Source organism: Aegilops tauschii, chromosome 3, assembly GCF_002575655.3.
Source record: "Aegilops tauschii subsp. strangulata cultivar AL8/78 chromosome 3, Aet v6.0, whole genome shotgun sequence".
Lineage (NCBI taxonomy): Eukaryota > Viridiplantae > Streptophyta > Magnoliopsida > Poales > Poaceae > Aegilops > Aegilops tauschii.
Genome location: NC_053037.3, coordinates 601933331 through 602005419, shown reverse-complemented (window position 1 = coordinate 602005419; position 72089 = coordinate 601933331). Strand labels below are relative to the sequence as shown.

The 72089-nt window shown below is 48.5% G+C and overlaps 2 protein-coding genes across 2 annotated transcripts; both read left to right on the top strand.

Annotated features, from left to right (window-relative positions):
• The first annotated feature begins 47269 nt into the window (after nt 1–47269).
• LOC109756788 (wall-associated receptor kinase 1-like) lies at nt 47270–60164 on the top strand. Its single transcript, XM_073495737.1, has 7 exons — nt 47270–47362; nt 51429–52231; nt 52483–52510; nt 57495–57693; nt 57775–57960; nt 58210–59253; nt 59644–60164. The coding sequence occupies exons 1-7, from the start codon at nt 47270–47272 to the stop codon at nt 60162–60164; spliced, it is 2874 nt and encodes a 957-aa protein (XP_073351838.1).
• Nucleotides 60165–69949: 9785 nt separating this feature from the next.
• LOC141020793 (serine/threonine-protein phosphatase 7 long form homolog) lies at nt 69950–71058 on the top strand. The gene is made up of 3 exons (XM_073495736.1): nt 69950–70318; nt 70405–70671; nt 71047–71058. The coding sequence occupies exons 1-3, from the start codon at nt 69950–69952 to the stop codon at nt 71056–71058; spliced, it is 648 nt and encodes a 215-aa protein (XP_073351837.1).
• The last annotated feature ends 1031 nt before the right edge of the window (nt 71059–72089 follow it).

Sequence of the window (72089 nt, the reverse complement as noted above, 5' to 3'; positions counted from 1 at the left end):
AGAACAAGTATGAAACTAGAAGTACTTTGTAGGTGTTTTTGGATAGGTTTGCAAGATAATAAAGAGTGCGTAAATAAAAAGTAGGGGCTGTTTAGATAAAGACACAACTAAATTAGTTTTAGTGGAGAGCTTTTTGTCATGAGAAAGTTATTTGTCCCTAGGCAATCGATAACTAGACCGGTAATCACTATGGCAATTTTATTTGAGGGAGAGGCATAAGTTAACATACTTTCTCTACTTGGGTAATATGCACTTATGATTGGAACTCTAGCAAGCATCCGCAACTACTAAAGATCATTAAGGTAAAACCCAACCATAGCATTAAAGTATCAAGTCCTCTTTATTCCCATACGCAAACAACCTACTTACTCGGGTATATGCTTCTGTCACTCACGCCACCCACCATAAGCAAATCATGAACATATTGCAAACCCTACAGCGGGAATCCCTCACGCTTGCGCGACACGAAGAGCACCGTAGGACAGCACCAATAATAAAACATGCAACTCAAACCAATCACGATCATCAATTAACCCATAGGACAAAACGGATCTACTCAAACATCATAGGATAGCCATACATCATTGGGAAATAATATATAGCGTTGAGCACCATGTTTAAGTAGAGATTACAGCGGGTAAAAGAGGGGTCGCACCGCTGCATAGAGGGGGGAAGAGTTGGTGATGATGGTGGTGAAGTTGTTGGTGAAGATTGCGGTGATGATGATGGCCCCCGGTGGCACTCCGGCGCCACCGGAAGCGAGGGGGAGAGAGCCCCCCTCCTTCTTCTTCTTCCTTGACCTCCTCCCTAGATGGGAGAAGGGTTTCCCCTCTGGTCCTTGGTCTCCATGGCATGGGAGGGGCGAGAGCCCCTCCGAGATTGGATCTGTCTCTCTGTCTCTCTCTATTTCTGCGTTCTCAGATTCTGCCTTTCCATCGTTTCTTATATATCCGGAGATCCGTAACTCCGATTGTATTGAAACCTTCGCCCAGATATTTTTCCAAAAATTAGCTTTCTTACGGCCAAAGAAGAGCAGCAACTGCCATATGAGGGGCCCACGAGGGTGGTGGCCGCGCCCACTTAAAGTGGTGGCGTGGGCCACCCTCGTGGCCACCTCGGGCACCGTCTCGCGTTGATTCTTCCTCCCAAAAATTACAAATATTCCAAAATAATTCTCCGTCCGTTTTTATCCCGTTTGGACTCCGTTTCATATTGGGTTTCTGCGAAACATAAAACATGCAACAAACAGGAACTGGCACTGGGCACTGGATCAATATGTTAGTCCCAAAAATAAAATAAAAAGTTGCCAAAAGTATATGAAAGTTGTATAATATTGGCATGGAACAATAAAAAATTATCGATATGACGGAGACGTATCGGCATCCCCAAGCTTAATTCCTGCTCGTCCTCGAGTAGGTAAATGATAAAAAAGATAATTTTTGACGTGGAATGCTACCTAGCATAATCTTGATCATGTAATCTAATCATGGCATGAATATTAAGACACGAGTGATTCAAAGCAATAGTCTATCATTTGACATTAAGACAATAATACTTCAAGCATACTAATAAAGCAATCATGTCTTTTCAAAATAACATGGCCAAAGAAAGTTATCCCTACAAAATCATATAGTCTAGCTATGCTCCATCTTCACCACACAAAATATTCAAATCATGCACAACCCCGATGACAAGCCGAGCAATTGGTTCATACTTTTTAACGCGCTTCAGCCTTTTCAACCCTCACGCAATACATGAGCATGAGCCATGGACATAGCACTATAGGTGGAATAGAATATGATGGTGGAGGTTGTGTGGAAAAGACAAAAAAGGAGAAAGTCTCACATCGATGCGGCTAATCAACGGGCTATGGAGATGCCCATCAATTGATGTCAATGTGAGGAGTAGGGATTGCCATGCAACGGATGCACTTGAGCTATAAGTATATGAAAGCTCAAACTGAAACTAAGTGGGTGTGCATCCAACTTGCTTGCTCATGAATATACAAGCCAAGTTCTATAATGAAAATTCCCACTAGTATATGAAAGTGATAACTCAAGAGACTCTCTATATGAAGAACATGGTGCTACTTTGAAGCACAAGTGTGGTAAAAGGATAATAACATTGCCCCCTTTTTTTTTTCTTTTTTTTGGCCGGCTTCTTTGGGCCCCTTTTTTTATTTAGGCTTCTTTGGCCTCTCTTTTTTTGGGGCAATGCTCTAATAATGATGATCATCACACTTTTATTTACTTACAACTCAATATTACAACTCGATACTAGAACAAAGATATGACTCTATATGAATGCCTCTGGTGGTGTACCGGGATGTGCAATGATCTAGCGTAGCAATGACATAAAAAAACGGACAAGCCATGAAAACATCATGCTAGATATCTTACGATCATGCAAAGCAATATGACAATAAATGCTCAAGTCATGTATATGATGATGATGGAAGTTGCATGGCAATATATCTCGGAATGGCTATGGAAATGCCATGATAGGTAGGTATGGTGGCTGTTTTGAGGAAGATATAAGGAGGTTTATGTGTGATAGAGCGTATCGTATCACGGGGTTTGGATGCACCGGTGAAGTTTGCACCAAATCTCAAGGTGAGAAAGGGCAATGCACGGTACCGAAGAGGCTAACAATGATGGAAGGGTGAGAGTGCGTATAATCCATGGACTCAACATTAGTCATAAAGAACTCACATACTTATTGCAAAAGTTTATTAGCCGTCGAAGCAAAGTACTATTACGCATGCCCCTAGGGGGATAGATTGGTAGGAAAAGACCATCGCTCGTCCCCGACCGCCACTCATAAGGAAGACAATCAATAAATACCTCATGCTCCAACTTCGTTACATAACGGTTCACCATACGTGCATGCTACGGGAATCACAAACTTCAATACAAGTATTTCTACAATCCACAACTACCCACTAGCATGACTCTAATATCACCATCTTTATATCACAAAACTATTGCAAGGAATCAAACATATCATATTCAATGATCTACAAGTTTTATGTAGGATTTTATGACTAACCATGTGAATGACCAATTCCTGTCATCTCTCTAAATAGATATAAGTGAAACAAGAGAGTTTAATTCTTTCTACAAAATATATGCCCACGCTCTAACAAGTATAAGTGAAGCAAATGAGCATTCTACAAATGGCGGTTTTCTATGTGAAGAGAAACAGGCAATCCAAACTTCAAATGATATAAGTGAAGCACAAGAAGCATTCTATAAAGCCATACTCAAAAGATATAAGTGAAGTGCAATGAGGATTCTATAAATCAACCAAGGACCATCTCATACCAGCATGGTGCATAAAAGAAAAGCGAAAACTAAATGCAAAAGACGCTCCAAGATTTGCACATATCGCATGAATGAAAGGAATCCGAAAACATACCGATACTTGTTGAAGAAAGAGGGGATGCCTTCCTGGGCATCCCCAAGCTTAGACGCTTGAGTCTCATTGAATATTTACTTGGGGTGCCTTGGGACCAAGATTGAGCTCTTGCCTCTCCTCCTTTTCCTCATATCGAGACCTTCTCGATCATCGAACACTTCATCCACACAAAACTTCAACAGAAAACTCGGTAAGGTCCGTTAGTATAATAATGTAAATCACTACTCTAAGTACTGTTGCAAACCAATTCATATTTTGTTTTTGCATTGTAGGTACTGTAATATAACTTTTCCATGGCTTAATACACTGATATAAATTGATAGTTTCATCAAAACAAGCAAACTATGCATCAAAAACAGAATCTGTCTAAAACAGAACAGTCTGTAATAATCTGAACATTCACCATACCTATGTTACTCAAAAAATTCTGCCAAAATTAGGAAAACTAAAAATTTTGTATAGAAATACAGTGCAAAAAGTTTCAGAACAATTTTACGTTCCAGTAAAAAATGTAAAATCGCGCACTACAGCCAAAGTTTCTGTCCTGCACCGGACAAACCAACAAGCATTGTAAACACCCTAAAGGAAAACCTCGGCACATTATTTTTATAATACAATGGAATTGTACAAGGGTATAATTATTTTTGTTGAAAAGTTTCTGTAATTAAGATTCACAAAGTTTCCGTGAGCATGAACAAAGTTCAAGGAGCTCCCCCACTTCAACAATGCTTGTCTCTTTCACTTTCACTTTCCTTTTTGAAAAGGTTTGGGTTCCCCTCTTTATTTTTTGTTTTTAAACTATATAAAAGCACTCAACAGAAATAAATGACTCTCTAAAACTTCTGGGTTGTCTCCCTGGCAGCGCTTTCTTTAAAGCCATTAAGCTAGGCATATAGTGCTCAAGTAATTGATCCACCCGGATCCCAAGGTATATCAAAGCCAATTTTAATTAACCATGATTTGTGATTTAGTAGTGAGAACAAAGTAACATATATCATGTAATGACGAAGTCTAACTCTCTTCCTATGCATCGGCATGTCATAAAAGAACAATTCATGCACACAAAGTAAAGGCCAATGCATAGTATAAGGAGTTTCTTGCAATTTTATCGTGTTGGAAACATAGAGAGGTGGAGATATAGTCCCTCTCTCATAATAATTGCAAGTAGGAGCAGCAAGCACATGCATATTATATCTATTAAAATCATCATTTGTAGTAGTAAAACGCAACCCATCAATATAATCCTTAATAAGGGCAAACTTCTCCGATATAGTGTAGTTTGGAGAATTCAAAAAGATAATAGGACTATCATGCGTGGGTGCAATAGCAACAATTTCATGTTTAACATAAGGAACTATAGCAAGTTCATCTCCATAAGCATAATTAAAATTGGCATCTTGGCCACAAGCATAGCAAGCATCATCAAAAAGGGATATTTCAAAAGAATCAACGGGATCATGACAGTCATTATAGCAATCATCCTTCGGTAAGCACGAAGGGAAATTAAACAATGTATGAGTTGAAGAGTTACTCTCATTAGAAGGTGGGCACGGGTAGCTAATCCGCTCTTCCTCCTTTTGTTCTTCGCTCTCCTCATCATCTTTTTCATCCAATGAGCTCACTGTTTCATCAATTTCTTCTTCCATAGACTCCTGCAAAATATTAGTCTCTTCTTGGACAACGGAGGAGTCCTCAATATATGGTTTAACATAGGAATTAGAAGCATAATTATCATAGCAATATTTAAGTATGGCAAAATTTTCAGATTTCTAAAGAGTAGCATCATACTTTTCAATCAAACAAGCAATTTCATAAGCACCCTTAAAAGCAACAAATTCTTCAATTTTTTGAACATCATAGTAATTATAAACACCCTTAGCATACGAAGATACGATTCCATTATCACTAAACTCACATTGGTAGGGAAGGTGTTTCTTAGGGTCTTCAGAACAACAAGTAAAATCATATATTTCACATAAATTCCAAGCATAGCATTGCAAACGATGAATTTGATCCAGTAAAAGTTTCCCTTTTTCAGATATGCGGTGTCGCACATAACAAGCATGCTCATCTAAAGATTTGCCCTCAACTAAGCTAGTTGGGGATTCAGCCCGAGCACAAAGGGATCGAAGATGATCCAAGTAAAAAGCTTCAGTAGTGTGATAGATTTTGAGTGGTTCTTCAACCATTGGTGTAGTAGGTACAACTAATTTTTTTGGTATTTTGCATTTCCTACCCATAACTAAAGATAGAAAACAACTTAGAACAGCAAATAAAAATTACTTAGTGATAAAGCAAACAAGCACACACGAGAATATTCACCCCACGCTATGACTCCCCGGCAACGGCGCCAGAAAAAAGGTCTTGATAACCCACAAGTATAGGGATCCATTGTAGCCTCTTTCGATAAGTAAGAGTTTCAAACCCAACGAGGAGCTAAAGGTAGAACAAATATTCCCTTCAGTTCTATCGACCACCGATACAACTCTACGCACGCTTGACGTTCGCTTTACCTAGAACAAGTATAAAACTAGAAATACTTTGTAGGTGTTTTTGGATAGGTCTGGAAGAATATAAAGAGAGCGTAAATAAAAAGTAGGGGCTGTTTAGATAAAGACACAACTAAATTAGTTTTAGTAAAGAGCTTTTTGTCACGAGAAAGTTATTTGTCCCTAGGAAATCGATAACTAGACCGGTAATCACTATTGCAATTTTATTTGAGGGAGAGGCATAAGCTAACATATTTTCTCTTCTTGGATCATATGCACTTATGATTGGAACTCTAGCAAGCATCCGCAACTACTAAAGATCATTAATGTAAAACCCAACCATAGCATTAAAGTATCAAGTCCTCTTTACTCCCATACGCGAACAACCTACTTACTCGGGTATGTGCTTCTGTCACTAGGGCTGGACGAACGAGCTACTCGACTCGTTAAGCTCGTGATCGTTAAGCTCACGATCGTTAAGCTTGTGATCGTTAAGCTCGTTAACTTTAACGAGCTCAAACTCTTGATCGGCTCGGTTCGTTAAATACTCGTTAAGCTCGTCAGCGCTCACGAGCGCTCGTTACAGTTGTAAACATTACAGAAGCATTCCATCATATATTCAATATTTAAACATGTAGCAAAGTAGTAATGCATCACCCTTTGCCACATTTACTCTTTCCAAATAGCAGCACATAATGCAGCAACCAACAGCAACACAGAGTGACACAATCATAAGTTAGACCACCATTATAGTTCATACTTCATACACAATCGCTAGGTGAACAACAACAATAAGTAGGGCCATTGACAAAGATAAGTCCAGGACTTCAAAAGAGAAAGCCAAACATGGCTTAGGCGCTCAGCATTGGATCAAGTTCGATTAGCAGACTAGCAGTACATATTATATTAACTACTTCGCCACTTCAGCACGACAGTTCAAACATAAGGTCTTACATAAATAACAATGACCGAAATAAAATGATAGCTGCTAGATGAGGAAATGCAAAGTAGCTCCTGCTCCTCACATAAGTTGCTCATCAGTTCATCAATTCATCTTCCTACATAGACATAGAGAAATTCACTAGTTATGATGCAAGCAAATATAAAATAGTACAATGCTACAGCAATAGAATCACACTTAATAAAAATATGGGAAGCCTACTAGTTGCTTTCCGTCGTATCTTCAGGAAATGGAATGAACTCGACATCGTCATCATTGCCATCTTCCTACAAAGGTAAGTGCAAATATGCAATTTCAGTTAACATTTAGCAAGAATTTAAGGTTACAAGCACTACTACAAAAACAGCTATAGCCAATATGGACACTAATGGCGCACTGTACATGTGGTGCGCCATTACTAAATACTAATGGCGCACCATGTGTTGGTGTGCTATTACTGTGCAAATACTAATGGCGCACCACATCCACGGTGCGCCATTAGTAAAAAAAATTAATTTTTTCAAAACTACTAATGGCGCACCGTGGGATGGTGCGCCATTAGTAGTTCAACTAGTAATGGCGCACCACTCCCACGGTGCGCCATTAGTAATTATGTTTCAAGAAAAATTCAAATTTTTTTTATTTTTGTTTTTGAAACTACGAATGGAGCACCGTGGGAGTGGTGCGCCATTACTAGTTGAACTAGTAATGGCGCACCATCCCACGGTGCGCCATTAGTAACTTGGTCACCACTTCCACCGAATGCACCCCCCCCCCTTGGACCGCCTTTTCAGTTTAAAAAAAAATAAAAAATGATGGAAATGTCAAAAAAATAAAAGAAAATAAGTTTCCCATGTGATATGTGGTCTAGTTGTTGTGAAAATTTACAAACATGAATTTCGACTTTATTTGCAAAATCTCTCGAGAATTTGTAAAATGGGCATAACTTTTGCATACGAACTCGGATGAAAAAGTTTTTCATATGAAAAATCATCTACTCGAAAAGTTACATCCGAATTTAACCGGGGGAACCCCGTTAAACATTTTCAAAATCCTCAAAAACCTAACCGAAAAAAGATACGGGGCTTTTAAGATCTGGAGAGGCAAAAAAAATCAAAAAAATTCAAACTTACTAATGGCGCACCTGCCCATGGTGCGCCATTACTATCTTCCCGCCTTCAAAATTTAAAATAAGTCAAAAAAATTAAAAAAAAAGTTACTAATGGCGCACCTGCCCGTGGTGCGCCATTAGTATCTTCCCGCCTTCAAAATTCAAAATAAATAAAAAAATAAAAAAGTTAGTAATGGCGCACCTGCCCGTGGTGCGCCATTAGTATCTTCCCGCCTTCAAAATTCAAAATAAATATAAAAAAAAGTTAGTAATGGCGCACCTGCTCACGGTGCGCCATTACTATGCCGTATATATGGCTGGGCATGGTCCTCTCCTCCTTACCTCTTCATTCTTCTCCTCGACTCCACCTCTCCTCCACTCCATCTTCCCTTCTCTCCTCCACCATACTACCCTCCTCCTCTCCGGCGACCTCCTCCTCCTCCTCTCCGGCGACCTCCTCCTCCCTCCTCTCCTCCCCTCCCGTCCCCTCACGGTTTCTCCTCAATCCTCTCCGGTGAGCTCCTCCTCCCTCCTCTCCGGTGAGCTCCTCCTCCCTCCTCTCCTCCCATCCCCTCATGGTTTCTCCTTCCTCCTCTCTGATGCTCCGGTGAACTCCTCTCCGGCGACCTCCACCTCCTGTCCGGCGATGTAGGTGAGCGCCTCTCCGGTGACCTCCTCCTCCTCCTCTCCGGCGAACTCCTCTCCGGCAAAAGAACACGGCACAAGAACGTACAAGATCCAAAAACAGGAACAAAATTTGAAATAATATCGTGCAAAAAAAGAGCAAAAAAATCGCAATCCAGATCCAAATTCAAAATTCAAAAATAGCAATGGCGCACGGTGGGGGTTAGACGGTGCGCCACTACTATTTTCCAGCCTTCAAAATTCAAAAATACTAATGGTGCACCGTGGCCTATACTAATGGCGCACCAGTGGCCTATACTAATGGCGCACCGTGGCCTATACTAATGGCGCACCAGTGGCCTATACTAATGGCGCACCGTGGCCTATACTAATGGCGCACCAGTGGTGCGCCATTAGTATACCTACTGGTGCGCCATTAGTATACCAGATACTAATGGCGCACCACTGGTGCGCCATTAGTAAAAAATACTAGTGGCGTGGTACTAGTGGCGCACCAGTAGTGCGCCATTAGTAGGCAAAACTGGTGCGCCACTAGTAGGCCTTTTCCTAATAGTGAAGAAGATAATACACAGTAGAGAACAAGTAATATTACCACTATAATTGTAGGCTTAAGTTGGTTTTCTTTTGATCCTTTGATGTAGCTAGAAGCACACACAAGTGCCTCAACCATGTTTGGGCTGAGAGAGCTACAATAGTCATCAAGAATGCTGCCGCTCGTAGAGAATGTTGACTCCGATGAGACACTAGTTACTGGTATAGTCAAGAACTTCTTTGCCATCTTTGCCATGATAGGATATCTATGAGCATTCAACCTCCACCAATCAACTACGCTGAACTTTGGATCCAGAATTGGATGGGTTTTGTCTTCAAGGTAACTGGTCAATTCAGATTTAGATGGCTCTGAATTTGTCTCCTCTAGGAAGGACTAAAACCCACTTGACAATGAGGACATAGATGTACTTGTTTGCCTACTGGATATTGAACTCTGTTCATTATTGTTGCCAGCCTCATTCTTGTGATTTTCCATCTCATAAGTAGCATAGAGATCAAAGAATTCAGATTAGATTTCCTCGGCCTCACTACTGCCCTTCTCTTTACCATACATTTTCTTAAAACAGTAATCAACAAGTTTCATCTTAAACCTAGGATCAAGAATGGTGGCAATGACCATGACATTGTTCTTTTCCTTTTTTTGTTTTTTCCACTGTTTTCATTTCCCTCACCTTCACTATTGCTATCCCAATATTTATCAAACTTATCAAGCATTGCTTCTCCCATCTTTTTCAAGTTTGCATTTGAACCCATGGCATGCTCTACGAGAGCAATCTTAGCAATCATGATATATGGAGGCAGTAGGATAGGTATATCCTGATAATACAGTTGTTACCTCAGCAAATGATTTCAAGATGGGTTGAATCTTCTCATATAATGCCCACTCTTCATCTTCAGGCTGCCATTTGTAGGTAGCATCTACCTCTGCATACTCCTTGAAAGCAGCTCTATACACAGTGCAAGCCTGTACCATTCTGCATGTAGAATTCCATCTAGTAGCAACATCCAGGCATAAACCTCTCCCAATTTCCATATTCAGAGACTTGCAAACCATCAATAATTTGTACATGCGTGTTGGGGATTTTTTCAAATACTTGACAGTATCCCTAAGCTTATTGATCAAAGTTTGCAATAGAGCAATGCCATCATTGTCGGAGTAAATGGCCACGGGTAGCCTAACCGACTCCCCCTGGCTCTTCGAAAAATTACCAGGCCATTCAAGCCTTCAAGCATACAAAGCATAGGGCCGCCTTCCCCCGGCCGGCTATCCCCAGGGCCGACTCCTAGAAGGCGACCCAGTCTCAGAAACCTCCCCCAAGAAAGATACGAGATAGCCGGTCCCAAGAGGACCGACTCCCAGAAGCCGGCCAAGACTGCACCCACAAAGACTGTACCCACATAACGGTGATAGGATGGGGCGTGGCCGCAGTACAGCCCACTACCCCCGAATCCCGGAACAGGTATGGCTACAGGGCGTCGTACGGGCCAGCCATCCCCCGTCCGGCGCGGCACTGTAGCCATGTTGGCCTCGATGTCACCCATGACAGGTGCCAGTACGGCCCGTGGGCGGCGGGCCCCTTTGCCAGAGAGACATCTGAAGACAGCCCGGCCTCCTCTAGTCGGCCAGGGATGTGGCCGGCTCCCAATAGCCGGCTACCTCCCTCCCTCGAAGCATGCGCCCCATTAAGGAGACAAGACGAGGTAAGGCTATAGTGAGAGCTCGCAAGGCGGCGACACTATAGCCACGCTTACCTCGACAAAGCCCTCGTCATCAGAGACGAGGCAACAGTAACCAGCCGCCGACAAAGCCCCCAAGCGGTGGGGCCGGCGTGCCGGCCAAGAAGCCGGCAGCCGGCGGGACCCACCAGTCGGCGGGCCCCAATGACCGGCGGAGAAGCCGGGGAGCATAGACAAGGACGGCTGGAACCCGCGCCCAGCCGGATTACCATTGTACCCCTGGGGGGTAGACCTATATAAACCCCCCGGGACACCCATGCAAAGGGTTGATCTCATAGAGTCTCACACACTACATAGAGAGAAGAGGAGAGCTAGCCTTGCCCTTCTTCCTCTAGCCAGACAGCTCAAGGAGCACTTGTAGCTACTTGTATTGATCTAGTGATCATGCGGAGACCCTGCAGAGCAGGACTAGGGGTGTTATCTCCACGGAGAGCCCCGAACCTGGGTAAGATTCGCCGGCGTGCATGTCTTCGCCTCATCCCGTTTCCAGGCACCGGCGACGTCTTACTGGCTCCCACAATAATAAGCCACCCGTTGGCATATGTCGCACCTACCACCCGACATTTGGCGCCCACCATGGGCCAGGTGCACCGTCGTCCGGAGACCTGTTCTGGACGGGAACCCTTTTCCTCCCCCGCGAGCGCAGCCAGCCCGGTGCGCCCGATGGCGCTTGCCCCGACGCGCTGCAAGGCGTTGACGACGCCTGCGCGGTGAGCTGCCTCGCCGATCTTCTTGGCGAGACTCGCATCTCCGACGAGCCCGCGTCCGATGCGGGCACGGACTACCCCGAGAGTCGCCTCGTCAGCCTCCTCGACCAACTTCACGTCTCCAGCGAGCTTGCTGTAGACTTGGAGTCGGTCGGCTCCACCGACCCGATGCTTGTCGACTCCGACACGACATCGCTCGACGCCTACCCATCCGACGTGGTAATCTTCAACGACCCTCTCCCTTGAGCCGACAGCAGCAGCAGCGCTTTCACCGAGGTGTTGGTCATCAGCCACGTCGCCGACTCGGGCGAGAACGCCCGCGACGCCCAGCAAGCGGCGATGCGTGACTTGTCCGTCCCCATCCCGGCCAACGCCGACGCCGAGACCCTGGAGGCACGCCGCCTTGCCCTCATCACGGAGGGTCAGAAGATAGCTTCCATGAGACGCCTCACCGAGGCTCACCAGCGCGAAGTCGACCGCGCCGCATTCGGTACGCCGCCTCATGGCGGGCCGAGCCGAGTCGGCCTCGTCATGAAGCGCGGCGCGGCCATCGCCAGCATGCTGGGAGCAGACCGCCCCGTCTACGCCACACCGCTCGAGAATCTGGGAGCCGCTCAGGCGGCCGCTGAAGAGCTAAATGGGCCAGGGGCTGATGAGCTCCCCTACATGACAAGGCGCATCCAGCAGCTGATCGACGCGGCCGCAGAACGGCATGAAGCCGGCGCCCGCACTGAGAGTCCTCCCCCACGCCGGGAGCACGCCGCGACATCCCGATCGCCGACTGCGAGCGGCGCCCGTGCAAGAAAAGACAAGGAGTCGGCTGCTAGCGGCAGCCGGACTCGGATCACCATCGAGCGTGACGCGGAAGGCCGCCCTCGAGCAGTGGAACGCCAAGGCAATCCGCCTCCTCCCCCGCCTCGAGGAGAGAGATATCCCACCCCGCCGCCTGTTACGCATCTGACTCTTGGTGGCCGACTAGGCCATCGCGAAGGAGTCAGCGAGAACGACGCCCGCCACCGGATCGAGCGCCTAGCTCAATCCCTGGCGCTAGAAGAAGACGATGTCGGCCCGCCATGCTTTGGCCCCCGCATCCGCGATGAGCCCTTCCCCAAAGGGTTTTCGCTCCCCAGAGACACGCCCAAGTACAACGGCTCTGTGAAGCCGGAAGATTGGCTCATCAACTACTCCACCGCTGTCATCATAGTGAATGGCAATAGGCGCGTAGCCGTGAAGTACGTCCCTCTCATGCTGCAAGGCACAGCACGCACCTGGCTCAACAGCCTCAAGCCCTACAGCGTCAACAGCTGGCTGGACTTCACGTAAGTCTTCGTCCGCAACTTCACCAGCACGTACAAGCGGCCTCCCAAGCCCCGCCAGCTCTCTCTATGCGTCCAAGGGCCCAACGAGTCGACCCGCGACTACCTCACGCGGTGGGCCGAGCTCCGCAACTCCTGCGAGGGGGTGCACGAGGTTCAAGCCATCGAATACTTCACCGCCGGGTGCCGAGAGGGCACCCTCCTCAAGCATCGACTCCTCTGCGACGAGCCGGCTACCCTCGACGAGCTGCTGATCATTGCGGACAAGTACGCCACGGCCGACTCCTCGATGAAGACCGAGCTCCGAGTGGACGCCTCTGGGAAGGTGCTCGCTCCGGCTCCCAAGACGCCGGCTGGCGACTCCAATCGGCGCCCCTACCAGAACGACCACAAGCGCAAGGCCCCTATGCCACCTTCCACCAGTCGGCGGGTGGCCACAGTCGAAGATGAGCAGCCCAACGGCCCGCTCCCAAGAAGAAGGGCGGCAGGCCGGCTTGGCAGCCGGCCTTCTCCTACGAGTAGACTCTCGATGCCCCCTGCAAGTTCCACAGCGGCGCGAAGCCGTCCAACCATACGACTCGAAAGTGCCACTGGCTCACACGGATCTCCAAGGGCGAGGGGCTTGTGCCGCCTCCGCCTCCCGGCCCGCCGCCTCCAGCCCCCTAGCAGCCGGCTACTCGACCAGCAGTCGAAGCCATTCAAGATGAGTTCCCTGATGAGCACGCCGCCTACGTCGTCTTCACGAGCCAGGTTAAAGACAAGCACAGCCGGTGCCAACAGCACCAAGAGGTCAACGCAGTCGCCTCCAGCAACCCCGAGTTCATGCATTGGTCCGAAAAGCCTATCAACTGGAGCCGGGCCGATCACACAGAGGTGATGCCGTCCCCGGGCTCCTACGCATTGGTGTTGGATGTCACCCTCGCAACAGAGAGGCGAGCTGCCCGATTCTCCAGCGATCTGATTGATGGCGGAAGCAGTATCAACATACTGTACCGCGATACCATGGATAAGTTGAACCTCAAGGCGAAGCAGCTCATGCCAAGCCGGACCGTTTTCCATGGTATCGTACCCGGTCTGTCCTGTTCCCCAATCGGCAAGATCAAGACGGATGTCCTCTTCGGAGACAAGGATCACTTTCGCCGAGAAGCAATCTGGTTCGAGGTAGTGGATCTGGAAAGCCCTTACCACGCTTTGCTTGGCCGACCTGCTCTGGCCAAGTTCATGGCTATGCCCCACTATGCCAACCTGAAAATGAAGATGCCGAGCTCGAAGGGGATCATCACTGTAGCCGGCGACTACAAGAAGTCCATCGAGTGCGCTGCAGCCAGCAGCCGGCTGGTCGAGTCCCTCATAGTGGCAGAAGAGAAGAAGATGCTGGAGCGAGTTGTGGCCATGGCCGGCAAGCAGCCGGCCTTATCCCCCAACTCCAAGGATTATGATGCGCAGGGCTCCTTCCAGCCGGCCAAGGAGACGAAGAAGATACCTCTGGACCCGGAGAACCCGGAGAGGCTTGCAGTCATTGGTGCAAACCTAGACAGTAAATAGGAAGGCGAGGTCATCGACTTCCTCCGTGAGAATCGAGACATCTTTGCATGGTCCCCAAAGGACATGCCGGGTGTTCCGAAGGATTTTGCCAAGCACAAGTTACACGTCCGAGCCGACGCGAAGCCGGTCAAGCAGCCTCTCCGCCGACTGTCAGAAGAGAAGAGAAGAATCGTAGGAGAAGAGATAGCCCAGCTCCTCGCCGCCGGCTTTATTATGGAAGTGTTTTTTCCAGAGTGGCTCGCCAACCCAGTCTTGGTGTTGAAGAAGAATAACAAATGGCGTATGTGCATAGACTACACTAGCCTCAACAAGGCCTGCCCCAAAGATCCGTTTGCTCTGCCACGGATTGATCAAGTAATAGACTCCACAGCGGATGCGAGCTGTTGAGTTTTTTGGATGCCTACTCAGGATACCACCAGATTAAGTTGGACCCAGCAGACCGCCTGAAGACCGCCTTCATCACACCATTTGGAGCTTTCTGTTACCTGACTATGACATTCGGCCTGAGGAATGCCGGTGCCACTTTTCAGCGTTGCATGCAGAAATGCCTCCTCAAGCAACTCGGCAGAAATGCCCACGTCTACGTAGACGATATTGTGGTGAAGACAGAAAAGCGCGGCACCCTGCTGGAAGATCTCAAAGAAACATTTGCCAACTTGCGCCGATTCCAGATCAAGCTCAACCCCAAGAAATGCGTGTTCGGAGTGCCAGCCGGCCAGCTTCTAGGCTTTCTGATCTCCGAACACGGCATTGAGTGCAACCCTGTGAAGATCAAGGCCATTGAGAGAATGGAGATTCCCACCAAGTTGCGGGACGTTCAGAAGTTCACCGGGTGCCTGGCCTCCCTATACCGCTTTATCAGCCGGCTAGGAGAGAAGGCTCTCCCCCTGTACCGACTCATGAAGAAATCCACTCATTTCGAGTGGAATGACCAAGCAGACCAAGCCTTCCATGAGTTGAAGAAGATGCTGACCACTCCACCTGTCCTGGCGGCGCCGACTGAGAAGGAACCCATGCTCCTCTACATTGCCGCAACTAGCCAAGTGGTCAGTACAGTCGTCGTGGTCCAGCGCCCAGAAGAAGGTCGAGCCCAGCTAGTCCAGAGGCCGGTATATTATCTAAGCGAAGTACTATCCAGCTCAAAGCAAAACTACCCACACTACCAGAAGATGTGCTATGGAGTATACTTCGCCGCCAAGAAACTGAAGCCTACTTTCAAGAGCATCCCATCACGGTCGTGTGCACCGCCCCGCTTGCCGAGATCATAGGCAGCCGCGATGCATCCGGCCGGGTGGCTAAATGGGCCATTGCGCTGGCGCCTTACACAATCTTCTACCAGCCCCGCACCGCCATCAACTCCCAAGCATTGGCCGACTTCCTCGTCGACTGGGCCGAGACCCAGTACCTACCGCCGGCTCCCGACTCTACTCATTGGCGGATGCACTTTGACGGGTCCAAAATGCGCACCGGCTTGGGAGCCGGCATCGTCCTCACCTCTCCCAAAGGCGACAAGCTCAGATACACGCTGCAAATCCACTTTGCCGCCTCCAACAACGTGGCCGAGTACGAGGCGCTCATACACGGGCTTCGGCTAGCCAAAGAGCTCGGCATACGCCGGATCCTGTGTTATGGCGACTCAGACTTGGTGATCCAGCAGTCATCTGGCGACTGGGACACCAAGGATGCAAACATGGCGAGCTATCGATTCCTCGTCCAGCAGATCAGTGGGTACTTCGAAGGGTGCGAGTTCCTTCACATGCCACGGGCCGACAACGACCAAGCAGATGCCCTGGCACGGATCGGCTCCACCCGACAGGCTATACCAACCGGTGTCTCTCTCCAGCGCCTCCTCAAACCGTCCATCAAGCCGTCTCCAGAGTCGGACTCTATCTTCGTACCACCTGCCCCCGATGCAGCCGGATCCGACTGGAGGAACCCAGGCGGCTCGGGGACTTCGACAAGTGACCCGGGGACTGCCGTAGTCGCACCCGGCTTGGGGACTTCAGAACCCGGCCCGGGGATTGCAGCGACACAAGAAGCGGCGGCCGACTCCAACTCCCCACCACCCAACCCGCCAACCCGAGTCACGGTGGCCGTACTGACAGTAGAAGAAGTCACAGCTCCATCATGGGCCCAGCCCATCCTCAACTTCCTAGTCAACAGAGAACTGCCGACTGATGAGACCTCGGCAAGACTAGTGCAACGCTGAGCCGGAGCATATGCAATAATAAACAGAGAACTTGTCAAGCGCAGCGTCACTGGAGTCTTCCAGCGCTGCGTTAAGCCAGAGAAAGGTGTGGCAATCCTCAAGGATATCCACCTAGGCGAATGCGGCCACCACGCAGCCTCGAGATCACTTGTGGCCAAAGCTTTCCGCCATGGTTTCTTTTGGCCGGCTGCTTTGGAAGATGCCAAAGAGATAGTCAAAAGCTGCAAAGGATGCCAAGTCTTCAGTTCCAAGCAACACCTGCCAGCTTCCACGCTCAAGACCATCCCCCTCACCTGGCCCTTTGCCATCTGGGGACTGGACATGGTGGGCCCATTCAAGACAGCCCGCGGCGGCTTGACACATCTGCTTGTCGCCGTGGACAAATTTACCAAGTGGATCGAAGCGAAGCCGATCAAGAAGCTGAACGGGCCGACTGCCGTGACATTCATTGCCGACATCACTACTCGGTACGGCGTGCCGCACAGCATCATCACTGACAACGGCACAAACTTTGCCAAAGGAGCACTGGCACGTTTCTGCGCGACGCAGGGCATCCGACTGGACTTAGCGTCCGTTGCCCACCCGCAGTCAAACGGCCAGGTCGAGCGAGCAAATGGACTCATCCTCTCCGGCATCAAGCCCCGACTGGTCGTACCACTGGAGCGATCGGCCGGCTGCTGGCTCGATGAGCTGCCGGCTGTCCTCTGGAGTCTGCGTACTACCCCAAACAAGTCAACCGGCTTCACTACGTTCTTCCTTGTATATGGTGCCGAGGCTGTCATCCCAACTGACATTGAGTTCGACTCGCCTCGAGTCACCATGTACACGGAGGCGGAGGCCATGGAAGCGCGAGAAGACGGCGTCGACCTGCTGGAAGAAGGCCGGCTGTTAGCACTCAGCCGGTCCGCCATCTACCAGCAGGGTTTGCGCCGTTACCACAACCGAAAGGTCAAGCCAAGATCTTTCCAAGAGGGCGACCTTGTGCTTCGGCTGATCCAGCGAACAGCCGGCCAGCACAAGCTCTCGGCCCCTTGGGAAGGCCCTTTCGTCATCAGCAAGGCACTAGGCAACGACTCCTACTACCTGATCGACGCAAAAAACAAAGAGCACGCAAAGAGGGATGATTCCGGCAAGGTGTCAGAACGACCATGGAACGCCAACCTCTTGAGAAGATTTTACATTTGAAAGCAGTATGTATCATGCTACCCTTTTTTGTATTAAGTACGAGACAAACAGGCCCCCCGAGGCGCACTCGGGGACGGCCCTCTTTTATCTATGAATGACGAGTGTCATATTCGTGAATGTATTATTACATTTGATTTTATGTCTGGCACCGAGTTCGACTAGTCGGCCCGGGGACTGCCTTAAGTTATATTAAAAGTTCTACCTGAAGTCAGACGAGTAGTGTGCCGGCACCCGAGCCCTCTCTTGTTGAAAGTCCCAGCTCAAAGAACCGACTGTCCGACTGGCAAGAGCCAAAGGCAGGAAAGGATGCCCACACGTAAAACGGCTAAGGACTAACGAACTTATATAACGCAAAGACGGCCTCCAACCACGCCTGCCGGCTGTCAAAACAGACGGCTGGCCGACCTCCCAATCACTTCGCTATAATCCAACAAAGCTAGAGTACTTGCCCTCCCAAGCACTTCTCCAACCACAGATTGCAGAGCAGCTGTCCGGCTGGGAAGGCGGCAACCAAGGGAGGGCGGCAAAGGAAACAGCAGAAGGATGAAAAGCAAAAAACAAGGGAAAGCCAAACGCATGCATAATTATATTTACACATAAGGCCCCAAACAGGCCGGCAGTCAATATAGTTTGAATACACCCCCAGTGGGTGGAATTGTGCAAACTTAACAAAACACTGTTTTGAGAATGATAAAGCAGAAAGTAGAGGCAGCAGACTAGACTAAGGGCGCAGCAGGGGAGCCGGGCTGGTCGAACGAGACAGCGCCGCCGGCTGGAGGAGTGGCCGGCTGGCGGGTCTCGGCTTGATCATCACCGGCTGCAGACGGCGCACCCACGCGTGCCTTGTTGCTGGAGGCACGGTCAAGCTGAGGCTGACTGGCCGCTCCACCATCTGGTGCGGCGTCTTCAGCCTCCTCCTCCTCCTCGCCGTCTGCCGGGTTCAGCCCGAACCACTCCTCCGGCTGGGCAACGACGTTGTCGTCCACCTCAGGAGCGAAGGCACTGGTGTCGGTGTAGTCGGCAATCGCTGAAGCCCGCTGGATGATAGCCGGCCGCGCCGGCTCCAGCTCTGTGTCGGCCTCCTGCCGCCAGGTGGCCAGCTGGTCCAGACTCAGCTCGGTATACCAGGCCTTGGCGAACTCCAGCTCCCGCCTGGCGCCGGACCGAGCCGCAGAAGCCTTCCAGGCCTCGAAGCGGCCGACCGCCACCTCCAGCCAGTCGGCAGTCCGACTGGGGGTGCGGGGAATCACCTCACCAGGCCAGAGAGCGGCCAACACCTGCGCCCCAACGCGTTGAAGCCGGCGGAGCATGCGATGAGCCGGCTGGAGGCGGGCCTGAATCGCCAAGAGCTGCTCCTCCAGCGACCGGCGAGCGTTTGGCGCGATCTCGCCGCCAGCCTGCCTTCGTGCCTCGTGGTCCGCCTCGACGACCTGGTTGGCGGCGGTAGAGTAGCCAGGGAAGTACTCTACGCAAAGAAGAAAGAGAAAGAAGAGAAAAACATCACGTCAGAAAGTGAGCTAAACAGCAAGCGGCAAGCAAGGACGAATAGGAAGGCGGCCTACCGTCAACCAAGTCTTCGATCTGGCCATAGCCGTTGATCAGCGTCTGCTTCGCTTCGGCCCAGCTGGCCGCCTCTGTCTCATACTCGGCTTGGAGGGCGGCCTCGCTGTCCTGCACCGCCTTCAGGGCCGCGCTGTGGCTCTTCTCCTGGTCGGCCAACCTTTTGGCCAGGCGGTCACGCTCCTGTGCCAAGGTAGCAAACTCGGCCTCCTTAGCGCGGAGGGCGGCCAAAGCCCCGCCCAGCTGTTCCCTCAGACTGGCGTTAGCCGCTGCAGGGATGGCAGAAAAGAAAGAAGCAATAAGGGAGAAGTCGTCAAGGAAGATCCGACCCGACTACTCAGCAGTCGGCCCGAATCTCGGGGACTACACCCAGTGGGTGCGCTGACGCGCCCCACGTGAGATAAAAGACGAAGCACTTACCCCGGCTCTCAGATAGGTCAGCAGTCTTCTAGGTCAGCTCCCGAGCCTGGGAGTTGAAGGCAGCCGCGCGGAGGTTGTGGTAGTCCTGCAAGTCAGGCAGAGGAGCGAATGAGAACAAGAATAGCAAAACAAGGACCGCTAAGAAGTTCCAAGCCGCCTGCTCAGCAGCCGACTCGGAACTCGGGGACTATACCCAGTGGGTGCGCTGACGCGCCCCCACGGAAGAAACCAAGATCAAAAAAGGCAAAAATAAGAAGACTAACCCGAATGGCCGCCCGCGTCGCAAGGAACTCGTCATTATATTTCCTCAGCGCCGCAGCCTGGGCCTGAAGCCGGTTTCGGACGTCCTGCGCTGCCACGTTCCCACATCCGTCCCTCCACCCGGCGTCCACCCCGAGCTGGCGCTGGCCGCCTCCATGTCCTGGGCCGATGAGCTGGAGCCCGCGGCCTTCTGCGGCTCCGACGCGGCCTTCCCCGTGCGCTGGCGCAAGGGCGACTGGACCACCAGATCCGTCCTTGCGGCTGGCTCGCCCCCGGCCAATTGCGCAGGCGGCAAGTTTAGCCGGCCGCCTTGGGTCGCCCCAGTCGGCGGGGGCGGTGCCGCCTCCCTCTCCAGGACGACGACGTCGTCCTCCCTCTCCAATCCCGGCTGATCGCCGCTGGCGGGGCCTCTGGGGCCTCAGGCGCCCCGACGCGCAGAGGGGTGACGAGCAAGGCCCCCTCCGCCATCGCCGCGGCCCTAGCCTCCGCTTGGGCCTTGGCCGCTGCGTCGGTGCACGCCTTCGCCGCCTCCTCCTCCTGTGCCGCCTTGGCGGCAGCCGCCCTCAACTCCTCCGCCTCCTGCTCCTCCCGCGCCTCCCGCGCATTTCGCTCTGTTGCCGCCTGAAGCTCGGCGCAAGGGTCCACGCGACGGGTGCTCCCGGATCCTCCCGGCGATCCAGCAACGGGGGCGGCAGCAACCCACTCGAGCGACAACGTAGCCCTGATTTTTTGAGAAAGGACAAGGATTCGGAAACTACCAAAGAAAAGAAGAAAGAATGCACAAAGGAGTATACACTTATGCCGACACCGTCTGCGGCTGCTTCACCACCTTGCGGAAGCGGGCCGCCTTCGCGGCCGCCTCATCCCGCCTGGTCGCCGCCGCCCCGCCCTTGGGCTTCTTCGGCCGACTGCCGAACAAGCCCGCCGCGGCACGATGCTTCTGCCCGCCGTCCCGAGCAAGCGGCGCGGCGGAGGAACCCGCGCCGTGGCCAGATGCCGGCTGGTGGCGTGGGACGACTTCCGCCTCGTCGTCATCCGGCCAGTCGTCGAAGCTGGCTCCAAGACCGGAGCCGCCGGCTTCGCCGCCACCCGTCTCGGTGTTGTCCTCCATGCCCGCCGCCCCCAAGTCGTAGTCCTCCAGGTCATGTTCTGCCCGGTCGGGGAGGAATCGGCGCTCCGTCTCCGACCCGGCTGCAGGTCGAAGGAGAGAGCTCTGCCAAGGCACCCCGACTGGTCAGAGACGGCCAGAAGGAATTCGGCAGCAAAACTAAGGAAAGAAAAGGAAAGAGAAAACATACCGTGGGCGGAGGATGCGCACGGGAATATGGCTCTTTGCCAAACCGCCACTCTGCGGAGAGCTTGCAGTTCGCAAGGTAATTCACCATGTGGGCCACGTCGTCATGCGGCATGTCCTTGGTGCACATCCGGCTCGGATCGAGCTGGCCGCTCATCTGACAGATCAGCTGAGGACGGCTCTGAAGTGGAAGCACCCGGCGCACGACAAAGGCGGCCAGCAAGTCGGGCCCAGTCAGGCCCTCCGACTGGATCATCACCCGCAGTCGGGCGACGGCCGCGGCTCCAGCCGGCGTCAGCGACGCGGCCCGATAGGACCAGTGGGGCCGCCTCCCACCCGGCGGGCCGGCTATGTAAGCCGGCAAGTTGACGTAGTCGCCTTGCGGGGCGACGTTCTTCACGTAGAAATAGGACTTCTGCCAGCGCTTCACCGACTGGATTAACGTGATGACGGGGAAGGGGTTGTCGGCCGCCGGCCTCCGCATCGCGATGAAGGCGCCGCTCTGGGCCGGCACGCCCTGCATGCGGGTGCCCAGCTTAGATTGGAAGAACTCCCCCCAGAGCTCGAGGGTGGGGAGAACGCAAAGGAAGCCTTCGCACAAGGTGACGAAGGCGGACAGCAGCACCACCGTGTTTGGAGTGAGGTGGTGCGGCTAGAGTTGATAGAAGTCGAGGAAGGAGCGATAGAAAGTGCTCGCCGGCAAGCCGATTCCGCGCAGGAAATGTGAGCGGAAGACTACCCGCTCGCCTTCCTCCGGCTCCGGCGTGACCTCCCTCGCAGGCGCGAGACGGACCCGCACCTGGTCCGCGCCGGGCAACCGCCGCGTCTTGCGGAGGAACTCGATGTGGTCCATGTGGACGTTGGAGCCGTCCCAGTCCCCGCCGTACTGCATGGTGGCGAGAAGCTAGCGAGGAAGAGTGCGGCGGCGGAGAAAGCACGGCCCCGCGGCGGCAGAGCTGCGGGGCGGAGTGAAGAATGGTGGGACGGCGCTGCGGCGAGGCACTGCTGCAAGGGAAGGCAGGAGGAAGAAGATGGCGGAGAGGAGAGGAGCGTGCGAGCGTCTTACGCTTCCCCCTCCTCCCCCTACTTATAGCCTCGTGCGGCGAAGCCGAGGAGGCGAGGCGTGGGGAGGAACGTGGGATTAACTGCGCCCACTCCCCCACGTCCCGCGATTATTGCACCCTAACGGCGTGCGGAAACCGCCGCCGAAAGACGTGCGGACGGCTTTGGGCCGCAAAGAATCCGCGCCTGGGCCTAGGCGTAGGAGTGGTGGGCCCTTGGCGTGCGGCTACGTCTTGTCGCGCGCGTGGGTTGGCAGGCTCTCTTCAGCCAGGGGACGCCACGTGGTTCGCAGGCGGCGAGCGGCCGGCCCGCAGCCCGGCGCGCGCGCCAACAGTCTCCCGCCTTCCGACTTTAAAAATTTCGCCAAGACGGCACGCCCAACCGAAGCCGGCTCCTAGCTGCTGGCTTGTCAAGATAAGAAGCTGACCGAGCTTCTCGACCTCCACTCAGCCTCAAAGCCCAACCAGCTTCGGGGACTACTGTCGGAGTAAATGGCCACGGGTAGCCTAACCGACTCCCCCTGGCTCTTCGAAAAATTAGCAGGCCATTCAAGCCTTCAAGCATACAAAGCATAGGGCCACCTTCCCCCGGCCGGCTATCCCCAGGGCCAACTCCTAGAAGGCGACCCAGTCTCAGAAACCTCCCCCAAGAAAGATACGAGATAGCCGACTCCAAGGAGCCGGTCCCAAGGGGACCGGCTCCCAGAAGCCGGCCAAGACTGCACCCACAAAGACTGTACCCACATAACGGTGATAGGATGGGGCGTGGCCGCTGTACAGCCCACTACCCCCGAATCCCGAAATAGGTATGGCCACAGGGCGCCGTACGGGCCAGCCATCCCCCGTCCGGGGCGGCACTGTAGCCATGTTGGCCTCGATGTCACCCAGGACAGGTGCCAGTACGGCCCGTGGGCGGCGGGCCCCTTTGCCAGAGAGACATCTGAAGACGGCCCGGCCTCCTCTAGTCGGCCAGGGATGTGGCCGGCTCCCAATAGCCGGCTACCTTCCTCCCTCGAAGCATGCGCCCCACTAAGGAGACAAGACGAGGTAAGGCTACAGTGAGAGCTCGCAAGGCGGCGACACTGTAGCCACGCTTACCTCGACAAAGCCCTCGTCATCAGAGGCGAGGCAACAGTAACCAGCCGCCGACAAAGCCCCCAAGCGGTGGGGCCGGCGTGCCGGCCAAGAAGCCGGCAGCCGGCGGGACCCACCAGTCGGCAGGCCCCAATGATCGGCGGAGAAGCCGGCGAGCATAGACACTGATGGCTGGGACCCGCGTCCAGCCGGATTACCATTGTACCCCTGGGGGGTAGGCCTATATGAACCCCCGGGACACCCATGCAAAGGGTTGATCTCATAGAGTCTCACACACCACATAGAGAGAAGAGGAGAGCTAGCCTTGCCCTTCTTCTTCCTCTAGCCAGACAGCTCAAGGAGCACTTGTAGCTACTTGCATTGATCTAGTGATCATGCGGAGACCCCGCAGAGCAGGACTAGGGGTGTTATCTCCACGGTGAGCCCTGAACCTGGGTAAGATTCGCCGGCGTGCATGTCTTCGCCTCATCCCGTTTCCAGGCACCGGCAACGTCTTACTAGCTCTCACAATGATAAGCCCCTCGTTGGCATATGTCGCACCTACCACCCGACAATCATTCACTATCAAATTGACAATGTGCGCACAGCAGCGAACATGGAAGTACTTAGGAATAAATTTAGCCGATTTCCTAGCAATGATCTTGTCCATCAATCTCTTGGCAGCATTATCATTTGAGGAAGCATTATCCATAGTGATTGCCATGATCTTATTTTCTATTTTCCATTCTTGGCAACACTCAAAAACTGCTTGAGCTATGACACTACACGAGTGAGGTGGATCTAGCTCTATGAAGTTTAAAACACGACATTGCATGACCCAATCATCATCTATGTAGTGAGCGACCACAGCTAGGTATGAGAGAGTTTGGTTTGAAGTCCATAGATCACATGTCAAACTAATGCTTTCAACAGACTTAAGTTGCTTTTTAAGGATTTCTTTCTCGGAAAGATACACCTTCATGCATTCAGCTCTAATCTTCTTCCAACCAATGAACTTGTAGGACGCATTCATATACCTCGTGAGGATATTGAACCAAGCATGCTCTACCATCCTAGAGGGATAATCATGCACAATTATCATCTTTGCTATGATCTTAACGACTTCCGCATGATTGTATTCATGGTTTACTATGAGAGATGCACCTGGCTTTTCAGGATCAAAGTTGATTGTACCTTGCTGTAGTTGCCTTCCCTTCTTGTTTAGATAGACTGAACAAACATCTTTATGCCTATTGAGACTAGTAGTTGATACCCCAGGAGTATAAGCAAACAATTTAGCACAATGCAAACAGTTTGCCTTCGTAACAACCGCCCCTGGCATCCTCTTACTTACAGCCTTGACCTCCTTGAAATGCTGCCAACATTCTGCATGTTTAAGTCTCGTTTTCTTCACCTTCACCTTAGTAGTATCCACTGCTGCCTTTTTCCTCCTTTCTTTGCTCTCTCTTTGCCATTGACCTCAACTTCTGTGTCATTTCGATTGTCTCCTGATCAAAGAGAGGGCTCTGACATATCATCATCCATATCATATGCCTCTGCCTCGTCAACCTCCTCATACCCTTCATTAACCTCTACCCATTCATCTTCATCGCCATCATCTTCCTGTGGAAAATGAAATAGAATGATTCATATTTTACAAGCCAAACATTTACAAAATACTATTAATGCGAATTGATTGATTGATTGATTAGGAATACAAATAATGAACCGAAACACATACAAAATAATTAGTAAGTACCACTACATAATTAATTGCAATGTGCAAAATTGTATCAATACTTCCAACGGTTTTATACAAAATTAGAAGTTGCATTAAGTAGTACTAAGTGATACTGTGATTTAGAACATGTACAAAATTTAGGGAAGGAAATTATAATCCACAAGATATCCACAAACATTCAGCTAGGTACTTGAACATGACTAATCTGGTGCGTGTGTCAGTGTGTGTGTGACAAAGTATTTCACCTAACTACACTGGTATTTACACAATCAACTAACTACAGTTGGTATTTCAGCAGATTCACAAGTATTTCAGCAGATTCACAATCAATTAACTACAATTTGGATGACCTAGGGCGTCAAAGATTCAAAGTATATGCTAATATGAACTGGAATTAATAGAAAGTGAAAAGGAGAGTGTGAGACAAACAATCTCACCGGTCCTGATGCAACGCCAACGGCATCGGCATCAGCGTCAGAGCATGTCGGTGATGTCGCCGCCTCTGCTCTTGGACGCCTTTGTCCTTGCGCTTGCTGTCGAGGATGAGAAGGCTTTGCTGCCGTCGAAGGAGACTCCCGTGATGCTGAATCGGAGGCCGAAGTCCTCTTCCTCACCACCTTCTTTCGGGCCTTGGACTCCATGCTTGGAGTCGCGGCTGCAGGTGCTGGTCGCTCGCGCCGTTCCATGGGGACGAGGATGGAGATGGCGGAGGCGGGCGGAGATGGGCTGAAGTCGTCACTGGCGGCCGCCGGAGTAGAGAAGGAAGCAGACCCACGGCGCCACGCCGGGGTCAAAGAGACGAAGACCTAGATATAGCCGCCGCTCCCTGCTACTCTGCTACTGCTGCTAGTCTCCTCGACTCCTCCTCTGGTCTCTTCGAAAGGCCAACTGAACAGATTCCCACGAGGCCATAAAAGTGAACAGAACGTGGGGGAGGAGCCGAGGAGGTGGTGGGCTGTAGCCTGTGAGTCTGTGATGGTGGGCCGAGCTGAGCACTAGTATTTTGCATCTAGTAATTAAACTAAAAATTAGTGATCTGAAAATTAACGAGCCAAATGAGCTACTCGTGATACTCGCGAGCTAGCTCGTTAAGCTCGTTTATATGAACGAGCTAAAATTGTTGTTCAGCCCGGCTCATTAACTAACGAGAACGAGCCTTATCGAGTCGAGCTTCCGAGCGCTCGTTAAACTCACGAGTAACGAGCTTTTCGTCCAGCCCTATCTGTCACTCACACCACCCACCATAAGTAAATCATGAACATATTGCAAACCCTACAGTGGGGATCCCTCACGCTTGCGCGACACGGAGAGCACCATAGGACAGCACCAATAATAAAACATGCAACTCAAATCAATCACGATCATCAATTAACCCATAGGACAAAACGGATCTACTCAAACATCATAGGATAGCCATACATCATTGGGAAATAATATATAGCGTTGAGCACCATCTTTAAGTAGAGATTACAGCGGGTAAAAGAGGGGTTACACCGCTGCATAGAGGGGGTAAGAGTTGGTGATGACGGCGGTGAAGTTGTTGGTGTAGATTGCGGTGATGATGATGGCCCCGGCGGCGTTCCGGCGCCACCGGAAGAGAGGGGGAGAGGGCCCCCCTTCTTCTTCCTCTTCCTTGACCTTCTCCCTAGATGGGAGAAGGGTTTCCCCTCTGGTCCTTGGTCTCCATGGCATGGGAGGGGCGAGAGCCCCTCCGAGATTGGATCTGTCTCTCTGTCTCTCTCTGTTTCTGCGCTCCCAGATTCTGCCCTTTCACCGTTTCTTATATATCCGGAGATCCGTAACTCCGATTGGATTGAAACCTTTGCCAAGATTTTTCTCTGAAAATTAGCTTTCTTGCGGCCAAAGAAGAGCAAGAACCGCCTTACGGGGTGCCCACGAGGGTCAGGGGCGCGCCCCCTGCCTCATGGCCCCCTCAGGCACCGTCTCGCGTTGATTCTTCTTCCCAAATATCACAAATATTCCAAAAATATTCTCCGTCCGTTTTTATCCCGTTTGGACTCCGTTTGATATGGGTTTTCTGCAAAACATAAAACATGCAACAAACAGGAACTGGCACTGGGCACTAGATCAATATGTTAGTCCCAAAAATAATATAAAAAGTTGCCAAAAGTATATGAAAGTTGTAGAATATTGGCATGGAACAATCAAAAATTATAGATACGACGGAGACGTATCACTTCACTCCACAGTTTCTTAATACCATTTCAAGGGGGTTGATTTTGACTGGCATTGTTTACCTCCAAGGGGGAGATCCGAAGGGATACTACTTGGGGTGAAGTGTGAAACTTTAGAAGTGCTAAATGTGGTCCACGGTGATTTCGCTGTCAAATTCCGTGTAAGGTTGAAACTTGACGGCTTCCGATGGGCTTTGGTGGCCGTATATGGTGTGGCACAGCCAGAGCTTAAACCTGACTTCCTCATAGACCTGGTGAGAATTTGTGGGGATGAAAGGCTGCCCATTCTGGTTGGGGAGATTTTAATATCATTAGAAGACAAGAGGAAAACAATAATGACAACTTCGATGGAAGATGGTCATTCATGTTTAATATGATAATTGAAAGTCTCGATTTGAGGGAGATTGACCTCACTGGTAGGCAAATCACGTGGGCCAATTCTTTGCCAATTCCTACTTACGAGAAATTGGACAGGGTTCTTGCTAGTGTTGAGTGGGAATAAAAATTTCCTCTGGTTACGGTTCAGGCCTTACAGAGGGCCATCTCTGACCATACCCCACTACTGGTTGATTCCGGGGAAGCGACCCATGTGGGTAACAAAAATACTTTCTCTCTTGGATTAGGATGGCTTGAGAGGGAGGGCTTCATGGAGCTCATTGCGGCTGAATGGGCAAGAGACACTGGAGGGTCTTCTAATGTGGAGAGATGGCAAAACAAAATTATACATTTGCGCCGGTTTCTGAGAGGCTGAGCCAAACACCAAAGTGGTATCTATAAAGTGGAAAAGGAGAGATTGACACGAATTATTAATGAACTTGATGTGAAAGCAGAATCCATCCTTCTTAATACTTCTGAGAGAGATGTTAAGAATGAGGCCGAGAAGAAGTTGCAAGCCCTTATGAGAGAGGAGGAGATGAAATGGGCGCTTAGAGCAAAGGTTTCTAAGATCGTCCAAGGGGATGATAATACACAATTCTTCCACATGATTGCTAATGGGAAGCATAGAAAGAAAAAGATAATACAACTAGAACAAGATGAGGGTACAATTGTAGGACATGAGAACCTAAAATTATACATTTCCGAATATTATAAGAAACTTCTCGGAGCGCCCAAAGAAAGTTTCGTATCTCTTGATGAGAGTGTGATCGGGGACATACCGCAACTCAACTTAGAAGAGAATGAGGTGTTGTCTGCCCCGTTCACTGAGAAAGAGGTGTTAGATGCTATAATGCAAATGAAGCATAATAAAGCGCCCGGACCAGATTGGTTCCCGGCGGAATTTTATCAAAAATGCTGGCATATTATAAAGAGAGATCTTATGCCTATGTTCCATGATTTGTTCGAAGGCCAATTAAATTTGTTTCACCTCAATTTTGGAACAACAACGTTGTTGCCAAAGAAGGTGGAAGCTGTTCACATTGAGTAGTTTAGACCGATATGTCTTCTCAATGTAAGCTTTAAGATCTTTACAAAGGTTGTCACGAATAGGTTGACACAGATATCCCATTCGGTTGTGCAACCCACTCAAACCGCTTTCATGCCAGGACGACAAATCCTAGAAGGGGTGGTAATCTTACATGAAACATTACACGAAATCCATTCCAAGAAACTAGATGGGGTTGTCTTCAAAGTGGATTTTGAAAAATCATATGATAAGGTCAAATGGCCCTTCCTACAGCAAGCCTTACGTATGAAGGGATTCAATGAAGCCTGGAGATCTCAGGTGGATTCATTCATATAAAAAGGCAGTGTCGGGATAAAGGTCAATGATGACACAGGTCATTATTTCCAGACACGTAAGGGGTTGCGACAGGGGGACTCCATGTCTCATGTGCTGTTTAACATTGTAGCAGATATGTTGGCAGTACTTATTATTCGGGCTAAAGAATGTGGCCAAGTAGGAGGTCTCGTTCCCCATCTTCTAGAGGGATGCATCTCCGTCCTACAATACACAGATGATACTATTATTTTCATGGAACACAATCTTACAAAAGCTAGGAATATGAAGCTTATTTTATGCCTTTTTTAGCAAATGCCTGGTCTCAAAATCAACTTCAATAAAAGCGAATTGTTTTGCTTTGAGAGAGCTAAAGAAAAATAAGATAAATACATAAACTTGTTCGGTTGTGAAATGGGATCCTTACCGTTTAGTTATCTAGGGATCCCAATTCATCATAGACGGTTAACGAACAAAGAATGGAAATGTATAGAAGATAGATTTGAAAAAAGATTAAGCTGCTAGAAGGGCAAGCTAATGTCTTATGGAGGACGGATGGTGTTGATTAACCAAGAAGGGATGGCCGCATAATCCAAGCTTGTTGAAAGTAGCAAGCATGGGCGCAGCGGTTTCAGGCTCTTGAAGACAAAGAGAACATAGTGGATTATGCGGCCATCCCTTCTTAGCAACGTTGTCTGCAGTCAGGCAATGATCTTGAGCTGCAAGCCAAACGAAAAATTGGCATTTAGCGGACGCCAAGTTAAAGTGTTATTTGCAAAAAAATATTTAAAGTGTCTTCCTGATTGTGAGCCTGCTGAACCTGCTATAGGTCATTCCACATGGTCATGAACTGAGTGATTGAGTCCTGAGAGATATTACCCTTGAAGTGCCCCATCCATTTTCCATCAGTCATATCATATTGTATGGAGATTGTTTTGATCGTGCATTGTCTGAACAAGTCAGGGAACCTCGTACAGAAACTCTCTCTGCTGTGCATTGTCTGAACAAATTCAGAATATTGGCCCCAAGACTCTCTGTGCCTTGCTTCCAAGCATCCACCGCCTGTCCTATGGTGCTGTAGACATGCCCAACATAGGAAATAGGAACTAGCTCAATTTCTGGTGGAACATAAGACCATCTCCAGCCGTTGGCCCCCCAGGACGCATAAAAATCGCCCCCTGGGGGCGAGCCGGCGATACAATCGGCGCTGGGGCGGTTGGGCGTCCAGCCGTCGCCCCCAGGCGTCGATATTGGCCCACTTTCGGCGAATAAAGGGCCCGTATGGGCGAGAATAGGCCCATATTCGGCGTGGTTCGTCGTGGCTCGGCATTCAATTATCAACATAAATATTTTTTTATCACATAGTTCATCATAGAAAATCAAATACTTCAACAAAATAGTGCAACAACAAATCGTTCAATACAAATTATATAGTTCAACAAATAAAAACTCATCACACGTCACGCCCGGCTTCGCCCTTGAGCCTCCATAGGTGATCCACCAGATCCTGCTGCAGTTGATGATGCACCTGTGGGTCTCGGATCTCCTGACGCATACTGAGGTAGGCAGTCCAGGTTGCGGTAGCTGGTGATCAACTTCGGCTAGAGGACCCTGCCTGTAGTATGGTTCAGTATCAAACACTGGCTCTTCTTGCTCGCTCTCGATGATCATGTTGTGCAAGATGACACAGCAAGTCATGATCTCCCACATTTGATCTTTCGACCATGTCTGAGCAGGGTACCGGACAACAGCAAATCGAGATTGGAGCTGCCCGCTCGACATCCTTCCGGCAAGCCTCCTGCACCTTGGCAAAGTGGGACTTCTTGCCTCCTGGCACAGTGTTTGAGATAGTCTTCACAAATGTAAACCATCTCGGATAGATGCCATCAGCTAGGTAGTACCCCTTGTTGTAGTGTCGCCCATTGACCTCTAAGTTCACCGGAGGAGAATGACCTTCAACAAGCTTGGCAAAGACAGGGGAGCACTGCATCACGTTGATGTCATTGTGAGTTCCTGGCATACCAAAGAAGGAGTGCCAAATCCAGAGGTCATGTGTGGCCACCGCCTCAAGTACCACACTGCAACCGCCTTTGGCGCCTTTGTACATCCCCTTGTAGGAGATATGCCCTAGAGGCAATAATAAATGATATTATTTATCTCCGAGTTCATAATTATGTTTATGTTCCATGCTATAACTGCTATGGTTCTCGAGTCTGCAATAACCACGAGGCTCGGAGGAAGACTCATATGCACGTGTGGAATAATAAATGGTAAAATGTATTCCTAGTCTGGCCTCTAAGACTAGCTCAAGTGTTGCATGATGGTTATGTTTTCCTGATCATGGGCATGTCTATGTCAGCAACCTTGAGGGCATAATGTTAAGAGAACATTTGTGTTGAATCGACCCGGCATGATGTTATGCTATGAGATTCATTCGTCACAAGTTTATTGGTACATAACACAGAGATGGTTAATGTTTGCATGATTCCTTAGACGATGAGAGTATCGAGTTTCTTCATGCTTGCTTCATGAACTTTGGGGTTTGTTAAACGTCATCCGTAAATGGGTGGCTATTACGGCGGCTTACGGGTTCATGGAAAAGTGTGTCAAGTAACTTGATAGCTCAAGATTGGGATTTGCTCCTCCGACGATGGAGAGATATCTCTGGGCCCTCTCGGTGTTACGGTATCCATCATCGTCTGGCCAGACACTTTGTGATTTGATCACGGGGATGCCGGAACACGATAACGAGAAAAGAGAACAATACCGGTAACGAGGTAACTAGCATAGTGGACAAGTTGTTGATCCACGGGAATGCCAACATGTCTCACCTCGGGTATTTGTAACATATCGTGAAGCAACAGGAATAGCACACGGCAACTGGAGGTTCACTCGAATATTTATTCGTGTGGGTATAGGGGTCAATATGGGTGTCCACGGCTCCGATGTTGATCATTGATCGGAAGGGGTTCCGGGTCATGTCTATACTTCACCGAACCTATAGGGTCACACACTTAAGGGTCATCTATCTGCTGAATACTAGACAGGGAGTCTGAGAGAAAATCACCGAAAAAGTTTCGGACACCGAAAAGTTTCGGACAGCGGAATCGTACCGCAGAGAGAGGTCATCGGATAAGCTTCGATGATACCGAAAAGTTGTTTCGGGATACACCATTAAGTCAAATTGGTTTCGGCACATGCCTGATAATTCTTGGAGGATGCCAGAATCATTCTGGAAGCTTTTTGGAATTTTCTGAGATAAAAACCGGAAATGTTCTGGAGCTGCCGGAGCCACTTCAGATGCGTTTCGCAGATGAAAATCACTAAAACCGGAATTGTTTCGGAACGCGTTGAAAATCATTTTAGTGGGTACTGGAAATGTTCTTAGCCCACATAAATATTTTCAGTTCGATCAGACGCTGAAAAATGTCGTCGTGAATAGTGAAAATCAGCTTTATGGTTACTTTATGGAAAGCTACCTTTTGGGGCTTTGCTCCAAAAGATCTTGGGGATGACATGGATGGATAGGAGCCATTTTTTGGGCCCCTCATGAGGGTGTGGCCGGCCACATGGGGTATCCCCCCTTGGGGACCCTCTTGTTCCTTGGTTTCACTCCTAGGTCCTTGTGGAAGGACTTCATTCATGTGCATTTTGGGTTTTTTGTGAAACTACCCTACCCCCTTGGGATTTCCTATAAATAGAGGTGGAGGGGCAGCCCTCCACACTCATCCCTTGCTCTCATACACATGCCATGCATTATCTGGCTTCTTCTCTCCCTCCCACGAAAAGAGTTTCGTAGAGCCGTAAGGCTGTCTGGGTTCCGGCAGGAACTAGTTCTGGACGGCGAAGCCCTGCCGGATAGATGACACCGTATGTGTGCAACTCTGTAGAGAGATCGTAGTTTCGGTCTTAGTTCGTGAGTGCCTCCCGAAGGGCTGTCCGTGTGACCGTCCGAGTTTCTAAGGTCCTCCCGAAGGGCTGTCCGAGTGACCGTCCGAGTTTCGAAGGTCCTCCCGAAGGGCTGTCCGAGTGACCGTTCGAGTTTCGAAGGTCCTCCCGAAGGGCTGTCCGCGACACCGTCCGGGGGGCTGTTCGACCGCCTCCTGGAGGGCTGTCTGAGGAGCAGATGAGGGTATACATCCTCGCGGTTGGGAGGTTGTAAATCCTAGCTGCGGGGATCTGCACCGTCGATCGTCATCGACTCTACTTCCCGCTGCACTACGACTCGGTAACGAAAAAGATCAAACCATGTATGCAGTCTCCATAGTGGTCCTGGGCTGGTGCGTAGGTCGGAAAATTTTTGTTTTCTGCTGCGTTCCCCTACAGTGGCATCAAGAGCCGTGCTATGCGTAGATGCAGGTTTCGATCTAGAATACATGGAGATGTATGCGTATTGCATAATATAATTAGGTAGTAGATGAGATCTATTGCTGAAAATTATTTATGCGGGTGACAGATGAAATCTGTTACCCGAGGTTCTTGTTGCTTCCCTAGAATTTGCGTTTGCTCAATCTCGAGACAGCATGGTGGAATTTGACAAAGTTCTGGCAATCCGTGATCCTGATTGATCATGGAAGTGCTATCAGTTCTTTGGGTTCTGCCGTAGTCAAAAGAAAGATGAAATTCGCAGATGAAAGGGCATTGCAGATATTATCTGCATGGGGGTCATGCGTATGACGAAGTTTAGTATGGGGCTCGAGATTTAATTATCTCGTGTTTCATACACCCCGAGATGTTAATGTAGCAACTTGAATAATCATACTTGATGATAAAACGTTGGTAGCTGCGGTTTAAGTCAAAACCTTAGAAGCCACGTAAAATAAAATTTTGCATAAACCTATTAGAGGCGTCTAACTTGGTTTTGCAGTGCATGTGATGTGGTATAGCAGTGCTCATACTAATTCGATTATGTATGAGATGACTATATGATGTAATTTGATTAACATGACCTGCGTGTCATGATTCGGCATGATGGCTGGAGCCATATGATTGCACTTTAATGACCTGCGTGTCAACCTTGTTGTAATGCATTATTTTGTTAGCTATAGAGATAGCAATATTATCTGGTGCATCAACAAGGTGGTGGCAATCTTCGCGAAGGTGAACACCGACGCGAATGCCGAAGACGAAGAAATGAAATACTTCTCCGTCAGAAAGGGCTATACCATATCATGCTATTATGAATTGCCTGAGATGTTTATCCCTTATGATGCACCCTTCTTGATTGCGCGGTAGTCGCTTTTATTAGGGTGATCTCTCACTTAAAATATCAAGTAGTTAGTGTTCTCCCAAGTGTAGCACCGTCACGGCACCTATCTTTTCGGGGTGCGCCATGGATGCATGGGTACGAACGACTAGAGAAGTGTGAGGCGGGTGAGGTCAGACCTCGCAGCAAGATCACTTGGTTGTCTTGACGTTCATGGCAGGATCGTCCTGAGCTCGGAACACATGCATCGAAAGATGAGCAAGAGTCACATAGAGATGTGATCGGCAAGTTGGCCTACCGATTAAAATTCCCGTTATGAGATGATGATTCTATGGCGATGAATTGAAGTCTGGATCTTGTATCACTCAAAATTAATTGTGAGAGATATTGATTTGAGTGGGAGCGCACTGTTGAATTAACATGTTTAATTCTCAGTGCAATTAATTATGAACACTGTCTAAGTGTTTCTTGCAAAATAGTTGTAGAATAATGGTTCGCGTTTCCACCTTCCCTATTAAAATTGAATAACTGTTAAATATCTGGTTAAAACTTTACGATTGGTAACGTAATATGAGGATTGTCCTCAAAAGTGCCGAGAAGGACTTTGTCCTATCGCATGCTTTCCGTATCCTCCCGCTAAAGATATGGATCATGTGACTCTCGTCCTTTGATCCAAAAGCTATAATTCCGTTTCAGTCAAGTGCAATATGTTTGCTTCCATGAAACCCAAACTTCGAAAGTTGGGATAGTTATATGATATTCATGGAACTGAAAATTATTTTCAGATACAAACAAAGCAATGTTTGTTTGCAAGTATTAGTAAAAGTGTTTACTATGCATTTGACTGTTGGGAAAGGGATCCAGAAGAACGCCTGTCATATAATGAAAGGTGAATAAAACAACAACTTAAAGAGAAAGGAAGTGTCCAAAGGGTGTTAGTATGACTTACGCGCCTAGGAAGTCCGGGGCTAATGCCACTCTTAAGTTGGGTGCTTCTTCTGAGAGTAGGAGAAATACTAAAAGTTAAACTGCTAGAAGTATAAAGGCAAAAGGAAAGAAGACTGGAATATCCAGCTCATGTATGAATGTCATACAAGTTTTTGATGTATAGAAGGCTGGTCAAAGATATAGTTCTTGCGAATTATGGTTAAACATGTTAATCACTAATTCTTGGGTATTGTGAGTTCATCACAAAAATGCCCGCTCGATTGCATTCTGTTGCAACTCGATGTAAGAACTACTATGGCATGAAAGACTAGCTAGAAATGAGGTTAAGGTATACACATGGAACATAGTAAATGTTACTATACCTTCCATCGGTGTATTGCCGTCTGTATTTATTTTCATAATTCATTTAGAGTTTTACAAACTCTATCCCATTGCATAAGGCATCTTGCAAGAAGGTTGTTCATAAGAGAACTTTTTATGTTCGATGTTATGAATAACACAAGGGCCATACTTTCATTATGAATGAGATGTATGTTATGAATATTGATAATAATACAATACCTCTGGGTTTACTTTTCATAATTCATTTTAGAGTTTCATACACTCTAGCCCATTGCACAATGTTTGTTGCAAAAGAGTTGTTCATAAAAACAACAATTGTTGTTAAGTATTATGAATAACATAAGGGCCATACTTCCATCATCGATGGGACGTATGTTATGAATATTGAGGGTAATATGATACATCCATAACACTGATGCTAAATGTCGCAAGACTAAAAGAATACCACACAAGTGTGGCACTACATTTGGTCACATTGGAGAAACCCGCATGGAAAATTCCATTATGATGGATTTTGAAGTCTTTTTGATTTTGAATCATCTGACACTTGCAACTTTCCTCCAAAAAGTGAAGTGACTAAAATACCGTTCACAGGCCATAAGGAACGAACAACAAACTTATTAGTGATCATACATTTGATGTGTGTAGTCCGATAAGTGTTGTTAGTGGTGGATTTATTTATCTTCAGAAATGACTCAAGTAGATATATGGATATTTACTTGATGAGACGTAAGTCTGGATCTTTTGAAATCATTCGAAAGGTTCTGAAAAATGAAGTAGAAGTTATTGTAACAAGAAAATTATGTTTCTGCAATTTGATTGCCCAAAGGAATATTTGAGTTACATGTTTAGCGAATGTCTGATGAGTTGTGAAAGGGGTTTCATAACTTGCACCTCCCGGAACACCACTGCAAGTGGAAAGTCCGTGGAGATGTAATCAAACCATTTATGACATGGTAAGGTCAAAGATGACATAAATAAATTTGCCATTATCCCTTTTAAAGTGATGCTTTAGAGACTGCGGCTTTTACACTGAAAAGAGTTACATTGGGTCTGTTGAAACCAAGCCATGGTATGGTACGCCCAACCATGTTATATCTTTTCTTAATATTTGGAATATGGGGCTTGTGTAAAAGGTTACAAACCTATTCCAAATCAGACAAGTGCTACTTTGTAGGTTATACCAAAATGTTGGGTATTCCTCCCTCACTATACCGAGGCAAATAGTTTTGCCGCGAAACGGTGTGCTTTTAAAGAGAATGGTTCTTTCAAAAAGGTGAGTGGGAGAATAGTGCAACTCGACGAGATAAACAGTATCTAGGTCATCAGATCAAAGGAAAGAGACCTTGGAAGTAATTCCAGAGTTTCCTACTGCGACTGATACGGAAGTCTCTACAATAAAATGTATGAACTTCGGTCGAACTTGCAGCTGAACCACGTAGGCAAGGCTCGTGCAAACCTCTCAAGTGCGCAAACGAGATATTGTTGTTAGACAACATTATACCTACGATACACAAGGAAGCGTTGATGGGCCCTGACTCCGGAATTGGCTAAATGCCAATACAACCCAAGTTAGTTTCCATATAAGTGATTCAAGATTAAAACCTTGATACACCTTTCGGAAGACTTAGAGTCTAACGAATATTTATGGAACTTAAAACTGATATGGATAAAAATGTTTTATCCATAAAGCTCGACTTGTTGAAATAACAAGTTCAAGAGTTGACTACGATGAGGTTGTTTTCATCGTAGCGATGCTTAAAGTCGGTTCGGGTTGAACTAGCAATTAATACATATTTCAATCATGAGATATGAAACATGGATGATAAAAGGATTTCCATCTGATGGAAATGAAAGCTAGGACTTGTATATGATACAGTCCAAAGTAACTTGTCGATCCAGAGGATGCTAGTAGGTATGCAAACTTCAGAGTTCCAGCAATGGACAGAAGAGAGCATAATGGAGTTGGAATCTTCGTGTTTTGATGAAATGGTCAAAGGGGTTTTGACTTCATCAATGGGTAACGAAGATGCTTGTAATTCAAGAAAGTAAGTGGGAGCGTAATAATATTTCTAAAAACCTTATGTGCTTGGCACATTGGTAATTGGAAATAAATTTCTTGACACGAATTAGGACTTCATTTGAAAACAGTTTTTCGATGAAGTGCTTAGGCTAAATAGCCTCAATATTAGGCATGATGATCTATGGAGATAGATTTACCTAATGGGGCTAAGCAATGAATACATATTGACAAGATGCTAAAACCTTTTAGCATTTAAAACGCCAAGGAGTGATTCTTGCCAAAGTCACATGGAAGGAGTTTTTGCAAGACTCGGTGTCCCAAAACACTGATGAGTAAAATACATGATGCAGATTCCACACACTTTTGTGGTTGGATTAATCATGTATTCCATGGTATGTAAAACAACCAGATATGTCCGATACTCCCAAGGTGTTGCGAGTATGGATACTAAAGTGATCAAAGTACTGATCGTGGGACAACAGTGAAAGATGTCATTGAGTACTAGAGTAAGTACTGATGATATGTTTTCTTGCAAGCGGAGATCATGAAGAGTTCGTTGTAAAATGTTACATCGATAGTCTTCATATTTTCACCGTGCGATTTTCGATTTAAGTTAAGGGTTTTGTGTAACACACAATGTGGTGGCACAATTAGTTGGAATTTGTTCAAACTAGTTACTGTGGCGAATTCTATAACAAGGGCTAAGTATGTTGACGCTTTAGAAGCGACAAAGAAGATGTTGAATCATATAGTTCATTCATGAACTTAGTATAGTTCCAAGATGGCTTTTGACAATGGGACACTACTGCAGGTAGTTGCTCCATAACTCAGTCTGAGGAATCCAGGTTCGACCTGTGATTCACATACATACAAAGCCAAGTCCACACAAAATATGAATTTTTGTGAAAACGTGAAAACGCGAGGACATGCAAAGATACACACGGAACTGAAGTCGTCAGATCCGTTGGACATCAGGCTATACCACAAGCTAGCGAAGCATATTTACACCGGTGTGCCACTGGTGTAAAGTGCATTAGCATTAACTAGATTATTGACTCTAGTGCAAGTGGGAGTCTGTAGGAGATATGCCCTAGAGGCAATAATAAATGATATTATTTATCTCCGAGTTCATAATTATGTTTATGTTCCATGCTATAACTGCTATGGTTCTCGAGTCTGCAATAACCACGAGGCTCGGAGGAAGACTCATATGCACGTGTGGAATAATAAACGGTAAAATGTATTCCTAGTCTGGCCTCTAAGACTAGCTCAAGTGTTGCATGATGGTTATGTTTTCCTGATCATGGGCATGTCTATGTCAGCAACCTTGAGGGCATAATGTTAAGAGAACATTTGTGTTGAATCGACCCGGCATGATGTTATGCTATGAGATTCATTCGTCACAAGTTTATTGGTACATAACACAGAGATGGTTAATGTTTGCATGATTCCTTAGACGATGAGAGTATCGAGTTTCTTCATGCTTGCTTCATGAACTTTGGGGTTTGTTAAACGTCATCCGTAAATGGGTGGCTATTACGGCGGCTTACGGGTTCATGGAAAAGTGTGTCAAGTAACTTGATAGCTCAAGATTGGGATTTGCTCCTCCGACGATGGAGAGATATCTCTGGGCCCTCTCGGTGTTACGGTATCCATCATCGTCTGGCCAGACACTTTGTGATTTGATCACGGGGATGCCGGAACACGATAACGAGAAAAGAGAACAATACCGGTAACGAGGTAACTAGCATAGTGGACAAGTTGTTGATCCACGGGAATGCCAACATGTCTCACCTCGGGTATTTGTAACATATCGCGAAGCAACAGGAATAGCACACGGCAACTGGAGGTTCACTCGAATATTTATTCGTGTGGGTATAGGGGTCAATATGGGTGTCCACGGCTCCGATGTTGATCATTGATCGGAAGGGGTTCCGGGTCATGTCTATACTTCACCGAACCTATAGGGTCACACACTTAAGGGTCATCTATCTGCTGAATACTAGACAGGGAGTCTGAGAGAAAATCACCGAAAAAGTTTCGGACACCGAAAAGTTTCGGACAGCGGAATCGTACCGCAGAGAGAGGTCATCGGATAAGCTTCGATGATACCGAAAAGTTGTTTCGGGATACACCATTAAGTCAAATTGGTTTCGGCACATACCTGATAATTCTTGGAGGATGCCAGAATCATTCTGGAAGCTTTTTGGAATTTTCTGAGATAAAAACCGGAAATGTTCTGGAGCTGCCGGAGCCACTTCAGATGCGTTTCGCAGATGAAAATCACTAAAACCGGAATTGTTTCGGAACGCGTTGAAAATCATTTTAGTGGGTACTGGAAATGTTCTTAGCCCACATAAATATTTTCAGTTTGATCAGACGCTGAAAAATGTCGTCGTGAATAGTGAAAATCAGCTTTATGGTTACTTTATGGAAAGCTACCTTTTGGGGCTTTGCTCCAAAAGATCTTGGGGATGACATGGATGGATGGGAGCCATTTTTTGGGCCCCTCATGAGGGTGTGGCCGGCCACATGGGGTATCCCCCCTTGGGGACCCTCTTGTTCCTTGGTTTCACTCCTAGGTCCTTGTGGAAGGACTTCATTCATGTGCATTTTGGGTTTTTTGTGAAACTACCCTACCCCCTTGGGATTTCCTATAAATAGAGGTGGAGGGGCAGCCCTCCACACTCATCCCTTGCTCTCATACACATGCCATGCATTATCTGGCTTCTTCTCTCCCTCCCACGAAAAGAGTTTCGTAGAGCCGTAAGGCTGTCTGGGTTCCGGCAGGAACTAGTTCTGGACGGCGAAGCCCTGCCGGATAGATGACACCGTATGTGTGCAACTCTGTAGAGAGATCGTAGTTTCGGTCTTAGTTCGTGAGTGCCTCCCGAAGGGCTGTCCGTGTGACCGTCCGAGTTTCTAAGGTCCTCCCGAAGGGCTGTCCGAGTGACCGTCCGAGTTTCGAAGGTCCTCCCGAAGGGCTGTCCGAGTGACCGTTCGAGTTTCGAAGGTCCTCCCGAAGGGCTGTCCGCGACACCGTCCGGGGGGCTGTTCGACCGCCTCCTGGAGGGCTGTCTGAGGAGCAGATGAGGGTATACATCCTCGCGGTTGGGAGGTTGTAAATCCTAGCTGCGGGGATCTGCACCGCCGATCGTCATCGACTCTACTTCCCGCTGCACTACGAGTCGGTAACGAAAAAGATCAAACCATGTATGCAGTCTCCATAGTGGTCCTGGGCTGGTGCGTAGGTCGGAAAATTTTTGTTTTCTGCTGCGTTCCCCTACACCCCTGCCAAGCAAATGGGCAGTTCTTCCATTTCCAATGCATGCAGTCGATGCTTCCAAGCATCCCAGAAAATCCTCTTGCTGCATTCTGTGCTAGGATCCGAGCAGTGTCTTCTGCATTGGGTGTTCTCAAGTATTGCGGTCCAAACACTTCCACCACTGCCCGATAGAAATTGTAGAAACACTCAATGCTGGTGGACTCGGCCATGCGCCCATAGTCGTCGAGTGAATCACCGGGAGCTCCGTATGCAAGCATCCTCATCGCTGTCGTGCACTTCTGGATCGAGGTGAATCCAAGTTTGCCGGTGCAATCCATCTTGCAATTGAAGTAGCTGTCGAACTCCCGGATGGAATTCACAATCCTGAGGAAGAGCTTTTGGCTCATCCGATAACGGCGCCGAAATGTTTTGTCGCCGTGAAGTGGAGCATCGGCGAAGTAGTCGGAGTAGAGCATGCAGTAGCCTTCGAGACGATGTCGGTTCTTTGCTTTCACCCGCCCCGGCGCCGAGCCACCTCGCCGTGGCTTTTCATTGCTCGCCAGCAGCTGGGCGAGGGCGGCAAGCACCATGAGATGCTCTTCTTCCTGGACGTCGGCCTCGGCTTCCTCCTCCAGCATCCGAGTCCATCGCCGAGGCAGGCAAATCGCCGAGCCAGGCAAATCGCCGAACACCTTGCGCCCGGTGGGCGTGTACCCATCGCTAAACTGCCCCTCCGCGGCCGGAAACGGCGACCGAAAATGCCCAGCTGCTGGTGGAGGAGCTGCCTCGGCGAACCTCTGCTATTTTTCCGGCGGGGATTGGCTATCTAGCGGTGAAGGGCGGCGGGCGGCGCCGGGATACAGCTAGTGGCGGCCGAGGGCGCGGGGGGTGGGAGGCGAGTCGGGGAAGAAAAACTTGACTTTTCACCTGACGGTGTGGGCTAGCCGCGCTTTTCTCTTGCGCCGGAGCCCCCGATCGCCCCCCAGTGCGCCGGGTTCGGCCAGCGACCGCCGGACCGAAAAACGGCCGAACCGGCGCTTTTCGGCGTCCTGGGGCGCGACTTGGGTGTTTTTTGGTGCCGACGCCGAAAAGGTGGCCTGGGGGGGCCTGTTGGGGGCGCGGCTGGAGATGCTCTAAGATCACTGAATATTTTTTTCTTGAATAGTTTGGATTGCTTATCACATGTGTCACGTGGTAAGATCATTGAATATTGAGACACACTTGGGTAAGGACACAAGGTTTGCAAGCATGAGATATCATTCTTCGTTGTTATATTGTGGTTTATTGTCAGCAGTATAAATTCAGGGCACAAAAAAAAGTTGAAATAGGAGAACCTCTGACTAAAACATATGTATTTGACACCATCGGTGGCCGCCACCACCGCCAAGGTAACTCAACGACAATTCAAGGAATTAAGAGCGGTCGTTATCATAATACTAGTATTTTTTAGTAAATGATCTGAAGTAACCGCTTACTAAACAGAATAAGTTGGGAATATAATAATGAGAAAGGTGTGCAACAAAAGTGAAATGTACATCAGTGATATTTCAAGTCGTGGTTTATGTACTCTCCTTGTCATTGCAAATTTTGGGGGGGGGGGGGGGGGGGGGGGGGGGCACTGTACACTTGCCTGCGTTGAAATAGTGTACCACATATAGTTGTGAGCTTTTTTCTTTCTGCGACACATAGATAGCTCATTCCCCTCGCCAATCAATGCAGACCATCCATGCTTTTTTACAGTTTACTGAATTTTCAAGAATTAGTCTTTTTTAGTAATTTTTGGAATTTCATTTTAGCACATTTTTTTGAATTTGTTATCATTTCTTAACGGTAGTATTTTTATAGAATCATTTTTCAACGGTAGTATTGCCAGAGAGCGCCCCAAAGCATATACTGCAGTATTAAGAAAATGTTGTGAGCCCAAATAGAGAAAACAAGGTCCGGATCCATTGGCCCAATCTAACGGCCGCATCTTTGTTGTCTCGCCCAAAGCGCATATACTGCAGCGCCCTGGTGGGCTGGCCCACCAGCACTCAGCGGCAGCGAAAAAATCCTAAACAAAAAGACCTTGTTGCGTTGTGGATTCAAACTCGTGCCGCTGCATTGAGCAACATACCACGGATCAGTAATACTGCGAAATGATTAAGGACAATTGCAGCCGCGCTGTTCCAAAAATTTACAAGTTCACAGATTAAAAAAAATATTCACTAATTTGTTTCAAAAAGTAAAGGTTCACGTATTAAAAAAAAGCTCACAAAATTGAAAAAAGTTCACTAATTCGAAGAAAAAGGTCATAAATTTGAAAAGTTCAATAATTTCATAAAATTTAATGAATTTAAAAAAAGGTCACGAGTTTGAAAAAATTCATGAAAAATTCGAAAAAGTTCATTAAATACAAAATACTAGTTCAAGAATAATTCAAACTAAGGAACGTAATAAAAGGGAAGAAATGAACTATCTTAACACTGACAGGATGATGGCTTGGTGGTTAAAGCGAAGACCCTGCAACAGAGGGGTTGCTGGTTCGATTTGCCGTGCTCACACCTATTTTTGACGTTTCGAAAACCGGTAAAATTATAATGGGTCGGCATCTTCATTGTTGTGGGGGAGCCTCCTCAAGAAGGAGCGCCACTCGCCGCCGCCGCCCCTGCCCAAGGTGCGCGAGCGCATTCTGCACTACCTCTGCGGCGGCTCCTCGTCGTAATCCTGGAGCTCCATGACAGCACAGGAGTACGCCGACCGGGATCGCCGCCTTCCAAGGACGACGCCTCCAACGACCACCGCCCTCTCCCCCAGCCCACGTCCTCAGTGGCTGCGGTCGCACGGTGCAGGGGGAGGTGGAGAGGATGATCTGCGAGCGTCAGGCGGCCGCCGCGGCGCCACCTCCTTCTGCCGCCCCAAGCCCGACTCTGACGCACGGGTCGGGCAACGATGACGGAGGAGGAGCGGACGGCCAGCCCGCATGGCTTACGAGATCACCGTAAAGTATAGGATAGTTTAGGTTTTTAGTTCACCGGACATATGTACAAATTTTCTTACTTTCAATGAAATTAAAATTCATCCTGTTTGATCGAATTTCGTCCGGTTGGTTCGAGTTGTTGTGAAAATGTATGCGGCTAGTATTGAATGTTGACCTCCTGCATCCATATCCGTGGACTGGCCCCCCTGTCCACGGACAGATGCGGGAGGTTTTTTACGAGTTGCCGTTGGAGATGCCCTTATGGAGTTTCCGCAACTCTTGAGCAATCTCTAGGTAATGGTGCGTTACACTTGCCCAAAGTGAAGTTTGAAGTTGGTTCATGTTCTAATAGACCACCTAGGCAAGCATAGAGGTGCTAGGCAATACACTTTCTTGAATTTCGTATGCCTAAGACTTCATCTCGTAAATTTGATGGTTCTCATACTAAAATTTGGAAGGAAAAATCTGAGAAGTATATTTTTCAATGTGCCTGAACACTACAAAGCACATTACGCTAGCTTACATTTTTCTGGCACCTCTGCTTTTTGGCTGAACACATATGAGGGATAACATGACATAAACAGTCGAGTAGCCTTGTGCATTGCTGCTTGTGGTAAGTTTGGCAAAGACTTGTATTACACCCATATGAATGGAACCGAGTTAATTGCACAGAAGTACCACAATTCGGGCATCACATGCAGATTGGTACCACGATTGCTAATTTTTGCGTGTCAGTACCAACATTGCTCTAGATTTTTGCAAATAGGTCTAAACTGCGTATAAACACGTATTGACGGTGTATCTGACTAGCGGGGCCCGCCCGTCAGGTGCCGACGTGGCATGTTTTTTGCAGAAAACCCCTGCCCTCGCCCTCGCCCTCTCGCTCCGCGCCCGTCTCGCCGCCCTCGCCCTCGCCCTCTCCCTCTGCGCCCGCCTCCATCTCCACCCCGCGCGCTCCACGAGGAGTCGGAGGAGCCCCTGCTCCCCAAGCCAGCCGAGGTGTTGGACGCGAACGCGCTCCCGCCGCCGCCGACGGCGAGCCTGTTGAGGCCGGCCTGCCCCTGCATCCCGCCCTGCCGGTACTGCGCCCACATCCTCTGCTCCTGCGCCAGCAGCTCCTGCTTCCTCTCCATCTCGGCCATCTGCACGTAGGACGGCGGCGGCACGGATAGCGAGGCCGCGAACGGGTCGCCGCCGACCGCGCCGTCGGGGCCCGGGAGCGCCAGGATGTGGGTGGCGGGCGCGCCAGGGAGCGCCACGCTGCTCGCGCTCCCGGACGCGGCCTGCGCGCGCGCTGCCGGACGGCGCCCTGGTCGTACATCCCGTGCAGGAGGAGCGGGTCCATGCCGCCGCCCAGCGCCGCGGTCTGGCGCGACAGGCTGCTCGCCGTCTCCACCAGGGCCAGCTCCCAATCGGCCTTCCCCGGTGGGGTGCAGGAAGGCGAGCGCGAGCAGCACGAGGGACGCGCGGCCGCGGAGCCGGAGAAGAGCGCGGCGAGCAGGGCCGTGCCGAGCCAGAAGGCGCGGAGGTGCGGCGGGTGGGCGCGCGCCGGGGCGGCCCCGCCTTCTCCGCCGCGACGGTCCCACGCGGTCGGAGTCGAAGGGGCGCGCGGCGGTCGCGGATGACGGCGACGAGGTCGGAGAGGGCGGGGGGGGGGGGGGTCGCGGAGGACGGCGACGAGGTCGGAGAGGGTGGGGCGGGTCCGGCGGAGGAGGTCCCCGGCCCCGGGCCGCTGCAGGAGCTCGTCGATCGCGGGGCGCACGGCCGCTCTCCAGCGAGGCGACCCGGCGCGGATGGAGTCAGCGGCGGGGCGGAGCAGGGCGGAGGCGCGGGTGGCGGCGGCGCGGAGCACGAGAGCGGATGCGGCACCGAGGCACGCGGCGCCGGTGACGAGCCGGATCCACGCCGTCATGGCTGCGGGCGGGCGGTCGGTGGCTAGGGTGGGGAAGCGAAGAGGGGGAGGAGGGGGCGCGGCCGAGCTTGGTTGGTTGTGTCGTGTGTGGGGGAAGAGAGGGCGGGGGTTTTCTGCAAAATACATGCCACGTCGGCACCTGACGGGCGGGCCCCGTTAGTCAGATACACCGTCAATACGTGTTTATACGCAGTTTAGACCTATTTGCAAAAATTTAGAGCAATGTTGGTACTGACACGCAAAAATTAGCAATCGTGGTACCAATCTGCATGTGATGCCCGAATTGTGGTACTTCTGTGCAATTAAGTCTGGAACTCTTGATATTAGGCAAACCTCTGATGTCGATACTTACTGCGAGGAGTTTGATCTTTTGATGCATAAACTACTAAGTAGTTCCTAACCCTGCATTTGATGACACATTCTTTGTTGTTAGGTTCTCGAAGGACTTAAAAAGAGATATAAGTGCATTTATCATATTACATAAGGCGAGAACAGTTGATGTTGCTGTATCTCTCGCTTTGTTAGAGCAACTCTAGCAGACCTCGCAAAATCTCGACCCGCAAAACTCGTTTGCAGTTTCACGAAGATCTCGTTTGCGGGTCGAAAACTAGCGCGGCCGAACAAAAACCGTATCTGAAACTGCATAATTTGAAAAAAAAAACAGTTTCGCGGGAGATTGCACCTCGTGGACGCGAGTAGTTCATCATGTACTACATAGATTTTACATGATCAAACACTACAAACACTAGTTCATACTACATACTACATCAATACTAGTACTAGAGGGATGGGGATCTCACGGCGGCGAGCTCGCGGCCATGGACGACACTGTGGAGGAGCTCAATCCTCCTCGCCAGAGCTGCAGAGGTCGATGTACTTCACCATCTGCTCCTTGCGGATCTGCCACCACTCCTCGTCCTTCTCCTTGGCAGCGAGGATGGCAGCGATCGCCTGCCGCCACTGGAGGTATTCGAGCTCCTCGGCGTGGCGCTGGCGCTCCGCCTCCTCGCGCACGCTCCGCTCGGCAATGGCGGCCGCAACCGCGTCGACGTCGGCGACGAAGTCTTCCGGCCCGAGGACTCCGCGGCAGCCGAGCGGAGCGGGCTCCTCGGGCTCCTCCTTGACGGGGACGAACTTGAAGTCGTCCGGCTCCTCCGACCACTCACTCTTCACGGGGAGAAGGACCGCGCCGGAAGAGGAGGAGCTCCCGGCGTAGGAGAAGGACGCGGCAGAGGACGGGGTACGGCCGTGCTGACAGTCGTACTCCTCCATCTCGCGGACGCGGAAGCTCGTCGGCGGCGACAGGCCGCGGTTGGCCCACTTCCGGGCCCCGCGCTTCCTCGCGCCGTTCGACCAGACGCGCCGCTCGCGCTCGGGGTCGCTTCTGCCGCCGGATCTGCTGCCGGAGCCGCGTCCGGAGCTCCACATGCGGCCCCACATGGCAGCTGGAGGCGGGGAGGTGGTCGCCGGCGGCGAGAAATGTGGAGAAGGGGGCGGGGAATTGCGTGGCTCGGCGGCGGCGAGGGATAGGGTTTCAACCCGCAATCGCGCCGCAGAACCGTAGATATAGTGGTCGGGACATGCGGTTTGCAGGCCGCGGCAAAAAAATTTACCGGCCGGGCGAGTATGCGGGCTCTGTTCTGGCCGGAAAATTGGGCCGAGCCCGCATACTCGCCAGAATTTTGCGGTTCCGCGTTTTTTACGGGGTCTGCTAGAGTTGCTCTTACAGCTGGAAGCTCATTTGTTGTTCCCATCGAAACAACAATTCCTCTATCTGCATTGGAGTACTCTGTCGTCCCCCATGAGCTCACACTACTAGAAGACCAACCTTGCTCGGGTATCAATTGTTGCCCCAAGTCCCAGCCCCGAGTTCTTCCAATGACTGGGGACGACGACGACGACAAAGCAAAGCTGGCTTGATCTAGCCTGATCGAATAGTACATGCACGTACACAGCAAGGAACACCGTCTATGCAAAGCTGTATGTGCACAACAGCACAGCAACTCACACACATACACATCAAAGAGCTGATCGATTCGGCTAGCTGGAAACACACGTGTACCATGTACCATGAGAATGACACTGGATCGATTGATGGCCACAAGGGTGCATCACTCCTTGTTTTCCTTATTAATCTCATGGTTCAAGTTTACAAGGGGATATACGTGTGCATATATAGAAGTTAGGAGCAGCAAGCTAACCTACACGGTTGCAACTTCCATTCCTACTGGGTGATTTCTCCGTGTACCATGTGACACATGTGATAAGCAATTCAAACTATTCAAAAAGGTTATTAGAGTAAATGGCACTGGTGGTCTAAGAACTTGCCTTGCGGGCGCACTTTAGTCATGGTACTTGCGAACCGAAAAAAACCCGTCATAGAACTTGTGTTGCGGGTACAGTTTAGTCACACAGGCCATTTAAACCGGCCAGCCATCCGGTTTTCTCTCTTTTGCGGTCACACGCGGCATACGTGACATCGGTTGCGCACGAAAATTGTCATATGGTGCTCACTAGATCACTAATGCAGAACAAGGCATTATCACCGGGTCGTAAGGCCCTTTAGTGTTGGTTCTGTAACCGGCACTAAGAGGGTGGGGACTAAAGGTCCCCCCTCTTTAGTACTGGTTCAACACGAACCGCCACTAAAGGGCCACCACGTGGCACGAGCCAGCGCCGGGGGCGGGGAGACCTTTAGTACCGGTTGGTAGCACCAACCAGTACTAAAAGGTTTAGGGGTTTTTGTTTTATTATTTATTTTTCCTTTCATTTTGTGTTTTCCATTTTATTTAGAGATTGTTTTTACATTATAATGAGTTATTAAATCACTAGGTGAAAGAACCGCAGACTAGTTTCAACTGGATGGATCATACTTAAGTGATCAAGTAATATGGATTACCTCCTGGCAGTTTAGTTCAGCCCCGGGACAGTGGACTGTCTACCAAGCACCGGACATGTTTGCTTGAATGGAAATAAGCTGTCAATAGAAATTAGTCGTCAACTATTTTTGAATAAACAATATCAAACACATAAATATGGTTGAGAAACTCACATAATGGTAGAACTGAAGGCGTCTGCACATCGACCCAGATGTCTCTATTACCTTCAATATCATTTTCCGGACAAATATCAAAGGTGATAAGCATATCAGGCTCAAATACATAAGCCTTGCATAGTGCTTGCCAAGTTTTGCATTCAAAACAGGTGTAGGTGTCTGCATTGTATAATTTTACGTCGAAAGTATAACCATGCTCGGTCTTCAAATAAACTCTCTTTACTCCATAGTTTTCAAAGGACTGAAACATATCTTATCCAAGAAAAAAATTCTTGCATGGCAGGGGATACGCTACTAGAATAGTAAAAAATTAAAATTATAAGTTGAAGCAAATGAAGCATAAGTCATGCTTAATTACAAAAAAATACTTGGCGTTGCGACTTACGACATCCACTTCGAAGGTCTCATCCAGCTTGTTGCTGAAGCGCCTATCATCAACTAGGAAATTTCTGTCGCACAGGCCGCGCTCGTCTTTGCAGTATTCGCACATAACGAAATCCTTCTCGTCGCGAGACGACATTTCCTATGTTCATAGTTGAAACATTAATTGATAAACACTTACTAGTTCTATTAATTCAACTAATTCAACTAGTTCTATTAATTCAACTAGCTAGTTCTATTAATTCAACTAAGCACTTACTAAAAATAAACTAGTTCTATTAATTTTCTTACTAAAAATAAAGTAGCTAGTTCTATATATAGTAAATTTTAATTAGATCATCAAATCTTGAGATACCTAAATTTTCTTACTAAAAATAAACTAGTTCTATTAATTCAACTAGTTCAACTAAGCACTTACTATAAGAAAAAATATTTTCTTACTAATTCAACTAAGCACTTACTAATTCAACTAATTACTTATTAATTTTCTTACTAATTCAACTAAGCACTTAATAATTCATCTAACATTAATATATCTAATTCATCTATAACTAAAAGTATAAAAAACTAACTCATCTAATTAACATTAATTAATATCTAGCTAATTTATCTAATATTTAACATTAATATCTAACATTTCTATCTAATTCATCTAACATTTGACATTAATATCTAACATTTCTATCTAATTCATCTAACATTTGACATTAATATCTAACATTTATATATATATAATTCATCTAACAATTGACATTAATCTAACATTTATATAAACTAAAGTGTAAAAAACTAAAAAACTAAAAACAGAAAATAATTAAGAAAAATATGTCTCTGTGTGTGTACTGTGTGTGCGCGTGTATATACTACTGTGTGTGTGTGCGGCAGGGGGCGGTCTTACAGCAGGGCGACGGCCGGCGATGCGAGGCAACGGGGTCGGCGACGGGGACGGGCCGGGGGCGGCGCGCGATCGACGACGCGGACGGGCGCGCGCGGCGACGGGGCGGCGACGGGGACGGGCGCGGCGATGGGGACGGCGACGGCGACGGGGACGAGGACGGGCGCACACGACGGGGGCGGCGACAGAGACAGGGCGGCGACGGGGACGGGCGCGACGACGGGTTAGAAGCAGATGAAGAAGAGAAGAAACTGGAATTTTCGTAAGTGCTATATATATATATATATATATATATATATATATATATATGAGGGCCTTTAGTGAGCCACCAACCGGTACTGAAGGCCTATTTTGGCCAGGCCGAGCGGCGGGAAGAGCACCCCCTTTAGTACCGGGTCGTGGCAGCAACCGGTACTAAACCCCCCCCCCTAGTACTGGTTGGAGCCACGAACCGGTACTAAAGGAGTGCGCTGCCACCCCGCAGTGCACAAAGTTTAGTCCCACCTTGCCGAGCGAAAGGCAGCCGCACTGGTTTATAAACCCAGCCACGGCTGCTCCTTCGAGCTCCTCTCTAAATCAGGTTTCTGGGCCTACCTGTGCTGTGCTGCCCTGTTGGGCCTACTGGGCTTTGTGGGCCTGCATCCTGGCCCAACTACAGGTTGGGTTTCTAGTCGTATGCAGGCCGCTGTGGCCCAGAAGGCGGCTTTTTTCAATTTAGTATTTTTCTTTTCTGCTATATTTATTTTCTTTTATTTATTTCTGAGTTGTTTTTTGCTGTATTTAGAGTTTCTTTGTGAATATTTTTGCTTTAGGTACAAAAAATTACAAATTTCTATTAGTGCGAGTAGTTTTCAAATTTGAATAGTTCGAATTTGAATTATTTGAAAATTATGTGAATCACTAGTTTGGGAATAACTTTACTTTAAAAATACATCTTTCAGTGATTATTTTGCACATGCTATGTGGGTGAAATGATGATACCATGCCAACTTTCAGCCTTTTCAGAGTTCATTTGTAGTGCTTTACAATTTCAGAGGCATTTAGCTCAAAACAAATCAGTAAATGCATGAAAAATATCAAATGATGTCAGAAAGGGTTGAAATATGATGTGACTTTGAATGGTGCATACTAAATGCACAAAAAGTCTGGAGTTATAATAAGTTTAGAAAAATGAAGGGCCTTTGTAACAAATGTGTTTTCGTCCAAAACTCTGATACTGAGAAACAATTGTCCGGTTTGTACATGAAGTGCATCCAATTGTTGCAGGATTTCCATGTCTTCATTGTTATAGATCAACATGTCTGCGGTAGCAACCAGAAGTGGACGATTTTAGTGCTCCTTGCAGCAAGTCTGCAGGTAGCCGCTGCCGAGCAAGAGCATGAGCATCCTCCCATCACAATCGATCCGGGCTGCCCCAGCCAGTGCGGTAGGATGAGAATTCCGTACCCATTTGGCACGAAAGTTGGCTGTTTCCTCCCGGGCTTCCAGATCACCTGCAACAACACCTTCGTTCCTCCTCGCGCCTTCCTTGGATCTTCCTTCCTAGGCGGAGCAATCCAGCATATTATCAGTGGGAACTACTCTATGGACGATCCAGATACTATCCAGGTGGACGACCGGATGGATACAACGCCGATGGAGCTCATGGACATCTCGGTCTCCCTTGCTGAAGTTCAGGTATTCGGCGCGGTCAGCTCAGATTGCCAAGGGAAGCAACCCTGCCATTTCTACATTCGTCGAAGAACGTATGTCCCCTATGAGGGGCCTTTCCTCATCTCGGCGAGCCGCAATGTCCTCACCGGTGTCGGCTTGAATGTCGAGGCCGAGTTGACCACTTCCATGTATGGCTCGAACTCCCTAGACAGTTGCACTTCAGTGCCCAACTCAATGGCAATCGCGAAAGAAGGGCCGTGCAACGCGCAAGGCTGCTGTGAAGCCGCCGTCCCCCCAGGATTGAATTCCATCATGGCCATGGCCGACAAGAAGAGGACTGATTGGCGGAAGACCAACGCCAACTGCTCCTTTGCGATGGTGGTGCAGAAGACATGGTACAACTACTCCTTGGAGGTGTGAAAGATCGTAATGAAGCGTCTCAACCTTCAAACAGGAGGCCCGCGGGGTATATATTGATTGGTTGGGGCGCACCTCCCAATAACGCATACATATCGTAACAGAGAGGAGATACATCGGGGGATTACAGAAGAAGAGATAGAAAGATAAATGAAAACATTGTTAGGATAAGATTTATCTCTAACTACCTTGGCGTGGTACACAAGATAATGTCTAACACTCCCCCTTAATCACAACTGCACAAGTTGAGATTACGCTTAAACTCCTCAAAACTTCTTGTAGAGAGTGCCTTTGTGAACCCATCTGCAATTTGATCTTTAGAAGGTATGAATCTGATTTCTAATTCTTTATTTGCAACTCTTTCTCTGACAAAGTGAAAATCTATCTCGATGTGTTTAGTTCTGGCATGAAAAACAGGATTAGCAGAAAGATAGGTTGCATCAAGGTTATCACACCAGAGTATAGGTGTCTGAATGTGTGGTACTCCAAGTTCTCTTAACAAAGCTTGCGCCCAAATAATTTCAACTGTAGCATTAGCTAATGCTTTATACTCTGCCTCAGTACTAGACCTGGAAACAGTAGCTTGTTTCTTTGCACACTACGAAATTAAAGTAGGTCCATAAAAGATAGCAAATCCCCCTGTTGAGCGTCTATCATCAACACAACCAGCCCAATTCGCATCAGAAAAGGCACTGATTCGAAGAGAGGAGGATTTGTTTATGGCTAGACCAACGTGTGTTGTACTCTTTACATACCTCAAGATGCGTTTGGCAGCTGTCCAATGGGTTGTAGTAGGTGCATGCAAAAACTGACAAACTTTATTGACTGCAAAAGAAATGTCAGGTCGAGTAAGAGTCAAGTACTGTAATGCTCCAACTATACTCCTGTAACTGGTGCTATCTTCCTGATTCAAAAGTGCCCCTTCTGTCAAGGATAGCTGCTCTGAGCTGGACAAAGGGGTTGGAGAAGGCTTACAATTTTGCATACCAACTCTGCCTAACAGATCAGTCACATACTTTCCTTGTGATAAATGAATGCCATGCTCAGTTTTCTTGACTTCTATGCCTAAGAAATAATGTAAGTCTCCCAGATCCTTTAAAGCAAAATCAGCCCGAAGATCCTTTAACAGTGCTGTTATTGCTTCATTAGATGAGCTAGTCACAATAATATCATCAACATAAATGAGAACAAAGATGATGGTCTGAAACTTGTTGTAAATGAACAAAGAAGTGTCAGATTTGGATGGAAGAAACCCAAGCTTTTGTAGTTTCATACTCAGCCGAGCATACCATGCTCTAGGTGCTTGCTTGAGCCCATACAAAGCTTTGTCAAGTTTACAGACATGAAAAGGCACATTTTTGTCCTCAAACCCAGGAGGTTGTTTCATGTAGACCTCCTCTTCCAGAACACCTTGAAGGAACACGTTCTGAACGTCTAGCTGTCTGAGACTCCACCCCCTGGAAACAGCAACGGAGAGCACAAGACGAATAGATGCAGCTTTGACAACAGGACTAAAAGTATCTTCATAATCAATACCATAGCGTTGTTTAAATCCTTTTGCTACCAAACGTGCCTTGAACCGGTCAATTGTACCATCTGACTTGCGCTTAATTCTATAGACCCATTTGCAATCAATTAAATTGATACCTTCACGACGAGGAACTAGGTGCCACGTCTTATTGCGTTGCAAGGCAGAAAACTCCTCCTCCATTGCTTGTTTCCAGCGCGAATTACCAAGAGCTTCATGCAAAGTCTTGGGTTCACAAGATTCACCTGTCAAGCAAGTCAGACCATATTTTGCAATATTTTTGTAATTAATTCTGGAGGTAATTCCCTGTTGAAGTCGTGTACGTGGCGGTGTAGGAGCAGCCACAGGGGATTCAGCCGCAGGAGATCCGGGGGAGTGCACCAGATCCGCTGCAGCACGGGATCCCGAGGCAGATTCTGGAGCAGCGGCTCGCGATCCAATCGCGCCAGGTGAATCAGGCGTCGCGTCAGGCAAATCAGGCATTGGTCGGGCCTCGGGAGCAGCCCGGTCGGTTGGTGCGGGACCGCGCCAATGAGGCGCGGCTGGTGGAGGTGCGGCTGGCCCAGCAGCGCCTATGGTGGGCCCAGCGGCGCGTGGCAAGGGAGACGTGGCGCCCGCGGAACGGTCAGCCCAGCGCGTGCGGGAGAAGCCAGGCGGGGAGCCCGACAGGAGCGGGGAGGTGGGCCCTGGCGGCGATCCCGCGGCTGATCCACCAGCGACAGATTCGCCTGCCCCTTCTGACGCAGACACCTGGGGAGATCCCGAAGTATATTCGCCAGGAGAATGCATGCACATGAAATATTGCCCTGTAGCTCGATTTTGTACACCATTTTCAGCACTGTTTGCACCATTATGATCTGCAGTAGCTTCTGAAATAGAATACTCAGGTAAACCATTAGGAGAGTTAGGCAAATCTTGATCATCACAATTATTGATTTCCCCACTACCACTATTTGTGAGATGAGGGTCCAAAAGTAGGATCTCTTTGCGAAGGAGAGCGCCGGCATTTGGATGAAGTTTAGCAGAAGGAAATTGTGTTTCGTCGAAGACGACATCGCGAGAAATATAGACACGGCCAGTTGAGACATCTAGACACTTGACTCCCTTGTGTTGAGCACTATAACCCAGAAAAACGCACTGTTTGGAACGAAACATGAGTTTTCTGTTGTTATATGGGCGGAGATTGGGCCAACATGCACAACCAAAAATACGAAGACGAGCATAGTCCGGTTTAGTATGGAAAAGACGCTCAGTGGGCGTTTCATTCTTAATAACTCGGCTAGGTAGGATGTTAATAAGATGAACGGCAGTGAGATAGGCTTCATCCCAAAACTTGAGGGGCATGGAAGCAGCCGCAAGTAGGGAGAGTCCTACTTCGACGATGTGTCTGTGTTTCCGCTCTGCGGAGCCATTTTGCTGGTGTGCGTGGGGGCATGATACATGGTGAGAAATGCCTAACTTCTGAAAGAAAGAATTTAGCTTTTCGTATTCGCCGCCCAGTCTGACTGGACAACGATGATCTTTCTATCAAACTTCCTTTCTATGAGAGCTTGGAAATTGAGAAAGACTTGAAATACATCAGATCTTTTCTTAATAAGATAGATCCATGTATACTTGCTATAATCATCAATAAAGCTAACATAATAGGCATGTTTCCCAATAGAGAGAGAGGAGCAGGACCCCATACATCTGGAAATATGAGTTGCAATGGCTTAACAGAAATGCTAGTGGAAACAGGATAAGGCAACTGATGGCTTTTTGCTCTTTGGCAAGAATCACAAATAGTTTCAGAATTGTGCTCCCCAACAAGCGGGAGTTTATTTTTGCTAAGAATTTGTTTGACAATGGAAAAAGAAGGGTGGCCTAAACGGGCATGCCATCTCTCAAACGACAGCTTGATGGCACTACACACTTGTTTATTGAATCTGCTAACTTGAGGGATCAACGGGTACAGTCCATCCACGCATCTACCTCGATAGAGGATTTGCTTCGTGACCTGATCCTTGATCAAAAAGAAGAATGGGTGAAATTCTAAAAATACATTATTGTCAAGGGCAATGCGATGAACGGATAGGAGATTTTTTGATGAAGTGGGACAATGCAAAATATTGTTCAAGTGAATATCTCTATGTGGGGAACGAATAATTGAATTACCAATATTGCTTATCTCCATACCTGTACCATCGGCGTTATGAACTTGCTCATGACCGTGATATTTCTCATGCATGGTGACCTTCTCAAGCTCATGGGTGATGTGGTCAGAAGCGCCAGAATCAGCATACCAATTTGTATCTACTCCATATGACTTGTTGGCTGCTGCGGCAACTTTCTTATTTTGTGAGTTGTCATCTGCATAACGCCACTTGCATTGCTTTGCAATATGATTAGTTTTCTTGCAAATTTGACACTTTCCTTCATATTCATCATACCCTCGGAAGTTGTTGTTATAGTTGTTCTAGCCTCCCCTATTGTTGTTGTAGAAGGGGCGACCACCGTTGTTGTAGTTGTGTTCTCCGCTGCCTCCGGAGTTGGAGTAGTGGCCACCATAGTTACCACCATGGTTGCCACCACCATCACCGTAGTGGCCATCGCTGCCACCACCGTGGGAGTTGGGGTAGTGACCGCCACCACCGCCGCCATAGTGACCGCCACCATAGTGGCGGCCACCACCGCGAGAGCCACCGCCACCGCCGCGGTAGCCTTTGGAAGGGCCACCCCGTCCGCGGGAAGCGGCGTTGGCCGATGATTTGAAAGCTTGGCCGCCGGTGCCCTGGAACATCTCAACCCTCTGATCAAAAGTAGATACCATACCGAAGAGTTCGTCGACGGTGGTTGGCTCAGGACGCACGTCCAGGGCGCTGATGATGGGCTGATATTCCATGTCGAGCCCGGATATGATGTGAGACACGAGTTCGTCCTCATCGATGGGTTTCCCAGCCGCTGCAATCTCATCAGCGAGACCGCGCATGTAGGCAAAGTATGCAGCAGCAGACTGAGTTCCCTTCTGGGCAGTGGTGAGGGAGATGCGGATGTGGTTGCAGCAGGAACGGGATTGGGCAGAGAACATGTTGGCGAGGGCGGACCAGATGGCATGGGAGATTTCAAGAGATGCTACTTGAACTAGAACTTCTTTCGAGAGATTGCGGAGGAGGTATGCGACGATCTGTTGGTCTTGGATGAGCCAAGGCGCATAAGCAGGGTTCACAGTCACCTGATCTTTGCCCTCGGCGTCCTTGCTGGTGATGGTTTTGGGTGGCGCTTCTAGGGTTTTGTCGACGTACCCGAAGAGGCCCGCCCCCATGATCTGGGAACGAGCTTGGGCACGCCAGAGAACATAATTGGAACGAGTGAGGGGTTCGGAGACGTTGTTGTTGAGGCCGGTGGAGACAACCGAGGTGGACGTCGACATTGTCGAGTTTGGAGGTGGAAGAAGGGATGGCTAGACGAAGGGGAAGAGGGTAGCTCTGTATACCATGTGGAAGATCGTAATGAAGCGTCTCAACCTCCAAACAGGAGGCCCGCGGGGTATATATTGATTGGTTTAAGCGCACCTCCCAATAGCGCATACATATCGTAACAGAGAGGAGATACATCGGGGGATTATAGAAGAAGAGATAGAAAGATAAATGAAAACATTGTTAGGATAAATCTATCTCTAACTACCTTGGCGTGGTACACAAGATAATGTCTAACAGGAGGATGTCCATGCAGACGAGGCATCCTTCTCCAAGAAGTACCCGAGGGGCTTTCCCATTGTTCTGGACTTCACCATTGGAAATAGCTCGTGCCCAGCGCAGGGCCAGCCGCTACCTCAGGGCTATGCATGTCTCAGCGGCAACAGCTCGTGCGTGGAGGCAACCAACAGGACCAGTTATGTCTGCAAGTGTTGGGAGCACTACGATGGCAATCCTTACATCCCTGGTGGTTGCCAAGGTACGAACATGACACTGACATGCTATAGATGACCATGGACCTGATTTTTGCGATTACCTAATTCAAGAAATGCTAACGCAGACATCAATGAGTGTGCCCTCCGAGAGCAGTATCCTGAACTCCGAGATCAGTATCCTTGTTCAAGTGGCGGGATCTGCAAAAACAGACTCGGTGGCTATGATTGCCCATGCAAAACTGGGATGAAAGGCGATGGCAAAACAGGAACCTGCACCGAGAAATTCCCTCTACCAGCTAAGCTGGCTACAGGCAAGACCAGAATACAACATACATTTATCAGCGAGCCTCTTTGCTTTCTATGATAACCTTGAGTTCAAATATATGCACATGCATTTACATTTAGTTGATGTAATTATGTTGTCAATTATTGGAGTAATAGAGAAACAGAACGCCATGCTTTCCCTTCTGTTACTCGAGATAGATGCAATGTCTTAGGTAACTGCACAAAAAGTTAGCATGACTCAACTAAAGCTTCAAGTAGGTTGAACTTTTTTGCAGGATTTGCTGCCTTGATTGCTTTCTTCGTCCTCATTGTTCTGACCTACCAACAGATAAAACTCAAAAGATTCTACGACCAAAATGGTGGTCCGGTACTAAAAGGTGTAAGGAATATAAGGATCTATACAAGGAGACAACTTAAGGAAATAACAAATAACCACCAGGATGTCATTGGAGAAGGTTACTTTGGTAAAGTTTATATGGGGGCTCTTAAAGATGAAAGCAAAGTGGCTCTAAAGAAATCTATCAAAGTTGACAAGGACATGAAGAAAGAATTCACTGATGAGGTTATAATCCAATCCCAAATGAGGCACAAGAACATTGTTAGGCTCCTTGGGTGCTGCTTACAAATGGATGTGCCCTTGTTAGTGTACGAGTTTGTAGTGAGAGGCAGTCTATATGATGTTCTCTTTAATCATAGAGATATCGTTATAGTGGATAAACGTTTGAAGATTGCGGTTGGATCAGCTGAAGGTTTAGCATACATGCATTCAGCAGGGGAGAGTACTATCCGTCATGGTGATGTTAAATCTGCCAATATTCTTCTTGATCAATATTTCACTCCAAAAGTTTCAGACTTTCGAACTTCGAAGCTGCTTGCAAGAGGAAAAGACGAGAAGACTGAGCGTGTCATTAGGGACATGAGTTACATAGATCCAGTATATATGCAATATGGGACTGTTACGCAAAAGAGCGATGTGTACAGCTTCGGTATAGTTCTCATAGAGCTTGTCACGAGGACGCCCGCGACATATGATGAAGGGAGGAGCTATGTTGCAAAGTTTGTCCAGGCAACTCATGATAAAAGAGTAAGTGAGCTCATTGACAACGACATTACAAGCCAGATTGATATTAAACTAATGGAAATGGTCAGCGCAGTTGCTGTGGATTGTCTAAAACCAAATCCAAATGAACGCCTAGATATGAAACAAGTAGAACAACTTCTTGACAACATTATTGGACAATCTGCTCAGCCTGCCCAGGACATAAATAACCAAGGAAATCCTAATTCTACTCCAGCTAATGTTGCTTTGCTCACGCTAGGTAATGAAGCACCGATCAATTAAAAGAAATATCCGACGCAGATATTTTACATATTCCATCTAGCTATGTTGTAATTACTGAACTGATGTATTTATGTGGTTTTGACTTCTCATGTCATAAAGTTATGTATCACTATTGGCATATTTGTTCGTCTAATAATCATCCAATAACAACAAAATCCGTGCTTGGAACTAAATTTTAGTACTATACCTCATATCTATATTAGTTGTCACAGGTTTAGTACAACTTGTAAAATTGTACTAAACCAGCTACGATAATATGGATCGACGGGAGTATTACATTTTCTATACCGGTAGGTGTGCAAAGAGGTACACTTTAAGGTATTCTTTGACCCTCTCTAGTTAATCTAGGTGAACCCCCCGCTTCTAGGGTTCCCCCGCCGCCGCCGCTGCGGCAGGAGCCCGCCGTCGCCGCCAGTCCCTTCCCCCTTCTGTTCCCCTTCTCCTTCCCCCCTCCCTTCCCCGTACCCCCGCGTCGCCTCCCCAAGCGAGGCGACCGGGGGCTCCCGCCCCGCCCTTCCCAGCGGCCCCTTCCCTTCTCCTCTTCCCACCGCCGCCGGCCTGGGCCACCGGGCCTTGCTCGTGTGGTGCCGCCAGCGGCGGCCCCGTTCTTTCCCCCCGCGCAGCGCCACTGCTCGGGCGACTGGCGGTGCACTTCGGCGACAGCGGATCCGGCGGCGGCGTGGCCCCTTGGGGAGCGCGGTGCCGGGTGGCGAGGTGGCGGCGGCGTGGCTGCTTGGCAACGGGGTGTTGCGGTGGCTGGCGGCGGCGCCCTCCCGGCCCAGATCGGGGCCCTTTTTGGCCCCATCTGGGTCTGGGCGGGCCCGGCCGGGGCTTCTCGGCGGCGTCTCCGGTGGACGGCTGGGCGACTCGTACGGGGGGTGGCAGTGATGGCGGCTCGTGTACTACAGCGCAGCGATGGGGGCTTCATGAGCCCGTTTCCAGCTCGGCCGAGCCTATCTGGGCCTTCGGCGCGGGGGCGAAACAAGGTTTCGGGGGGGAGCTAGAGCCGGCACGAGCGCCGGTCGTGGCCATGGGCCACTTCTCCGCCTCCCCTTTCCCTTGGTCGATTTATGGTCGTGGGTGCCTGGTTTGCCCCTGTTGCTACGTCTGGCCGGTTCCTGCCACAGGCGGTGGAGGTTGTCCCCTCCCGTGTGGCTGCTGTTGTTGCTGCTCCTCGTTCCTGGTTGCCTCCTCTGTTCCTACCGGTCCCGCTTCGTTTTCCACGGTGAGACAGCAATGGGGACTGCACGGCCGTGGTGGCGCATGTTGGTGGGCGGCGTGTTTGGTGGCGCGCGATGGATCGTCTGGGGTCGTGGGTGGTTGGTGGTCAGGAGAAATCCTTGTCGGCTTGTCCGGCACCGACGCGGTGACGCCGGTGGGCGCCGCCATGCCTTCCTGAAGGGTGTCGGGTTCACCCCTTCCCCCGCACCCCTCTGCGTACCGGGGGAAACCCTAGGACTTGTCCGGGCAACAGCGTCGTCGGTGTCGTGATCCTTCTTGAAGGTGTTGCTTGGTATGCGGCGGTCCGGAGTGCTTGGAGTGTGGTGGAATTCTCCGGTGGGTGCAGCGGTTGTGGGTCTCCATCAGTTTCATTGATCCGTCGATGTTCGCATTTGTTTCTTTTTCTGTTTTCTCTTTCGTTTCTTTTGGGCATGACTGTGCTGCTTCCGCCCCAACATCTATCGTTGGTTGTTCGGTGATGGTTGGTTTGTAATACAAAGTGGGGGGAAACCCTTTTTTGTAAATCTAAGTGAACTAAGTTTTCAAAAGTTACATCACTTTTGAAAATTTAGTTGATTTGGTTAAATTAAAAGGGGTTGTATACTCAATTTGGACAATACAAGTTTCAACCACTCAAAAATACCATCATTGCGCTAAGTGTGTGCTCAAAAAATGCCACTCGGTAAAGAAGAACAAAGCCATGTCTCTGACGCATGTTCCCCTCCCGAAACCTGCCTCGTGTGATTTCCTTGTCTCCTCTAGGAATTGTCGTTGGATGATCCCTAAAAACAGAGAACCCATCAATCCCGATATCCTCCCCTACAATCCTACCCAACCAGATCCCAGGCACTTAGCCAGTATCAAAAGCCATCTCAGAGAGACCGCCACGACCGTCGAGAATTTGAAGATCCACATCGCGGCTCTGAAAGTTCAATTGGAGATCGTTAAGGCCAATCTTCATGTATTCCGTTTCTCTCTTGATGAGAGAAAGGGGCCGCTGGATCCGGGATGTGGGCAATCAACAGAGCAAAAATCTAATTCCCTCATTAAGGGATTGAAGAGCAGGACGATTCATGGAGGTCGTTTCTGCTTAAGGAGATGGAAGGGCTCCCATTCACAGGGAGTAATTCGGAGCATAATGAAGGTATTAACAAGGCCATGGAGGATTTGCTATTTAGAGGAGGCTCTTCTCTGTATATCCCATCACCAGTCTCTCGTATCCAGTGTTGTGCTATTCCGTGGCACGGTAGGTGTTCGTACTTTTGCCTCATGGCTGAAAAGGAAGGCCACCAGAAAAAGGGTCTCGAGGAGACCTCGGGAGATGTTGCTGCAGCGGCGTTTGGTGCTATCAGGTCTGGGTATGCTGCTGGTACCTCTGCCGGCCTGCATGTCGACCTCCCCCTCTCCACCAAGCTCTAGCAGCCGGGGAAGGAGATTGCCAAGACTGAGAAGGGTCCGATGAAGAAGACACTGGTCATCAACATGACTGGGGCCCGGAAGGCGGTGAAGGCACGATTCCTGGCGGTCGGACTTTTCCTGCCTGTTATGCTGGTGAATTCCAAGCAATTGATCGACCACATGAAGAAGGTCTGGAAGGTGTGAGGGGAGCTTGGTGACCATGAACTGGTTGCAGTGGAAGGGCAAAAAAATTTCCTCAAATTCTCTGAAGATGGAGACCGGTAGTACGTCATCAAGGGGGGCCGTGGCAGTACAGGGGCGATGTGTTCCTGGTTGTTGGCATGGAGCATGGAGTTGATCCTGCTTCGGTTATTTTTTCTCATGTGCCGATGTGGGTACAGTTCAGGGGCATCCCCTTCTACCTTCTCACTAAGGAGCTTGCCCGTAGCCTGGGTGATCAGGTTGGAACAGTGGTGATGATTAACAACCATGCGAGGGGCAATATTTGCGACAAGTTCCTCAGAGTGAGAGTGTTGTTGCCCTTGTACTCTGCTCTGCAGAAGGAGATCACGCTTGCTGATGAGATAACAGATGAAGAGGTGACAGTTTACCTGCGGTATGAGAGATTGCCAAATTTCTGTTTATTCTCTGGATTCATAGGACCCATGGAAGCGAGGTGTGATTTCCCAAATGCAGAAAAGAAGCTCAGATACAGTAAGGAGCTTGGTGTTTTCCCAGTCCATTTGGATGATCCCCGTACTTGGTTTCTTCCACAGAAAATGGGGCAAGCTTCGGGTCCCCAATCGTCAACCCTCCTTTGGCGTGCCCCCAATCCTGCCAGCCCGGCCATGGTCATGTCAGAAGTGGAACAGATGCGGGACGTTGTTGCCCGCCTCTCGGTGGGCGATGAGATGGATACTTATTCAAACAGGGAAATTCAAGGCGCAAGTGCACCGGTTGACACCGAGGTTGTGGCAAAAACTGGTGAGACATGGAACATTGATGGGGCAAATACCAGGTCGGTTAAGGCAACCTTGACAGATGACTCCACAAGCCTAAAAAGCGCCGACTGCATCAACACCTTGCCCCCTACTGTGTGCAACAAATCCATGATTGATGAGCACAAGGCGGAGGTGCCGGATGAGCACGAGGCGGTGGCTGGAGTAGTTGTGTCTGGGCGTTGACATGGCGGCGTCGACGACACTGCAAGTCATGGGCAACCCAAATAAGATGCAGTACTACGAGGAGCTCCTGCAACCTGTTGGTGACAGCACTAAGGCCCTCCCAGAGGGGTCCTTGGTGTTTGCTATCAGCACAAACACTCCCCCTGGTTCTGGCCCGGTTAAGGGCAGATTGGGTCAGGGCGTGGCCAAGCTAGGTCGCAAGGGACATGGTCGCTCCTCCAAGCTTGTCTCTGATGGGGAGGGCAGAGCTAACACCATAGTAAAGTCAGCACTTGGGAAGAGGCAACATAGCTCTGTAGTAGGAAAACAGCTAGAGCACTTGGGAAGAGGCAACATAGCTCTGTAGTAGGAAAACAGCTAGAGCAGGAGAGTAACTTCTCTGAACAAATTGTAAGCCAGAAAAAGCTTTGTAGTGTCGAGAAGTGCCATGTGGTAGGGAAGGACTTGGGACCAAAGGGTGGTAAGGAAGCAACCGATCCCGGGGCTATCGGTAAACTGACGGGCGCGATTGACGACGCCCGTCAGGAGAAATGAGTATTCTCAGCTGGAACTGCCGAGGCCTGGGGCAGTCCCGGACAGTTCAAGAGTTGTTGTGCCTCGTGCAGACCTACCGCCCCCGGATCGTCTTTTTATCTGAAACAAGGCAATGTGAGGACAAGGTAAAGGCAATAAAATGGAGACTAGGGCTGAAGCATTGTCTTACCCATAATGGTAAAGGCAAAGGAGCCGGCATTGCTTTGTACTAGGATGATTCAATAAATATTAAGATTTTGTCGTATGGGCCTTGTTATTTTGATGTGCTTGTGTCTGATAACCCCAATCGCCCTAAATGGCGGGGAACATTTGTCTATGGAGAACCACGTGCATAGGACTGTCACCACATGTGGTCGCTTCTCAAGCGGATTTGTCCAAATGCAAGTGAACCTTGGATGATGATAGGTGATTTTAATGAAACCATGTGGCAACCTGAACATTTTTCCTGTTCTCGAAGATCGGAAGGACAAATGGATAGGTTCAGGGATATGTTGTATTTCTGCAATCTCCATGATATTGGATACAAAGGAAAACCCTGGACTTATGACAATAAACAAGAGGGGATAAAGAATGTTAAAGACAGAACTGATAGAGTTGTAGCCTCTCCCTATTGGAGTTACAGATTCAAAAAGGCTCAACTCACGCATATTATTTCATCAAGATCTGATCACTTCCCCTTATTACTGGACTATGAAGGTGTTCCAGAAAGGCGAAAAATCCCAAGATTATTCAGGTATGAGTCCATGTGGGAGAGAAATAAAACTCTTTCAGTTGAAATAGAGGAAGCTTGGAAGAGGAATAATGAGCCAAATTCGGTTCTGTAGGGGATTTCCCGGAATTTAACTAATGTGAAACGAGGCCTTCAATGTTGGAGCAGAAAAAAATTTGGGTCGGTTACCAGGCATGTGCAGTTCCTTCGGAAACAACTCGCCAACTTATGGGACAGAACTCCTTCCGTCCAGAGAGACGAGCTAATTCGTATGAAGTCTCTAGAGCTGGATGAATACATGTACAGAGAGGAAATCCTATGGCGTCAAAGATCAAGGGTTAGATGGCTTCGTGAGGGTGAACAGAATACGAAATATTTCCAGCAAAAGGCAACTTGGCGACAAAAGAAAAATAAGATAAGTAAGTTGCACAATGCTGAAGGAAATTGGGTTGAAGGTGCAAATGAATTGGCGAGTATGACTACTGAATTTTTCCATGAGCTTTACACGGCGGATAACAATCTAAACCCAGAAGCCTTACTCAACCTTTTTTCGGCCAAAGTGACTCCTGAGATGAATGATCAGCTATGCAGAGAGTTCACCGAGGAAGAAATTAGCGATGCATTATTCCAAATTGGGCCATTAAAAGCACCGGGTGTCGATGGTTTTCCCACTCGTTTTTATCAGAGAAATTGGTCTTTTATGCGGGATGATGTTGTTGCTGCTGTGAAGGATTTTTTTTGTGAATGAAGTCATGCCTGAGGGCATAAATGACACGATCATCGTTCTCATTCCTATAACTCACCTGAGTGCCTTAAAGATTTTCGTCCTATAAGCCTCTGCAATGTCATTTACAAGGTGATCTCCAAGTGCCTTGTCAACCGGTTGCGGCCTTTCTTGGACGAGCTTGTGTCTGAAAGTCAAAGCGCATTCATCCCGAGAAGGATGATAACTGACAATGCGAGCATGGCTTTTGAGTGTTTCTATAAGATCCAACAGAGCAAAGTTCCCCAAAACACTTACTGCGCTTATAAGTTAGACCTGACCAAGGCTTATGATTGCGTCGAATGGAATTTTCTGGAAGGGGCTTTATCCAAGTTTGGTTTCTGCAACAAATGGACTTCGTGGGTAATGACTTGTGTTCGATCAGTGAGATACGCAGTGAGGCTGAATGGGGAAATTCTGGAGTTCTTTTACCCTTCGAGGGGCCTCAGGCAGGGTGACCCGTTAAGCCCTTACTTGTTCCACTATGTGGCAGAGGGTCTATCCATGGCTCTGGACAAGCAGTGTGAAGATGGAACCATTACCCCAATTAAAGTGGCCAGGGGAAGCCCAGTGATTTCACATCTGCTGTTCGCGGATGATAGTTTGCTCTTCTTTAAAGCAACCGAAGATCAAGCTCGAGGTGTGAAAGATGCTCTTTCTTTATTCCAGCAACGTACTGGTTAACTTCTTAGCCCCGGAAAATGCTCTATTTTGTTTAGTCAGGCGTGTCCTGAACCGGTCAGGAAGAATATCACTAGTACATTGGAGATTACAACGGCTACTTTTGAGGAGAAATATTTGGGTCTGCCAACCCCGGAAGGCCGCATGAAAGGTAATCATTTCCAACCTATTTTGGCGCGCTTCACTAAAAGGCTAACAAACTGGGCTGAGAGGTTTATGTCTCATGGAGCGAAAGACAACCTTGTCAAATCAGTGGCTCGGGCTATTCCCACGCATACTATGAGCATTTTCAAGATGGGGGCTGGTTTCTGTGATCAGTATGAAAAACTCATCAGAGCTTTTTGGTGGGGCGATGAGCAAAATAAGCGAAAAGTGCACTGGATGTCATGGGATAGAATGACTCAATCTAAATCGCAAGGCGGAATGGGATTCCGGGACATGAGAATTTTCAACCAAGCTTTGTTGGCGAAGCAAGCATGGAGACTTATTCAAAGGCCAAACAGTATGTGTGCAAAAGTTTTGAAGTCGAAGTATTACCCAAAAGGTAATCTTTTGGATATGGTCTTCCCCTCGGATGCTTCCCCTGTTTGGCGAGGGATTGAACATGGCATTGAGTTGTTAAAAAAGAGCATGATATGGAGAGTGGGAGATGGAAAAAGTATCCAGATTCTTAGAGATAATTGGATCCCTCGCGAAGAAGGGATGTCGGTCCTGTCCCTCAAAAGCAGAAGCAGAACTCGTTGGGTGAACCAATTGATTATACCAAACACAAATGTATGGAATTGGCCTTTGGTTCATAGTCTGTTCCATGATTTTGATGCTTTTGAGATATGCAAAATTAAAATACCTTCAAGACCTGTTGATGACTTGCTGGCTTGGAATTATGAAAAGAATGGTAGCTTTACGGTGAGAAGCGCTTACAAACTGGGGCTGAACCTAAAAAATGGGACAAGCTGGGAAGAAACATCGCATAGCCACGACAATGGAAGAGAATCTCTTTGGAACCTCATTTGGAAAGCACACACTCCCCACAAGGTCAGAATATTTGCGTGGAGAACCGCTACTGATTCTTTACCAACAAAAGAAAACAAATTCAAGAGGACTTTGGAGCATGATAGCATTTGCAATATTTGTGGGAGGGAGCCTGAGGATGCTCACTATGCTATTGTTCCCTGCACTAAAGCTAGAGCTCTCAGAGATGCCATGAGGGGGGGGGGGGGGGGGGTCTGGCCCTTGCTGAAAGAAGATTGTTTCGCTTGCTCAGGTCCCGATTGGATGTTGATGTTACTTAGCCAATGCGACAGCATCTCCAGAGATAAGATTTTGTTGTTGTTATGGAGAGCATGGTATTAACGCGACAACATTGTGCATCATAAAGGTACTGCATCCATCGCCGAATCTGTCATCTTCTTGTCTAATTACTGGAACTGTTTTATGGGAGGCATTAGTTCAACGGATGACTTAAAGGGCAAGAGTCCTGTGGTTGAAATGCCTAGAGCGAAACAAGAGTTTAGTGCTCATGCATCCAATGCTTGGACTAGGCCCCTTGTTGGTTCTGTGAAGGTAAATTCGGATGCTTCTTTTATTGTTGGTACAGGCTTGGCTGCGGCGGGAGTTGTTGCAAGAAATAGCGATGGCGAGATTTTGTTTAGTGCGGGCTCGACCCTTCCTGATTGCAGTGATGCTGAAGAGGCTGAAGGGCAGGCAATGCTTTTAGGCATGCGAGCTCTGGAAAAAGTATATAGTGGTCTGACGATGTTCGAGACAGACTGCGCAGCTGTGGTTGAGGCCCTCATTGCAAATTCTGTGATCCGGCCAAGATGGTGGGCTACTTACATGGATTCGCTGGACTTGCTGAAGAATTCTCCATCCTGGAGAGCAACAAAGATTGAGAGAGAGAGCAACGAGGCTGCTCATAAACTTGCTGCTTATGCTAGAGCTAATGGCAGTTTTTTTATGATGGGCAGGGTGCCTTATAATATAACTGATGTAATCTTGAAAGACAGTACTCTGGGTACAAAGTAATATATAAAGCTCTCTTTTACCTGTCAAAAAAAAAATGCCACTCGGTATCATTACTGTCCGGTCAAAGACCATTGATCGGGGTGAACGTCCCTAGAGAGCATACATACATACATACATAGAAAATTGATGTTGAATTTTTTTCACTAGTACTACATATAGAAGATGAGCTAGCGTAGCGTAGCCAGTACCATAGGTACGGCGTGCTCGTAGTATATGGAATGGCAGTGCTGTACCTGTAGGATTGATGGCTTCGGTATACATGGGCTGTAGAAAATGTAAAATTTCGTACTGTGGTATATATGGGCTGTAGAAGATGGAACATTTGTACGAGCAATATGCACCATTGCCCCTGTCATCATTGAGCAATCTCTCCTGCTGACAGAGAGCAGATTTTTCTGATACACTGCCGGTCAGATCGTTGGGGTGGAGACCGATGGATCCAGTTGATGTCGATCACACGTTGATGCATGTACTGCACTGCACGTATTGGTGCTCTCTGCCATGGCCGAACGCGACGCATGCAGCAGGCCGTAGCTGGCTAGCTAGAGAGCACCATCTGGCTCGGTCTCGTTCGGTGGCGGCACTAGTCCCTGCCTCCCGCAAACCCACACTTTCCCCTGTTCCCTCCTCCAAGAACTCGCGACGGTGCCGGCCAGCAAGTGGGCTGTGGAGCTGGGCGATGAGTGTCATCCTCATGTTTCATGTGAACAACCAACGGCAAAATTTCATGTTTTGACCATTTTGACAAAGAATTTCAGGATCTAACCCTGGTTTGAATTTTTTTCATGATTTGACCCTTTTTCTTACCGTCAGGGGCTCTGGCGGTAGGGTTAGACAGCCTACCACCACGGCCCCTAGCGGTAGGGTACTTATCCACGTCAGCACGCGGAAACGGCCGCCGTCCCCCTCCGTCGCACCCTACCGCCAGGGGCCTTGGCCGTAGGCTGTCTAACCCTACCGCCAGAGCCCCTGGCGGTAGGGTCCAGGCAGTTATTTGCCCCGAAACCCCCACGCCCCTGCCCATCTCCCCACCCCTCCCCCTCCCCCCGTCAGCAGTTTCTCATTTTCTCCCCCAAGTCGCCCCTCTATCCCTCTCTCATCTCCTCCACTCCCCCCTCGGATCTTCACCGATTCTTCACCGGTTTTGCGGATCGAGATGGCCCCGAAGAGAGAACCATAAGCTCCTCCAATCCCTCCAATTAGTTTTTGCAAACTTGCTTCTGATTTGACGCATTATTTGCTTGAAATCCCTCATATTTTTGAACTTAGATTGGTTTTTTTCACCTAAGATTGATTGTAGTTGTAGTTCTTAGTTCTTTAGTAACTAGTGGTATTGGATATGAACTCTAATTAATAGTTCATATGTTAGTGTGAAGATGAACCCTAGTTCATAATTTTTTTTGTTAAAAAAATTATGATGTAATATTGATATGAGGATGAACCCTAGTTTGATGATGCATGTTGATATGATGATATGATCTAGTGTGAAGATGAACCCTAGTTTGATGATGCATGTTGATATGATGATATGAAGATGTTGTTTGGAAAAAATTATTTAAAAATATGATGATATGATGTATGTTGGAGGATTTTTTTTTGATATGATGCATGTTGATATGATTTGATCCATCATGTGTAGTAGATGTTGTTGGAGAAATATGCTTAAAATTTTATGTTGATATGATGCATGTTGATACGATTTGAGTTCATTTTTTGTTTATGTATGCTATATGCTTATGGTGCTTTTGTTTACGAAATTTTATTAAGGCGGCCACCTCTTGCGGACAACATCGGCCCACGGTACTCCATGCTGGACTGGGCATTCGACAAGGGTCATCGTGCCCGTTTCATAGAGAACGGAGAGGTAAGTGATATGAATGAAATTTTGATCAAAGTTTTCGGATTGATGAAAATGATTGCCTAACTTTTGGCGTTCACTTTTTGACAGATGCTCCAGCCACTGCGCATGAGGGGTCACGGGGTTCATGGGCATATGGACTACGACGAGCGCTACGCGCCGTTCTTCAAGAAAGCCCGGCTGTTGGGTTTCGTGTTGCAGTTCAAGCGTCAGCCGCCGATGCTTGTCCACGTAGCTCTCACAGCTCTGATTGACCGGTGGCGACCGGAGACCCATTCTTTCCATCTGCCATGCTGGGAGATGACGGTGACCCTCGAGGACTGGGGGATGATTACTGCCATGCCGATCGAGGGTCATGCACTCACCGGTCGAGTGGAGAGGACCAACTGGCAGCAGAGGGTTACCACCCTCATCGGCGACTGCCCCGGTGCCAAGAGTAACCGTACATCCGGTGTGCCGTTGAGCTGGCTCTCGGAGCACCGGAAGACATGCCCCCAAGGTGCAGATGAGGCGACTGTGGAGTTGTACGCTCTGTGGTATATTCTCTCAGAGGTCGTGTTTCCAGACAGCTCCGAGAACTCTGCCAACTGGGCGTATCTGTTCTTCCTAGCGGACTGGGATGCAGGGTACAGTTGGGGGACCGCATCTCTCGCCTACCTATACCGTTCGGTAAGAGAGTGTCTAATTGCCTACCTACCTACGAAAGGGTGTCCATGACATTTTCTTATATCTGATCCTCATTTGATGTTTTGCAGCTTGACGACGCAACGCAGAGGACGGGAAACAAGTCCAATATGGGTGGCTTTGTCTGGGCCTTCTTCGTTTGGATGTGGGAGCGGCTGCCGGTGGGGCGTCTGGAGAAGATGCCAAGACGCCCATGGAAATACTATAGCGAAGATGGCGATGAGACTCGAAACCCCACCGTAGCTTACGAGTGGGACGTTGTCAAACTCTACACGCGCCTAAAAAAGACTTCGTACAAGACCTACACCAACGAGTTGGACGCTTTGACGCATACGCAGGTATATGAACTCGCTCAACACCTTTCTCTTTGATTCCACTTTTGACCGAGAGTGGGAACTTACCAATGTATATGTAATAGGTAAACTGGTGGCCGTATCGACAAGACCGAGAGTGGGACTTTGATCTGAACGTGATGTGCGATGCGGACCGTGGTCTCTGGCGGTGCATCGTGCCCATGATCTGTGTGTACGCCGTCGAGTGGCACTTGCCACACCGCGTGGCCATGCAGTTTGGGATTTATAGCATACCCCACCGGGCCAGCCCACCGATACCGGCGGCCACGCGCTTCACGTGTGAGCACTTTGTTCTCCGTGCCCATGATTTCATTACGCTTATCATGTTTTTTATGATGATCTCTTGCCTATGCCTTGCAGGATGAGCCGTAGAAGGATCAGTCGATCACAGACTGAGGAAAGGAGCATAAGACTCATGTGGCGGCGTGAGACCGACGGAGATACCGGAAAGACGTGGAGAGAAAAGTGACTCACTGAGATGCTTATCTAGGTCAACACATGAGGTGGTACGATGATGGCCAGAAGCACCGTCTCCATGGAGTATAGTCTGCGTGTACTCTCATCATCAAGCACCTACCGACGCTGCTTACCCAGAAACATGCATGGATGGATGTCAGTGCCTAGCTCTAGCTGTAAAAGGTGTATGCCACCCCCACGTGGTGTGCAGGCTCTAACCTCCGTATGGATTTATTAGTTCTCACTTCTCATCATATTTTTGTCAAAATTTGACCACGTATTTGACTAGCAAAGATATGAATACATGTCATCAAAAGTTATATTGCTGGATTCTTACTTGAATGTAGTTTTCAATATTATTGTTTTTGCAATGCATTACTTAAATTGTATACTTTAAAATTATGATCAAAATATGACCCGAAATACATTTGTAATCAAAGTCAGCCTCCTTGAGTTTTTCTTTTTCTCCACATCTCATCACCTCTCAGTTCATTTGAAATCGAAGTTACGTCCTTTACAAACAGAAGAAAAAATAGTAGGGATGGCCCATCCAAGAACTTTACATTGAAGAATCCTAATACCTAAGAGAGACACCCCACCAATGTATTTACCTAAATACACAAGCATACCGCATCATCATATAACTATGGATGGGATAAGACCCACATCGACATGCAATAATGCATGGGAAAAGACCCACAACCACATACAACCATGCATGAAAAAACATTACTTATATCCAGTAAATAGTTTACAGCTATACATAATAAAATATACTAAGTCGTATATATTTTTAATTTTAGTTCAGTCGTTATCAATACCCTAATATTTATATTCCACATAATCAAATCACATTAAAATAGATTGCAACTGCCCGATGTGCGCATTTTTTTGCTTGCTTGGCTTTGTGCGTCGGCCTTCTTCTAGCAGTCATCTGTCAGCATGGG

Coding starts and splice junctions, on each gene's coding strand:
- LOC109756788 (XM_073495737.1), top strand. CDS start 47,270: ATGGCAGCTGGAGGCGGGGAGGTGGTCGCCGGCGGCGAGAAATGTGGA. Junction 47,363..51,428: donor CGGCGGCGGCGAGGGATAGG/GTTTCAACCCGC, acceptor CAATTGTTGCAG/GATTTCCATGTCTTCATTGT. Junction 59,254..59,643: donor TGTTGCTTTGCTCACGCTAG/GTAATGAAGCAC, acceptor CCCCGCTTCTAG/GGTTCCCCCGCCGCCGCCGC.
- LOC141020793 (XM_073495736.1), top strand. CDS start 69,950: ATGACGGTGACCCTCGAGGACTGGGGGATGATTACTGCCATGCCGATC. Junction 70,319..70,404: donor TCGCCTACCTATACCGTTCG/GTAAGAGAGTGT, acceptor GATGTTTTGCAG/CTTGACGACGCAACGCAGAG.